The sequence below is a fragment of the Hakea prostrata genome, chromosome 6 (assembly GCF_041222555.1).
Source record: "Hakea prostrata isolate BN-2017 chromosome 6, UWA_Hpros_2, whole genome shotgun sequence".
In the NCBI taxonomy this organism is placed as follows: Eukaryota; Viridiplantae; Streptophyta; class Magnoliopsida; order Proteales; family Proteaceae; genus Hakea; species Hakea prostrata.
In genome coordinates, this window is record NC_142605.1 from 21,808,171 (window position 1) to 21,878,798 (window position 70,628).

Below are 70,628 nucleotides of genomic sequence, written 5' to 3' on the forward strand. Positions count from 1 at the left end.
TCTATAAATTAATTATTTTCTATAGTTTCTACTTTCTAAATGTAGTGAATTCTATCAAGTTCGATTGAGATTTGAGTCCAATTTGTTAGAGTGCAACTCAAATTGATTTTAGGAGTTGTATTTTAGTAGGCAAAGTTCATCAATTTGCTAACACCATAGGCAAGAACTAATTGTCGAGAAGAGATTCGGTTTGATCCATACCTCTCTTCATTTCTTTTGTAAATTAATTTATTTTAATTTAATTGAGTTTTGTATTTCTCTTAAGTGCAAATCGCATTATTATTACAACAAATGAATATTTGAATATTTGTATATTTAAAATAAATATATAATTACTTTTGTTTAGGACTGGATATTTGATTATTTGTATGATTAGGTACTTCTTTTTATGATTAAGATGTAAAGTAGCTAAATTCCATAATCTCTTGGTCTACAAATGGGATTCTAATCTTGTTGTTGTTGTGGTCAAGAAAGCGTGAAGGGCAACAAAGTTCATAACATCCCCTAAGGGGCGAATCATAAAAGAAATGTTTGGATAATGACTCAACTAAATGGCAATTGTGTATGTTAAAGATGGGGGTATTACATAATATAAAGTAGGAGTTTTGCCTCTGGCGTCAAGAAATTTGATCTCAAACCTCTACTTGGAGGTATTAGCCTTTTTATTGAGCCATTTGAATTCCAATCACCATGAACAGCTTCAAATCATTCCATGATCGAGTCAAATACAAGATCACCATCAAGAGTTTCAGTAATTTACTCTTGTAATATGATTCTCAATACAAATCAATCAGTGAAAATAATGGGAAAATGCTTCTAGATGGGGGAACAAATACATTCAGAAGAGAATTTGATGCAACACCTTTTCTTCCACTTCCACATTCAGTCTTGTCAAAGGTTAAAAAAAAAAACCTATATGAAGTGACCTCAATCCACAAAAAATTTACATTCTCTCTGTTTTTTACAATGCTGGAAAGGCCAAAGGATGCCCATGTACCAGAAGGAATGAGACAACTAGGGAATAGAAGGATAAATTCTCAGAAGGAAAGGCTCAAAAACCTGTACAAGAACTCTAGCAACAAAGAGCCAGCTACATTACAGAGAGATGACAGTACTTCATTCTTCAAACATTATCTGGCCAAAACTCCCTGAAGAAGGCCCTCTCAAATTCCTTCTCTTGCAAGCGTTTTTCTTCTTCCAACATCTTTCTCAACCTCTTAGAAACTGTTTTTGTTTTCTTTCTCGATTGTGAATATTCCTGATAACAATGAAATTGAGAGGCAGAAAATAATAATTAATACAATATAAAGGCAAAAAATAATATTACATTCAACAGGAAATGCAGTAATAGTGTTAGTATGGAAGTAATTAAAAGGAGGACAATTAACCCATAACAAGAGATACACAGTAAATGTGGCTCATGCTCAATAGTAACTCATATAACCCAGTAAACACCACACACAACATTCTTTAACGTCATCCTTTCCTTCTCATCTTTTTAATGAACAAAATGAAACAATATAGTCAGTCATATAAATTCCAAAGTGTCACATATCTAAGAACACCCCTTCTAGATATCTTTTCCTAAATTCATCAATTCCCAATCATAAAAAGGATGGCACTTAAACTTGTGTAAGAATCACCTAAGCATACTAATCTTAATTTCAATGACAAACACGCTACAAACTTTGGCTGGCTGGGCCATAAAGCTTAAGAATGGAGCAGTATTACTTTCTACAAACATTTCCCAGATGGGCATTTGTTCAATGAAAAAACTTGTTTGGCTCTTTTAAGTCTTCATCTTACATGCTACTATCAGGGAAATAGGCAACGTAGTTCATTTGGGAATTAAACCCAGCCATAATTGGATTCTTAATATGACTAAATGGTGGTTATTCAATTTAAATGTGTGCCCTTCCATTGAAGCCTTCAACCACAAGGAAAATATCATTAATATCTTTGATTTGCGAGAGATTTCTGAACTTCCTAATTTGGATGATCCTATCTAATCTGTGCAGGATTTGATAATCCCACGTAAAAAGTCAAGATGGCTTGCTGTGGTTTTTGAGAAGGGGAACATTTCTCAAGGTGTCAGCCATAAACTTCTTTTAGGCTGAACTTTTTGCTTTATTAGAGGGGCTGCAGACAGGTTTGAAGGGAACAAAAATATGGTGCTGGTCAAGACAAGTGCTTAATCTAGTCCCTTATCAATCAAGCGGGATGTAGAACAGGAACTTGCTCCATCTTTTTTCTACCTTGTATGACCTAGCAAAGAAAATAAACTTTAAGCTTATCCCTGATGACAATGTAAAAGGTTAGATTAATCTAGAATTATGCCACCTTAAGCTGTTATCTTCTATGGATTCCATGCACATGGACCCTGCTGAAGCATGTACTCCTGTATATTCACTTACTTTACTCAACAACAACAACCAAAGAAACATCCAAGACAAACGTAAGATCTACAACAATGGATACCTTCTATTTAAGCCCCCAACCCAAATAAAAGAACAAACAGCAGAATGGATATACAGCTACTATTAACAAATTGGATGCATAAAGCCATAAACTGAAGAACAAAGATCAAAACACCCAATAGTTTCCAACCATGTTAGGGGAAGGGGAAAATCTTGAACAGTGATTGTACGGGCTGAACAGAGATGAAAATCAATTAACACAATTTTGTGCACTGCGTTCAAATATTAAATTAAGGAATTATAATTTGAGGCATTAGACTCACATTATCACTTTTCTTTGCAGATGCATGATCTTCAGAGAGGCATGATGTTTTCTTCATTGGTTTCTCTGCACCTAGACCACGTTTGTTCTTCTTCACATTTGCTTGCAATGGCTCCAACCTACCCTGTTATTTTTTGGGATGAATAAATAATTATATTAAAACAAGAGACAAACAAGAGACACAAAGAGAAGCAAGGGGGGGGGGGGGCAGCAGCCAGTCAAGAGGATGACTGAAAGGGAGGTGTTTAGATTCTAGGAACTAACAATCAACCTATTCCTTGGAGAGTCATAAACAGGGGGGTGGGGGAGAGAAATAAGCCTAGAAGATACATCAAAATAAATGGCATTCCAAATCATGACATGGGATCGAGATTTGGAAGTCCATATTCTCATGTTGCGCTCCCACCATAGATGGCGAATAGTGGTGGCGAAAACGAGCTTACCCACTTGGTCGCAAATCATGGAGCCAGAGAAAGTTCTCAGGATCCAATTCCGATCTTGAACAAAACCAAAAGAATGTCTCGATCTAGGCCAAATAGAAGCAAGGGCTAAACTCCAAATGGATTGGGAGAAGGGACATAAGAAAAACAGGTGGCCCAAGTTCTCAAAACCGTTCCAACAAAGAATGCAATTGGGGTTGGGCGGGAATGTGGTGACTGATGAGGAAAGCTTGGGTGGGGAGGGCCAAGTTAAGGGATCTCCAAAGGGTGAGGGAGTGGCGGGGGATGTGACCCTTGAACCAAACCAGAGGGGCCTAAGGGACAGAGGGGGAAGGGGATCTGAGGAAGTTCTAGGCAAGAGGCAGTTGTGAAGGTTTTGGTTTGGGAAGGTATACATAAGGTGTGGTTAGAAGTAGAGGTTGAAAGGTGGAGTAGGGAGTTCCAGACTTGTGTGAGATTGGGGTGCGAAGAAGGGGACCAAGAGCCATTAACAATAAATGAGGAGAGAGGGGTAGCTTTAGGGATGCGAGAATCATATACAATCCAGGGGACCAAGAAGGGAGAATAATATACCCATCGGATGCCAGGGATCTAGCAAGAAAGAAGTGGAGGATCCAGAGGAGATTTGAATAGAGATTGTAGAGAGGGCGCAAGGGCGGAGGGTAAGAAGCTTTTTCCATATCCAATAAGAGGAGAAAAGAATCGGGACAGTCCAGATGGAGTCCAATTTGAGGAGGTATGAGTAGACCCAGGAGACCTAAATGGAGTCATGCTTTGAGGCAATTCTCCAAATGAGTTTGAGGAGGCATGCCAAGTTAACATCAATAATTCGACGGATTCCAAGGCCTTCTTTAGATATAGGCCGGTAGATGGCAGCCCAACTGATAGGGTGGAGGAAACGGGAGGTTTCTTGACCCTTCCAAAGAAAAGCATAAAAGAGGGATTCTAAGGTATGGATGGTAGATTTGGGGAGAGGGAAGATACCGCATCAATAAAGATAGGAAGATTGGAGGACGAACTAAATGAGCACGACTCTTCTAGCAAAGGAAAGAAATTTACCTTTCTAGAGTTGGAGCTTTTTCCGGATGTGATCAAGTATTGAAGAGCAATGGTTGCAAGTAAGCTTACTAGGGATGAGGGGAAGGCTTAAGTAGGTCATAGGGAAGGATCCTAAATTAAACCTGGAGAGTTGGAGAAGGGAGGAGCGAACAGAGTTAGAGATACCTAAGAGGAAAATAGTGGATTTCTCAAGATTGACTTTGAGACCAGATAGGTTCTCAAAGAGGGAGAGAGTGAAGAGAATGGTGGAGATAGAGGTGTGGTCAACTTTGGAGAAGATCATGAGATCGTCAGCAAAGGCAAGATGGGTGAGCTTCGGCCGCGGCGGACGAGGAGTTCATCAAGTGTGGGTGGACCAGCCACGGGGCCGTGGCCGTTAAGCTTACCGAACGAAGCAGAGACTTTTGGTAGTAGATTTACACTTAAGAATGGTGGAGATGAGAAGTTAATCACTTTTGGATTGAAGGAGCCGATATAGAACTTCTAGGGCCAAGGTGAAGAGATAAGGAGAGAGAGGACATCCTTGGTGAATACATATATGGGAAGGGAAGAAACCCGCAAGGGAACCATTGGAAAGATGGAGAATTGAGGAGAAGAGATGCAGATTTCAATCCAGTAGATGAAGGAAGGAGGGAAACCCATAGCAGAGAGAACCTCACTAATGAAGTCCCAAAGGATGGAATCAAAAGTTTTATGGAGGTCAACCTTTAAGAGGTCAGTTGGGGAGTGAGAGGAATTATCAAACCCTCTGACAATTTCTGCACAGAGCAGAATGTTGTCAGACATAAAGGCTGATTGATTTGGACTCACAAGGGAAGGCATGACATGCTCGATTCGATTGGCCAGATTTTGGAGATAAATTTGTAAAGGAGATTACAGAGGGATATGGGCCAAAAATTAGAAAAAGAGGAGGCTCCAGGCTTTTTGGGAATGAGACAGAGGAAGGTTTGGTTAATGGAGGCTAGCTAGGAAGGATTGAGAAAGAAACTTCGGATAGCATGAACAAGGTCATTCTCAATAAAGACCTAGGTAGCAAGGATGAAGCCCATACTAAATCCATAGGGCCAAGGGCCCATACTAAACCTACCTTGTTTGGTCCCCATAAAAAAGAAAAGAACAAAAAAGGAGGAAAAAAAGAACATTGTTCAATGCTAAAGCCATCCACACATAATATAGAGGTGCCAAAGGCTTCAATGCTAAAGACACCAACAAAATGACAATGGCGACTAAATGGTAAAACATGCGTAAAAGCCTGATGCAGGCCTAGGACCTCCACTCAAGAAGCCCAATTAGGGCTTATGAGCTTGCTGTCCACCAGTTGTAGCGTGGTCAGAGTAGTTCCGTACTAGTTTATTTTTACAGCCTCTAAGTTTTGGTAAGTCATGGTTCAGTCTGCTGGTTCAAATGTCCAATATAATATAATTCTGCCCAGTTCAAGTTATAAAGGCAGAACTGTCTTTTCATGTAAGTTTAATCAGTCCTAGACTTATTTCAGCCCTCCATGATTTAGAGGTTGAGTAGTCTTTTACATTTATGTATCCAAATCCTAAGTTACACAAGGGTCTTATTTTCATTCAAGTTTTCAAGTTTATATTTGTATCAGAAAAGACTATGGTCTCTATTTATACCCCCAAAGAGGAATTGAATTCGGATTGAGTTTGTGAGATTAATTACTGACTGTGAGCTTGGAAAACTTTATTTACTCCTCTCTAAGTGAGATCAAGTGTGGGAATTTAGAACTCCATTGTTGGGCTTAAGGTTTGGAGCCTTAGCTGTTATTGACTCTGGACAGCTATCTAAACCTGATTAGAAAGCACTGACTTGGGAAGCCAGTTACTCAGTTAGAGGATCCAAGATCCTTTATTTTCATGATTCGAACTCCCCAAGACACCCAAAAATCAAACTTTGATCCACATCAATCTAATCGTTGGATCCATTCCAAACACAGAGCTGAATCCATACACCATCCCCTAAATTCATTAAGCTAAACCCCAAAACAAGCAAGTTCTTAATTATTCAAGATCTTGATATGCTTAAACAAATAAACTCCATATCTCCTAAGAAACCCATCCAAACCCATCCAAACCCAACAAAATTTGGAGGATAACTCCTATACACTAACCCTACATTTGATCAAAAGTTTCACCCCAATCTTACATCTAAAAAACACCTTCTAGCCATATCAACCCCATCCCAAGAAACCAACCATAAGCCTTTTTCTTGATATCAATGCATTAGGAGCTATCTGCTATTATGGAATCATTCTATCAAATGTGACTACTGTATCAACTGAACCCTAACACACCAATCCCAAAAAAGAAATTAAAAAAATAAAAATAAAAATTCCTTAGGCTCCCATTTGAGATCATCCCAAAGGCAACCCATATGCCACAATCAAATTTTCAAGAAACCCTTCCTCGTACCCATTTGAGTCAGCTCTGATTTAAAATGACTAGGTCAATAGTACCCATTCAACTCTTGACTGCTAAATTGCTAAAGAAATACGAAACACGAAACTACATCTAAATTCCATGATGAAATGATACAGATAGAACAGGGCAGATCAGCTCATGGTGGGAAAGAAAAGTTTTTGGGAAGATGAGAGAGCCAGGGAAATTGACGAAGAAAGAGAGGACAGAGGAAAGACACAAAACCAAAAAAATACCATTTCATTCATCCAACAAAATACTTTATCATAATCCTTTCAGGAATAAAATTATAAAAGAAAAAGGAAACCCTGTCCAATCGACTACAGCCATTTGGAGGAGTCAGAATTAACTAAGACACTAAATAATAAATGAAAGATAACGAAAACTAAACCAATCCTAATTGACCAGCTGTTTTTGAGATATATGTTGAAATGGTTCCAAATTTTTAGTCCCACAAACTGTTTTGTTTTTTGAGGAGACTTAAATTCTGTGCAGAAGGCTGTGGTTAAAATCCCCTTGGGCCCCCACAATCTGTCAAGCAAGATTTAAAAAATTCTGGAATTGATGTAACCCGGGTTGAGCCCCCTTATAATTGGGCCCCAAGAACCAGACCCAAGAGGCTCACTTTAAAGTTGGCCAAACACCCCAGCGGTATTCAGGTCATTTTCTCAGCCCTTTTAGGGCTCAATAGGGGTCTGGTTGGAACGATCCAAGTGTCATGGATTCACCCTTACTTTTTTCATTTGGATCAGTATTTTATGAGATATGACAGAGTCCTAGTCTCGTCAAGAGTCTCAGTTGGAACCTTGTTTAGCAAAGATTCCTTCTGGATAATCACCTATATATTTTTGCAAGATTGTTGGGAGATTCATTTTAATTAGTATTGAGTTGTAAAGAGAATTTTAATCCTAAGTCGATTCCCTAGGAGTCCAAGTCTAATTAACCAGTTAGACGAAGTTAGTTAACTAGAGTCCAAGTTGACTCCAAATAAGTTTCTGTTGTAAGGCTATAAATAAGCCTCTTATTATTGAATGATAGAAGTCTGGAGTTATTGAATAAATCAGAGGCTCGGGCTGTGGGGGAAGAGACACTTGCGGATTGGCTGAAAAGTAATTCTAGAGCAATTTCAGCATTCTGTTTTTCAACTCCAGCAGCCTACATTGATTTAAAGCCAGCATTCTCCATCACAGCACTTGACAAGTAAGTTCAGCCCCTCCTCCCCTCCATCACAGCCCTATTCCAGCCCCTCCCCCTTCATCACAGACCTAGCCCCCCCCCCCCCTTTTTTTCCTTTTTCTAGCAATACACCTCTTTCCCCTGTTTCTGTTTTTCTTTTTTCCTCCCCCCCCCCCCTCCTGGTTCTAGCTAAAACAGAAACAGAAAAGAATTCCAAAAAATAAGGACCTTAAAGAATCCAAGATCCAAGAATTCTTCAGGATCCGATTAAACTTCCAACCCCCATTTCCAACCTAACCATGGGACTTCCTTACCCTTTTCCCATCCCCATTCCATCAGAATTTGGTCCTCAATTAAAATCCTCAAGTTCTTCCTCCCATTTAAGTTGTTAAATCTTTAAATTTTTCCTTAAACCCCCACACCCAAGTTAAACAATATATTCCTTTATTTTGCCAACCCAAGATCATCCCATACGACCCTAGGATATCGCCTCCCTTTTTTCATCAACCCTAGAGCATCCCACCTTTTCCTACAAACCCTAGTTTATCCAAATGGTCCCATAGGTTAACTAGTAATTTTCTGCCATCCCAAGTAAACCCCAAACTCTCCCATAGGATACTCACAGGCTCCCAGGATCTCCAAAACATCTCCTTCAACCCACAGAGTATGTCCTAATCCTTCAACAGCCCATTATTTGCTGGTTCTTATTAAAGAGGGTCCTGGAAGGTCTAACCCAAACGATGGGTTACATTAGGAATCCTTGGAACAAAAACCCCCACAAATAACTTCCCCAATTTCTGGTTCCTTAAATACACAATAACTAAACCAAACAAACCAACAAAACAAAGTAGACCCGAGAGCAACAACAAAGAGACCGAAAGAAAAAAGGACGAAAGACGAGCAACAGAACACACTACTAGTGTGATCAAATCTTGGCCCAACCAAACACAATCCAACAAAAACAATTCGAAAGGACCCAAATCCCCAAAAGAACCGAGAGACTCCAAATCAATCCAAAAGAGCGAATGATATGCCCCAATCCAATCGTCCTCCCAGATTTGGTTTGCTTCCAATTGTTCCTTCCCGTCGGGCTTATGGTACTCCATATAGGAGGATATGGCTCAACGGGATTAGATTTGACACAAGTAAATCAACAACTAGATCTATGGATGGTAATGAGGAGTCCAAACTAGTTAAAGTTGTAGGGATGGAGGGACAGAGATTAGAGATGAGTTCAGGGTTGATGGAGCTGCAGGTTGAGTTGGAAGAGGTCTAATTGGTTGGGAAAACAAATGAAGAACTGTTGGTGGCCCAAGAATGGATGGGGCACAAGGTTGAGAGTTTAGCAATTTTTGCTAATCAAGGGATGGAGAAGTGTTTTCATTGAAGACCACATGACGAGAAATGACCATTTTATTATTGGTAAAGTTGAGACAGCAATATTCACGATGATGAGAGCTGTAACCCATGAAAATTAAATGGTCTCAAAAAGAGGATAGGATGCACTGCCAAAGACAAGAAGCTATATTGAGGAGGGAGTCACATAATTCATACAGATGGAATTGATTGTTTAAGATAAGTGTAGACACTCTGTTAATAAGAAAGACTGCAGTATCAAAAGCATAATGCCAGTATGACTGAGGAACATGGGCATGGGCACAAGGGCAAGTCCAATTTCTATTATACGGTGATGGTGTCGTTCAGCAGAGCCATTTTGCTCATGGGCATGTGGGCATGGTAGATAATGATCAATGATAATGATCAACACGGTTGGTTTTCCAAGTAATGGGAAACAATGCGATATTCACCACCCTAATCACTATGGAATCTTTTTATTTTTCTTTCAAACAAATTGTCACAAGAGCTTTTAATGTAATAATGTTGGAAACACATCCGAATCGTTCACTACAGATATAGCCAAATACACTAACTATAATCATCTAAAAAATGGATATAGTACTGTGACCTTCAGTTGACAGGATAGAGAAGGCCCCCAAAGCATCAGAGAAAATTAAATCAAGGGGTCCATTGAATTTATGGTCTGATTGGGTGAAGGGAAGCTAATGGCTCTTCCCTTTTTGACAAGTCACTGCAAATGCTAAAATTCAAATTGGAAAAATTACAGGTAGTTGAAATTTTGACAGAAAATTATGAACAATACGAAGGTCCGGATGGCCAAAACGATTATGCCATTGTTGTAAAGAAGAGCAATCCCTCTCCTAATGGCATTTCTTATTGGGCTTATTAATGACTAGTTCATAAAGAGCATCTTTAGTTTCTCCTTGTACTAGCTGCCTCCCCGTTATTTGATCCCTCACAAAGAAAAGTCAAGATGGAATTCAAATAATATGTCATTTAAAATTAGTCAAATATTTGTTTGGATTGTCCCAACTCCCAAGAAGCTGAAAGTAGGTAATTTTCCATGAGTGGTTATCCAGGTGCTGAGGTGACCATGACATTTAAGGATCTCCCTAAGCACCTTCGACCACCACTGATGCTGATTCATCACCAAACTGGACTTCTTTTCTTAGGATTAAGTCTAGGTAGGATTCTAAACATGGTGTGCCTTTGATTTTTTATCCACGGGTTTCTATGTCATAGATCACTTTCAAAGACCTAAGATATGGGTAATAAAGTTGCTCATGGGATTTGCTGTTTTGGTCCATATTTAGTTTTATTTTAGGGTTTTTGTCCTTGGCAGCTTTCCATTTAAGGGACAACTAGTTCTATAGGGGGAATGTCCTTTGTTAGTAAGATTGGCTATAGGATCTTCAACTGCTATGTTGATCAGGACAGGCCTTACAGCCATTATAGATAAAGAAAATTTGTGGGGAGAGCTACTAAACATATAAAATTTTGAAAATAACTTCTTCTAAAGCTGCTGCTCTGAAACATTTCCTTTTTGGCTGAAGATATGATCTTGTGATCAATCAAGTTGGTAGAATTTGTGTTTGATCCAGTCAACATCTCGCAATTTGAAGCTGCGGTAGTTCCCTTGAAGCTTTATTTTGGTTTTCCTCGGGCAAGATTTGAGTTTTATTTAAGTTTCTCTATTCAAACAAGCTTTTGCACAAGGATTTCCTCAAGAACAGTAAGTTTAATCCATCCCAACCCCAGTCATTCTTCTTCTAACCTTCTAAACAACCAAACCCTAGAATTCCCCATCTTTGAACCCATTTCCCAAACAGTGAACCCATCAGACTAAACCAGCCACCAAACGGGCCTCAATTGGGATCCAGTACTCCAATTGCTCACTTAGAAACTCAATCCAAGCTCCTCACTCATCTAAGCATTAAAAACCCTAAATTCCCTCTTCTTCCTCTTTCCAAAACCAAAACCCTAACCCTAACCTAACCTATTGCCAATTCATCCTAGCTCTTTCCATCATTGTCACAAGACCTACAATAGAAGACTCTCCTTCATCAACTGTCCCACCATCAAAACTAAACCTCCCTTAAACCCTAACCCTAATCCTAATTTGACTTCAATCACCAAATTTGACTTAGCCAAATTATCCAACTCAGATCAGATCTTGGTTATTGGCTTATAGTTGGTCTCCTACCAATCTAGAACTTCATTAACCATGTCGCAATGGAGATACCCAACTATTGCTCCAAGGCTCGTCCCCTCACGTCAGACAATAATACTAAAACTAATATCAAGGCAAAAATTTGTAGAAGTTTCGAATATTTTGAGATAGTGAAAAGTACCAAGAAAATAAGACACCAAATTAACATATAAAAAAAATAATTCCTTCGTCAACAAACCCATTAGAAACAGTTGAGAGGAGTTCATCATCCACGAGACTGATTTCAGATAAGTTCAAAGCCATCAAAAGAAATCCACAATTACAGATACAACCAAAATAAAAACAGTGAACTACAGAAACAAATGGACGTAGTACTCTCTACCCGTCCAAGCAATGAAGAACTTTCCGTTCAGACCGATAATTATGAGAGCCAAACAGGAGGCAATACAATTACAATTTAAAATAAAGCTCAAAATACGAACCTGTTCTGCAACACCTAAACCAGTTCCTTCCTTCCATCCACACTTCTTCAAAAGCTGCAAAATTCAAGAAGATTGAAGACGATAAGGAAAAGAAAAGTGAACCCAAACCTCCCCAAAGGATAAAAAGAAAAGGAACTTTATAACTCAAAGAACCCTAAACCAAACGGAGCATGTATAGTTTCTTACCTTGAACCCTATGTTAGAAGAGTCGATGGCTGTCGAACTCGAACCCAACTCCTCTCCCATGCTTCCACAGTTAAAGAGAAATCGATCGTTCTCGGAAAACTTCGCAGAGTGGAGCAGAAAAAATTGATGTGTATGGTGCTTACAAAACCCGGTCCACGGCAACTCTCTCGCGTGGTTTGATTTCCGGATTTTGCAGTTGAATTCAAATGAAGAAATACCATTCAACAAAAAGAAAAGAATTTTTCTTACAATTGCGAGCGTGCAATTGTACGTACGATTCAAAATCCGTTTAACTTATCAAATTGCATCTGGTTTCAAAATCGGTATGGTACGTATAAAAATCAAATTTCTTTGGTACGGTTCTAGTTTTAAGTACTCATATCGTTAGTATGTACTGAAACTATACCAAATTAAAGAATATAAATGTAATTTTACAATTAAAACATTTTATCTTTATCATATCTCTAATTCTTTGTTTTGTCCTTCACTTCTTCTTAGATTTACTTGCTTTGTTTCTGTTAATATTAGATTCTATCAATTGTTTGTTTGAAATCTTATTAGGATCTTAATGAACTAATAACAAAAGTGTCATGGATTGGCTCGTATTAAAATTGTACCCACTAAATATTGTGTTTAAACCGTTTTTTCGAACCGATTTAATACCTGAACCGTTTTTGCAAATTTGAAACCGTAACGTACCACATAAATTCGATATGATACAGTTTTGATTTTTTGTATTTAAAGTTGGTACCATATCCAATTACCAAAACCGTACCGATTGACACCCTTAGACTGGCCCATTAAACTGCAGTATGAAATCTTACCCAAAAAATAAAAAGTAGGGTATCAAACTTTTTTTTTTTTAAGGTGAAGAGTAATTTCATTAAGAAGAGGGGCATGGATTACACAAGACATCTTGGTTACATAATTCCAAGAGCCAAGAATCGGAACATCGCCAAATTGTCCTACATGCGATGGACAAGGCATTTCATGCCAGAGAATTTGTAACACTATTTGCAGTTCTACAAACAGTGCCAAAGGAAATATGAGCAAAGTTTTCCCCTAGAGACCAAATATTCTCTACAATGCTATGAATTTCTAGAGGAGGGTTGGGGTTGGGATCCACCAAGTAACCCATCAACTTTGAGGAATCAGTCTTGATGAAGACATCATTGTAACCATCCTGAATGAGCTTCCACATGCCTTCTCGAATTGCTAATGCTTCCCCCATCAGTGCTAAAGTCATACTCATCTTGTCAATAATTGCAAAAATAGGAGTACTCAAGTGATCCTGCAAGATTAAACCTATCCCTCCTTCCGAAAGTTCTTCTATAAATGAGACATTGGTGTTCAACTTGAAGTGGTGTTCTATCGGAGGAATCCACTTCACATAAGGGCTGAGACCATTCGATTGAACTCGTATATTTTGTAAATGGGAAGATGCCTCTGTGAATTCTTTACATGCAACTTGTGCTTTGCTAATTACTTTCATTGGCGAGAGGGTAAGATTCCCGAACAACATCTCATTGCGTGCCAACCATATGGGCCAACAAGTGAAAGAGAATAAGGTAAAGGTTTCAGCCTAATGTACCTTGGTAGTAAAGCGCTTCTTGTTCCAATCTTCTAGAATCAAATGCAATTTTGGATCATTGCTTGGAACTATAAAGGAAAGGCAATTGCCGAACCAAACTACACGAGCAAAGTGACATTCAAAGAGGACATGATCAACTGATTCTCACTCCTTACCACATCGCCTACAACTTGGATCCACATCCATATTTCTCTTGATCATACTATCTCCAATCGCAATTCCTTGTGCGCATGTTCTCCATATAAAGTTTACAACTCTTGGTAGAGATTTAATCTTCCATAACAGCTATCAAGTAGTAGGCTTCACTAGCTCCCACTCATGGGTCTTAGATGATTATGGGTTCTTCACTGCCGCTTCATCCCTTTGATTAGATAGAAAATTATATGCACTTTTCACCATAACTCTCCCACGACAAGCACCAAAAGACTCAACACCAATGAAATCAAGTAAGATCACAAGAAGTAGATTACCTCCTCTCTAGGTACCGGAGGTCTTTATATAGGATGGTGATAGAGTAATTCGAATAACTCCGAGGTTGGGTGGAGGAGTCCACCCACGGCCACTCACCGCTATTCGGATGGATTTATTAGGGGCGCCCCGCGACCGGGGATATAGAATGACCATTGCTTAGATCCCCCTATAAATCTCCCATCTTTGGCTCTTTACCAATATAGTTTATCCTCCATAGGAGTGATATTCAATTTAATCTTCAAAATTTATGAGACTTCAGCTGTAGTGAATAGACTTCTTAATAAGTCCACCTTCCATGATCTAGATACAGGATCAATTAGATCAGCTACTTTAGACATTGTGCAACTATTGGGTCATTGAGTGCTGATGCTGAAAGAAGGTAGGGTGCTTACCCATTTGCAGTTCCAAATGTCTTTATTCAGCCCATTACCAATTTTCCAAATAAGACCATCAAGGATAGCCTTTTTTTCGTATCATTAAACTCTTCTAGGCCCATGAAGGTTTATTACAGTTTTGGGCTGCCAAAAAATTTGAATCAGGGAAATAAATGGGTTTAATGAATTGGGCCCATAAAGAAGTTGGTTCAGTCCATAAACGCCAGGCTACTTAGCAAGTAAGGCTTTATTATGAACAACTGGTTCCCTGAAACCCAATCCTCCTCTTTCCTTTGATCGACCCAATCAAGACCATGATATCCAATGAGTTTTTTTTTTTCTTCCTTCCACCTCCCCCCAAAAGAAATCTGATTTTGATTTTTTCATTTTATCATGAACTGAGGAGGGAATTGAAAAATGTGCTGCAGTATAGGAAGATAACGAACTCACACAGATTTCATAAGAGTTTCCTTGCTTGCTTGAGATAAGAAACGAAACATCCATCCTTTAATTCTTTTAGTTGATTTCTCCGCTAAATCCATAAAGATATCTTTCTTAGAAGTTCCAAAATCCATAGGGAGCTTGAGATATTTCGATGGGCCAACACCATATTTCACCTTCAAGACTCTCGAAAACCACTTCATAATACGGCTGAGAGAATTTGGGCTGAAAGTGAGGCTTGATTTAACCAAGTTAATTTCTTGCCCCGAAGCGCCACAGTAGAAGTCGTCTAAGTAGTTCTTCCAAGCAATTTCCAATAACTTCGCCTTAGCAAATAATAAGCAATCGTCAGCAAATAGTAAATGGGAAATAGGAGGTGTCCGATTTCACACCCTCACACCATGCACCAGCCTTTCCCTTTCAGCTGCACCAATTATAGAATTGAAAACCTATGAACACAAGATGAAAATGAAAGGAGACGGCAGGTCACCTTAGCGAATACCTTGAGAAGGAGCAAACTTCTCACTTTCAATACCATTTACAAGTAAAATATAAGAGACTAATTTGATCAAGGTCATTACTAAGTTTACCCACTTCCCACAAAAACCCAGCTTCAGGAGAGTAACCTCTACAAAGGACCATTATAAGCAATTATAAGCCTTTCTCATGTCTAATTTCATTGCCAATAATTTCTTTTTTCCTCTTTTCCTATTTCTGATGTAATGAAATAATTCATTTGCAATGAACATATTGTCGGAAATGAGACAGTCGGGTACAAAGGCAGATTGGGAAGGTGATATGATATTGTGGAAATAGGTTTTTAGCCTTTCCGCCAAAATTTTGGAGACAATTTTCACCACCACACTACAAAGGCTTATGAGGCGAAATTGGTTCGATAATTCAGTGCTGTCCACCTTAGGTAATAGGCAAATATAGGTACAATTACAGTTCATCAGGTAAAACACCAAATTGAAAAAAGTTGGTGACAAACTGGATGATTTCATCCTTCACAATGGGCCAAGCTTTCTGAAAGAATAATGGAGAGTACCCATTGGGGCCAGGTGATTTTAAAGGATCCATATTTTTTAAGTTGAACAGAATTTCCTTAGGATTAGGTATGTTACATAATCAAACTCTAGCTATCCTATGTGGTATTATTGGGCCCTTTGACATTCCTATTACCGTTCCAAGTCTTATTTTAAATGTATAACTTTTGGTAACCAAAAAAGGCGGCCGCAAATTGGTGATGAAACCACATGCAAAGCACTTGAAAAACCCTTACATAGTTATTCCATAATTTTCAAAACATTCTCCCTTTTTTCTCCCATTTCATAATTATTTATATTTTCTATTAATATTTTAAGAAATTTTGAAAAATAAATAGTTAGTTAGTGAGTGAAAAAATGTTTTGACTCTGCGAGTCCGTATATCGGCCCATGGAGTTCCACATATATTTTTTCTATCATTATATCACATATTTATCACTTAAAAAGTAGGCATTTTCAGTATAGAAAAATACAATTTTTTACGCATGAAAATAAAAAAATAAATTATTTTGTTAAAAAAATTTAGATATTCGAAGTTTGTAGATCGGCTCACAATGTTGAACATACTTTAATTTCATAACAATGTAACAACATTATGGCATGCATTTTATCAAAAATCAATTGGGGAACAATGATTACTTGTGAGATGAAAAAAGTTGCAGATCTATGTGAATCCTATTTGATCGACGCAAACGATGTGTTAGCCGACAATAACAAAACAAGATTTATTTGTAGATGCCAAAGATAAAAATAAAATAGGACAAGCATGAAAGAAATAGAAAAGAGAATCTCTGGGGAAACTCTCGAAAGAGAGAAAATGGAAAAAATCGAATGGAAAACTACCGAAAATTCAACCGACATTCCAATAAATATTGATGACATTCGACAAATCTCATGTGAAGGGCTTGTTGCGTGTTGAGTGCTACACAGGGATGTATCACTATCGCCGACATATGGTACCATGGAAATAACCAATTTTTTGGCAGTTTAAAACCAATGTGCCCTAGAAACAACCCCCCAAAAAAAAAAAAAAAAACCGAAGAAAAGAGATGCTTCTAACTATATTAAGAGACGAATATGTTGGATCTTCAATATCTATTTTACCTATTTATAATTAAGCAATTAAAAGACAATATTGCCCTTTAGTTAGAAAATCATATGGAATGCTAATTTTCTATGTGTACTTTTGTTATTTTGAATTTGAGGAGTTGAATTCAAATGAGATGAAACCAAGGTCAACTCTTTTACCAAAAAAAGAAAACCAATTGAGATTCAATTTGGCAGGAGAGCAAAGACGCAACCCCTTGTTGCTTACCCAGCTCCAGCATCTTATGGTAAACCTAGAAAAAGATGTTTTTGGAGGCGGAGCTGCCCAGGGCAGGCCTCCCTAATTTTTCTTTTAAAATTTTTCCTTTTGGGCCTCTTTCTTTTGTCTTTTGTCTTTTGATCATTTACCTTTTTTTTCATCTGAATTATGAACATTTGCCAACACCATCACCCCTGTCTTTATCCTCTCAATGCGAATTCTTGTTCACATGACTCTCGAATTGCAATACCTAACATTCTTACGATTCAACAGTTATAAATTTTTTTTCCCCCTTAATTGACACAACTTTTGAATCTGAAATGTCATGTATCACAATTCCAAAATTGCATGAAAGACATATCTGTTACGGAAGATACACACTTGATCGGGTAGACATTTTACCTAGGTAATCGACCGGCTTTGTGGTCTGGACCTAGGCCGATTAAATGTGACTAATATGGAACACTCCATTCACGCTAAAACAAAGAAGGTAATGTCAACACAAATGGAAGGTCTATTCCAGAGACAACTAGGTGGACCAGTTATCGAGACCTTGTCGGTTCTAAGTAAAGTAACCCACACACTATTTAACAAGGACTCGATTCTTAGGTAAGGACACTAACATTTTTTAGTGAATCCCTGAGCAACATTTTTTCGGGACCTTAATCTAATCCCTGACTAACTTAGCCATCGGAGGCGGTTGTCTGGCATCTTAGCTGACCCGCATCTAACCTCTTTTGCAAGTTTTACCATCTTCTTGCCTGAGAGATTGTTTGGGAGTCAATCCAACTAAGGCTCTTTTTTGTATTAATTATCATTCTCTATTACGCCTATTAAAAAAAATTAAGTACAAGAATTCATAATTGGTCAAGAATGAAAAATGGTTTGGTAAATTTTATCGAAAATAAATTATGGAATGAAAAATAATTTTGGTGTCAAAATAAAAAATTATTTGTAAATAATAACGAGCAAGTGATAAAAGAGGGAAAAGTTAGTTTATTTTAAAATGGTAGATTTCACATCAACAATAATACGGGGAAAAAGCAATAAATCAAAGTTTTTTATATTTTAATAAAAATAAACTGAGAAAAGATGCCAACAACTAAAATAATGAAAACTATAATTGTGAATGATAATTGATACCAAAAAGAGCCTAAAGGACCTGGATCAGATCTGAGACGCAATTTGTAATAATTACAAACAAGGAGGATTCCATCAATAGTGGAGAATATATGCATATAAGGTATCATAAGGATCAAATTTTTAAAACACTAAAGTATGGGTTAAACAGGATAAACGGAATATACCAGTTATCGGATATCGAATCCGAATCGGATCCGTTTATCAGCTGTAGAAAATGCTCCACGGCTCCACTTCACTTTTCTTGTGTTTACGGGGAAGTGGACGAAAAAGAGCACAAGACTACTTGAGAAACACGGATGCGCTTTTATATATATCAATACAGCTGCCACGTATCACGGTTTTCACATTTGACACGTGTCTAAAATATGTGAACTATATTATTATCAAACTGTACCGTTGCTGTGTTGGTTACGAAAGAACAAATCGAAAACTTCAACTTGTTGAAAAGTGCTCACGTAGCTTCTATGGAGATCATATCTTTTTTTCGGTTGGAAGTCATCAATCATCTTTACCCCTTAAGGTGTGGACATTCTCACATTCATGCACGTTTAGCTTGAATTTTGAATACGTTTGCATTATGGAATTTGTGTCCTTGATTTAGATGTATCGACCAAACCAGTTTTGGGTCATTGGTTTGATGGTTTGATGTCAAATCAAATGAGCAAAATATTTGGAGGAAGTTCAAATTTGGTATACGTACCCATGTTTAAAAGTGGGTCTTTCTAAATGTATAATAGAAGACTGTGAAGAGAGCACAATTCTCTATTCTTATAAGTAAAAGATCTAGACTCCAAATCACGTAACATTGTTCAGCCTTCACTGTCAAACCTATTTTACGATGAACCTAATTAACTTGTTTTGTACAACTAATCAGGCTATTGACCTCATGGCTACGTGAACTTTTACTAATAGCAATGAAGAGCACTCAACCCCATGTGAGTGATCTCAAGGGTTTGAAGAGTTGAACTTAAGACTTCATATTACCTTGAGGGCTGACATCAAGGTAAAACTGTGTCCTACTTGAGAAGGGGAAAAAAAGGGGAAAAAAGGCCATAAAAATAGAGAATCCTAGCCAATTGTTGATCGAGGTTACTTTCTTTCTTTTTTTATCCAACTTCACCCCATTTTGTTATGAAATTCAATTTTTTTTTCCTGTCAAGTATGACATAGTTTTAACATTATAAGACCAAAGCCAAGGTTAAAGGTCTATTTGGTTATATGAGTCTGGAGATTTCAAATACCTAGAGATTTCAAATATATGGGGTCATAATTCATGAAATTTGCATAATATTCGTTAATATCTCGAAATTTGTAAAATTTTTATTATTAAAAACTTTTTATGTTATTTTTTGGACTTTTATGAATGCATAAATGTTTAGTGCGATTCTATAGCAAGGGTACCAAATATATCGGATATGACTTCAAGACCCAAAAGTCCAATGTGCTAAATTGAATATTGGGGGGAGAAAGAACGAAAGAATAGATTTATAAACAACAAATGCTTTTTCGCCACATAATGTTCAAGTCCTTAATAAGACCCATTGGGACTTACCAACCTATGAATTATTTTATTATATTAAAAGTCAATATGCCACATATTTTGTGGGGCCCACAGCATATACTTGACAAAAATTTATGGAAACAAGTTAAATTGATAATGAGATTTTTTTTTCAACAAGATGTAGGTAATCATTACAAGTATCAATACGAAAAAAACACATGACTTCCAACCCTAAAACAAACTTTATTTTTTAAATGGTAAAGATTTAAAGGAAATGGCATTTAAGTTTACCTTATTATTTGTAGACAATTTTTATTTACAATATAGAATCAAATAACAAAATAACAAAAGAAAACCTAAAAAAATAAATAATATGCAAAATCTAATAAAGAAAAACAAAAAAATAAAAAAATATGGAAACAATATATAAATTATGAATGAACAGAGAAAGAGTACTTAATGATGTGAAGAAGATTTTTCCCCAAATTTTCCTTAACGATGCTTATAGAAAGTACTTAAAAAGAATAAATAGGAAAAAATAAACTGGAAGAGTTTAAATAGGAATAAAGAGAAGAGAGGAGAGAAATGAGAGAATAACATAAGACCGGATCCGAAGAGTTAAGGGTCTCTTTGGTTATATGACATTTTGAATTTCTAGTAAACATTATTTTACTTTTAAAAATTATTCTCAAAATTGAGGGGGGTCAAATAGTGACATTTCACATGTGAGAAGAGAAAAAAACTGAAAAAATGAAGAAAATTAATACAAAAAGTGAAATAAGAAGGGAATTAGTGCTTAAAAATAGGTTTAAAATATACGGGGGATTGCACCTAAGTGGGTCCACCCATAAGTCTATAAATTCACATTTTTAGTGTAAAAAGATGAGTTTCTAAATATAATGAATCCAAAATTTTTCACAACCAAATGAATATAAATTTGGCATTCATGAATCAAATGTCTGGATTCATGTAACCAAACATGCCTTAAATGCATCACCCAAACATGGATCGAAATGACCAAAACCCTATTTGAGGAATTGTGAATTGATTGGGGGATATTTTGTATGAATTTCATCTAAAGAAAATATTCCTTAATTTGGCACGGGTTCTATGAAATGTAATTTTCACCCGTCAAATCTACTTTTTCCAACAATATTTGCCAATACCTATCAAACATGGTCTCGCGTGTTTTCTGTTTTGGGCTTGGATTTTGTGGGTATGTGCAAACCATGAATATTTACTCTATACACAATGCTTATAGTTGGTTAATATTTTTCGAAATGAATTCTAAGTTTAGAATGCAACTTTAAATTGCATTATTCATTTATTTTTCATCTTCTCGCTTTTTAAAATTGATTTTATATCTAAAATCTATTATGAAAATGCATACCAAATACAACCTAATAAACTTTAAAAAGAAAGCTCTCTATTGTGACTAAAATATCCCGATCCCGGTTTAAGCCGGTTCACTCCGATGTCCGATCTTATGACAATTCGGTTGGTTTTAATTAATCAAGTAAAGCACATGAATCGGGATGAAATCCGACCCAAGAACTCGAAGGAAGGCGTTTGGTTGTAAAATCTCTAGATGCTGAAATCTAGAGATTCACATTTTACAGTTAAAACGGAATCGAGATATGGGTAAGGGGGAAATCCTGAGATTTAAAAAGGGATAGATTTGCACATTCACAAAAATCACGTCGATCAAAAGTTTTTTATGATTATCATTCCACAACCAAACATTTAATTTTATAAATTATGACTCCATAGATTTTCAATCACTAGTTTGAGATCGCAAACTCAGTAACCAAAAGCCCTAAAGCAATCTAGGGTCCGCCCAGAAGCATTGGCCTAATCTTAGCCATGCAAATCCCGCGCGAGTTAAAGCAAGATAGGCGGAAATCTATATATAAAAGAGATGATGAACTCGTCCAGGGTAAGTCTCTCGATCAATGTCCATTTTCGATTCAACACACGAAGAGCCCAGCATTGCCATTTCTGACTAGATCGTCGGAGACGTGACGCCGATCAAGACGATCGGCTCAGTTTCTCACTAGTGTTCTATTTTCCAAAAACGAGAGATTGATTCACTGTGAAGCAAACCAGATAGATCCATTTAGATCTGAGTGATTTGGTGTGAAAATTACGGTTCAAAGCCTCCGACAAATTTAGCACCAACACTCTCTAAAGTTGATTCCTTTTCTTTATCTTCCCATTTCTTGGAAAAAGATGAATTGGGGTTGGATCTTTGTGCTTGCATTTTTGTTACTATCTTACTAAAATTTATGATATTATTAAATTTGGAGTGCTTTACCTTGATTGGGTTAATGGTCTCTTTTGGTAAAGAGGTTAATGAAAATTTGGATTTTGGGAGTCATCACTAACCGACACTAGCTTTCCCTCCCATGCTTTTTATATGTTTTCTAAATCTTAGTAAACCGGTTCAACCACATGTCAATTCGACCAAGACTTTCATCTAAGAATAAGATGACTGGTCCAACCACTACTTTCTATTGACTTGAGCTCTTATACAGATTCCTTTGAGAGTTCATAGGTAAACTATAAAATTAAAGACTTAAATTAGAGGTAAATGGTTTAATTACATAAAAGTAGTAGAAGTCAGATTGGCTGTGTCATGAAACCTATGAAACCTTGTGCTTCATTGCCTGTTTTGGCCACTAGATAAAGGTTATATAAATTGTTTAAATCGATACCACTAGATTTACACATACATAAAATCACAACTTTAACAATTGTTAAATCTATAGTATTGAATTTTAAATTATTATTTTATTTATGTGCGAACAACCCACGTGACCTTCATCCAATAATTGAAAATACAAGAAGTTCAGAGTTTTAAGACGTAAACAATTTAAATATCAAAAATTGTTGTTTTATTTATTTGTGAACAACCCACGTGACCTTCATCCGATGATTGAAAAGACAAGAAATACAAAATTTTAAGAGGTAGACAATTTAAACCCAAAATAATTCTCTCCCATAAAATAAACAACACCCACCATATGTATTAGAGTTAGAAATGGCTTAACTCTTTTCCTAAAAGAATATCTTCTCCCAGCTTTATGTTGCTGCTTATTTTCTAAACCCTAGCTCCTCTAGTTGGAAAATTAGACCTGGTCCATTGTTTCGGTTCAACCGAATCAATGGTTTGGTCTAAATAAAATCGCCCTCAGATTTGTAGAAATCTATCTGCATGTTGGTGGGCCCAACTAAATGCAAAAAAAGGGTAAGAACTGAAGCAAAGAAAATGACTTCTTTCTTCTTCTTCATAACCGTAAACTGAAGTCTTCCTTAACAAGTAAAATAACTGACATGGTAGTCTTTATCTCTCTCTGTCTCTCCTCGTTCTCTATCCTTCCACCTTGTCTGCAATTTCTTGCAATTCCTTGAATCATGAGAAAATGCCTTTCCACTGAATCCAGGATATTCACTTCTCCGTTACGTTCTCTTCCCTAAACACTCTCCCCTCTCTCTCTCTCTCTCTCTTTCCATTTCTCTATAAATTCTCCAAAAGCAGAGCTCCAATGGTGCTCTGAGTCTATTACGGGCAATACTTCAATTTCTTTCCTCTGTGCTTTTCAGTGTGTGTATATGGGGCAAGAGATGGCCTCGAAAGAGGAGAATATCGAGAATGAGCCAGTGAGATTGAGATGTTGGGTTCAGAATTATGATTGGGGAAGAATTGGAGAAAATTCGAAGGTTGCAAGGCTGTTTGCACTGAATTCTGGGTTGGACATTGAACCCAGTAGGACTTGTGCGGAGCTTTGGATGGGAACCCATGAGTCAGGGCCTTCGTTTGTGATGGGCAAAGACCAAATTTGTGGTGGATCTTCCGGGTTTGACCCAGTGAGTCTGAAGACTTTGAAGTCGTGGATTGTGGAAAACCCTAGTGTTCTCGGTGATAAGGTTGTGGAGAAGTGGGGAGCTGATCTTCCTTTCTTGTTCAAGGTATTAAAAGAGTCTTATTAATTTAAGTATTTTAATTTTGTGCATCTTTCTTTAGATTTATGGAACAGTATTCCTTTTTTTTTTTGGATTTTTAAATTCTCTGGTGGTGTAGGTGCTTTCTGTAGCAAAAGCATTGTCTATACAAGCACATCCAGATAAGGAATTGGCAAGTACTCTGCATAAATCGAAACCAAAGCTTTACAGAGATGGTAACCACAAGCCCGAGATGGCTTTGGCTCTTACAGAATTTGAGGCCTTGTGTGGATTTGTCAGCGTTGAGGTAACAAATTGCCAAGTCTGTCTTCTTGTTGAAGTTGAGTATAATGTTGTTAGTTTATTACTTGATCTTTTTAAAGGTGGCATTTTTCTTAAATAAAAAAACTAAAATCCAATATGGTAAAGTGTTGAATAACTGGGTTTTGTAATCTTGCGCCCCTGGAAGATCCACTGGGGTTCCTTACAGGCAATTGCTTTTCTGTTTTGTATTCTGATCTTTGTGCCAAGAATGATTTTAGAATGGGTTATGATGATGGAGACAGAAAAATACAAGAAAAATACTAAAATTTACTGTACAAGGATGGGAGATCTGCTTAATTTGTGGGAATATATAATCCTAAATATGACTTTTGGAGGTTACCATCTGGTAATGTTACATAAGTGTATGAATTTTATCCTGAAAGATGTCTTTAATTTTTTTGCTTATATTCTGCTGGCTGCTGTGAATTTGATTTCCTGGTTTATTCATCTTTGATTTGATTTTTTTGTATCATACATCTGCTTGTACAAATCACTATAACTTTTTGGAAGTTTCTTCTCGATCCAGGAGATTTCCTAGAATTCCAAACCTTAGCTAGACTATCCTGTGAAATGGAGAGTAGGATGCCTCTGGTTTCAGTCCAGTTTTAGGTAGTCAGACGATGGTTCCCCATCCTATAGAGAACCACTAATCCTTCAGAAAAAACAACAACTGTTACTTGTCAATCGAGCTCTTTGCTGCAAAATGCTAAACCACACTTCCCCCCCCCCCCCCCCAAAAAAAAGAAGAAGAAGAAGAAGAAAGAAAGAAAGAAAGAAAGAAAGAAAGAAGAGGTATACAGAGCATTTCATTGAAACTCAAGCAAATGTGTACGAGCACAAAATACAGACATGCAGAGAAAATTTGGTTAAAATATTGCGAGGGTTGATATCACAGAATGAGATTCCAATACGTATTTTCAATATACTTTGGAGAAATCCAAAGCAACTAAGGAGACAATAGACAACCCCCCCCTTTTAATGTATTCATTATTTATTGATGGAGGTGCACAAAAACTTCATTCTGGAAATTTGATATATGTGAGGATCTTTGCAATTGAATCATACATATGGCCATAAGAGAAGTTTCTGGAGAGAGAGAGAACACAAAATGCTTTGATATATGTCTTATTTGTGGGAAATACTATGATTATGCAGGAGCTTAAAGATTTGCTTCATGATATTCCTGAGATTATAGATCTGGTTGGTAATCCTGAAGCCAGTGAAGTTCTACTTATTAATGAGCAGTACGGGGAAAAAAGAGTAAAAGCCATTCTGCAATCAATCTTCACCCAGCTGATGACCGCAAGTGAGAGTGCAATTTCAGAAGCAGTATCCAAGATGAAACGGCGTTTGAACATGGAATCTAAGGTATTGAAATTGCTTGTTACTTATTTGTTGAAGAGTATGATTGTGTTATAAATTAGTAGAACAGTATTTCAGTAATTTCATTACCCAGTGGAACAATTTCAAGTTGGTTAGTGTTAGATTGTACTTCAAAAGTTCATATTTCCCTACAGCAGCTAACCCTTTGGTTGCTGTGTCACCAATACAACCCCCCCCCCCCCCCCCCAAATAAAAAAAAGAACAGAAAAGAAAATCTCCCCCATAGAAAGGGAAATCTCCCAAAGTATTCATAGGTCACTTTTTATAGTCCACCTTGATATTGGGATTGATTATTTCTTCTGTTAATCATATCTTCAATATATCTCGATCCAACCAAATAAATTCAAATAGATAATTCTTCTCTTCAGTTCCCTCTGTAAATTTGAAGCCGGTCAAAGAAACTATGGCTTGAGATATGTTGGGACAATTCTTAGGGAGATAAGATGAACTATCTATAAAAAGTTCTGCATTTTATGGGTTTCGTGTTATTTAAAGAGATCATGTGCACATTTCCTGGTATTGGCAGAGCTAGCTCTTTCAAGTTGTTCAGTAGGTGCTAATTTGCCATCTTGAACCCCCTCCCTTTTTTACTTGTTCAAAAAAGAAAGTTATTTGGGGCTGATCAGGAGGGAGATTATAATTTCTTGAAGTTCCTAAAGACTGTTATGGCTGAAACTGGAGGAGTGGTTTTCGGTTTGAGGGTTATATCTTGAGGATTTTCCAAGTTTTTCTCCTTTTGTTGGATTAGTGTCAACCCAAACTTTTTGATTGGATGCATCTGTATGATTACCCATAGGTTGGCACATCTCTTTCAGAGTGACTTTATCCTTGACTGTCTTGAAAGATAGTCTCATTAATATTGATTATTGACTCCAATTTCTCTAATTTGGTGGAAATTGAGCAAAATTTCAAATCTTTTAATTTGGTGGTGGACTGGCATGTCCTGCTTAAGACTACTGCAGTAGCTTCCCTTCCATTTTTCTGATCCAGACATCTTTGGTTATTCCTCTTACCTTTGGAAATGCTTTACATCTTCACTCTTTCAGGAAATTCAAAGATATCATATTTGTAACGTGCATCAGAAATATAGGCAGAAATATGTTTGCCCTTCTGATGTTTTTCTGTATACCTTGTGGGATTTGTTTTACAACCAAATAATCCTAGTTTCTGCAATATGTTTTTAAATGCTTAAATATTATCAGTCCTAGATCAAACACCCAATTTCCAAATGATACTGTTGTCAGTAATTTAGTCTCCATGCATTAACCTTTATTCTGTTTCAGCTGAGATGTTTGACAGACAAGGAACAGCTGGTATTGAGACTAGAGAAGCAATACCCAGATGATATCGGTATTATGTCTGCTTTCTTTCTCAACTATGTGAAACTTAACCCTGGCGAAGCACTATATTTAGGAGCCAATGAACCTCATGCATACATATCTGGTGAATGCATCGAATGCATGGCAACCTCTGATAATGTCGTGCGTGCTGGCCTCACTCCAAAGTACCGAGATGTTCAAACTCTCTGCTCCATGCTTACATACAAACAGGTAATCAGTCATAGAGAACTTTTTTACTAAACCCTTGAGTTCCTAGGCAGACTGATGATTACCTTATCCAATACTAGAGGGAAATTCCATCTAATTCAGGTTTGTTGCAGGGCTTCCCTGAAATTCTCCATGGTGTTTTCTTGAGTCCATATACAAAAAGGTACATCCCACCATTTGATGAGTTTGAAGTTGACCATTGCATCTTTCCTGGAGGAACAATGGCAGAACTTCCTGTAGTCCAAGGACCATCCCTCTTCCTTGTTACAGCAGGTGTTGGTACAATGCAAACAAGTTCGGGCTTATATCGAGAAATTATTTCAGAAGGTTCAGTTATTTTTGTGCCTGCCCACACCGAGATTACAGTAACAACCAGAGAAGGAATGCAACTTTATAGAGCTGGGGTGAATAGCAAGTTTCTTTCACAGGATGATTCAGAAGACTTACCATTTGCCACTTTATAAAAACTTGGCCAGCTTCACATGCTTTATATTGTTGTTGTATTGTCCTTTCTGGTAAAAATCTGTGAGCCAAGTTATGCTCCCTCATGTATCATGAACGATGGAAATATGTGTATATTGTTGTTAGTATAATGGAAGGTAGATTAAATGTTTTAGCCAAAAGCGTTACCAATCAAATTTGTCAGATTAAAAGATGATGAATGTTTTTATGTTTCTTGGAAACACTGTACAGGGCATTGCTGATCAAGTTCATCAATTCATGGCTTGTGGATGGTTTATAGCCAAGTCGAGCATTATACAAGTGCATTAGTAAATATGGCAGTAATCCAAATCATTCTACATTTAATCAGAGATGTTTGTGTTTCGCACAGTCGTGTCAAATAGTACATTTCGGTATGATATATTTTATGAGATACTTCATATCATTACCAGTATAACTTTCTTATACAGGCACCTTCTTCTTCATTCCTTTTTATTTTTGAGGGAGAGGGGAGGGGTGTAAAAGGCAATATCCTCCACAATACCAAATCTGTGATACGACGTCAATTTAGAAGCCACACCCGCACAGAACGCGACCACAGGAGAGGCAACACCAAAAAGAAAACAGGGCCCAGCAGCATTTTCAGAGAACCAACCCAAAAAATTTACCCTACCACCCCCACCTCGAAACAGAAAAAAACCATCTAGAAACAAGGAAACAGGGGGGCACCAAACAGAGCCCCATCCACACAAAGACAAAACCACGAAGGCATCACACAGCTGTGCTAAAGAACAGAGAGACCCGGAGGGGATCAACAGAAAGGACTATTAACTAGTGGCGCCGAAGAGGAAGAGGGCATCTACCCTCGCGTCACCTTCCACCAGAAAAGTTGAGCAATCTGACTTTCGAATCTCCCACAATAGTCTAAAATTTAAGAGGCGTAAGTTCATCTCTCAAAACTCCCTGAAGAGAAAACATAAATCCAAATGCTTGGGCAAAATTTTAATTCAATACCTAATATCAAAACTGTAATAAACTAAAAAAAGGCAACATAGCAAGCTTTTAATGGTCCATTTATGCTTGACAACACAGTATGGCTCTTTCATGGTGCAGTAACAGGGTATTCGAAAACAACATCCTTCCCTGCAAGCTTCCGGTAAACTCCTGCAAATGTCTCAACCTTGTACTCGGTGGCATTCCGCTCCTTTGAGTCCAGGAAGATCTGCCACAATGGAGAGGCCAACATGTTAGGATTAAGCCATCTGAAGGCAACTAAAAAAATACCATACCAAAACAGACAAGACTCAACATAGAACTCAACCCAAAATCACTAACTTGGTTCAGCACTATGTTGTTACACTTAAATGAACACTTGAACGGCAAGTACCTTAATTATTTTGGACCCATCAACACGATATCTGACTCGCTTCCCAATGATCTCTGATGGGTACACGATGTCCTCTAGTATGGCATCATGCACTGCAGTCAGTGTACGACTGCGAGGTCTCTGAACAGCAGAACCCTTCTTTGGTGGTCTCAGGATCCTTCGGGTGGCAATAACGATCACCTCCTGCCAAATAATTATACAGAGTGAGGAAAATATCAACAATGGGCTCCAATGAAGAATACTCCAAATACAAGATTATATGATAAATAGTCCAACCAGAGTCGGGGGAAAAAACCCCAGTCTACATCCCATAGCAACAGAAAATACACAGACTGCTTTCATTCCCATTATCATCTGATTATGAGCTCAACTCCAAGCAAATAGCATTTATCAGGTATTGACTGTATACAAGCTGTTGCCTTTCCAAAGCTTTTCTTAATAACCTTGATTGAAGATTTTGAACTTTAAATTGAGTGATCACTAGAATATCCTTGCATGCATACAAAATTTAACTGATTTCACTTGACGATTATAGCATACAGACAGATCAACGATCTTTAGATACAGGGCTCTTGGCTTTGATGTGATGCCAACAAGTTCTAAAATTTCGTTATCTATATGAGTAGAACTATTCTTGATGAGCATCTAGTGATACTGAACAAGAGTAATTCCCGTATTTGAACCTCAAATCCATTTTATGGTGTAGGCAGGAACTAATAAGAATGTACAATGGATCATATATGAAAGGTCAGACAGCCTCTCAATCACTGCAAAGTTACCTCTGTCCTGCTAGATAGACTCAACTATATACAAAAAAATCAACACAACTCATTGTTTGGAAATGGAAAATGAAAAGTATTCAAGTACCTTTCCACTGAATTTCTTTTCCAATTCTCTTACAAGCTTAGGGTGAATTTTGCGGAAAGCTTTCCTCAGTCTGTAAGGAACATGGACAACGACTGCCTTTCGATTCCCAGCAACATCCATCTGACTGCAATAATACAGAGAAAAGAAATGACTCTACATGAAAGATAAAAACCAAGTAATGCTATAAAGATAATCTCCATTTCTTACACAGCTGAGTTAATGTAAAGATCCTTCAATTCACTTTTGAGCTCCTGGTTGGAAGTCTCCAAATCAAAAAGGGCCTGCAGATTCAGTAGAATCAGACTAATGATCATACGTTAATATACAAACAAGTTACAAGGTAAAAATTAGAGTAGTGGAAATAACCTGAGCGACCGACTCCTCAAATTCGGTAGGCTCAGCATCCTTGTCCTTTTGGATTTTCCTCCTAAAAGTGTACATCTTGGTTGATCTGCAATCCAAGAATCAGATGGCTATTTGGCAAGAGTTTAAAACCACACATGGCATGCCCTTTGTTCATAAAGGTCTATTTGTAACAATATAATCAACATGCTTGATAAATACACAGACAGATAAAACATTTTCATGAAAATCCTTCGCTTCGCGTTTAGAAGAGTTTGGTTGTCCTACGTTATATCTTCACAAAATTAATTGGACAATGTTAAAGATTTCTAAATTGACCATGTCCCTTAAGGTTGAAGAGTAACATAGAGGCATACACACATAATTAAAATCAGCTCGGACAAACAGATGAGTAGAAATAAAGAGAACAATCGATAGACGGGGAATATAAAGCACCACAGAAACCAAAACAATTTGACATTACCAATCTTATTAATCTGAATATCCAGCGAACTTAAGAATGTTGATGCAAATATGGTGCTAAAAGGAATCGGCGAAGTAATTGGATTGTGTTTCTCCAGAAACAAAGACATAAATTTAAACCCAAAAGAGAAAGAGAAAAAAAATCCCAGATGAACAACAGAAACGAACGAAACAACGACTAGTAGATGCATCAAACAGCCAGGAAAAATCAGATGAAATAAATTGGATCTAATGCCACTTCTACCAGAAAAATCAAATCAAATGGAAATGCCATATACCATCCCACCCAAAAGCTCCAAAATTGCTACTTGGGAACCTTGTCATTTTCTGAAACCGAAACATCAATTCCAGAAGAAAACTACATAAAACACTCACAATTCCTTTCGATAGAACGAAGATCACCCGCGAAAACAGAGAATGAAAATATCAATTAAGCACAAGAGTTCAGAGACCCAGTAGATTCAACCAAGTTTAAACGTAGAGAGCCAATCACAGAGAAAACCTTACCTCTTGCCTGACCGCAGTGGCAGCTAGAGGAGGAAAGCACACTTCTTACTTCGCGAGAGAAACCCTAATGACAGAGCTCGAAGATTTTAAAGGATGGAAGAGAAGATCTGATATCATACCCTAACATCTGGACGGTCCAGATTAAAAGTATGCAGTTTCCAGTCTCTATAGAAGAGAAGGGTTTTTGGTCCTTCCCCGTCTGTGAATCTCTTGATGGGTTCTTTTAGACCGTTTCCGCACAAAATAAATTAGCATGTTGATGTTGATTTAAAATTAATGAAAACATGACATTTTTTTTGTTGAAAAATAAAAATATTTTTTAAAATTAAAAAATTAAAAAAAAATGAAAAAAAATATTCATATTAAAGGTCAAATCTTTAACATCTTTAAATAAGGTGCTAGCATTGGAAGTCCCAATAGTGATTCAAATGCTACAATGATTCAATAAGCAAAAAACTCCAAGATTTGATAGACAGGATGAAATTCCTAGATAATTATCAATTAACAATATAGGCCCACGTCTAAGAGCAACAAATAGAGATAACACTTCTGATCGCGGAAGTTGCAGATTTGTCTTCTCCGACACGGTTAGCTAGTAGAGATCTAAGGAGTACACGCCACGATAGGTAAAGTGAAAGATAGTGGAGGAGTTGAATCTAATGGTGTTCAAGGTTAATGGCACATGAAAACGCTTCTCAAATCCCCAATGATTGTTTCAAACACTTCGACTTTAGCCTGGTTCTAAAATCGACATCACCTTCAATTTGAGATTTTCAAAACTAGGGTTTCCCGTTTTAGGTACTCATATCGTCGTCACTTAATGAAAATGTATTTTCAAATTCTTGAATCTTGTTTCCAATTGGTTTTCAAAGTAGCCAAAGTTAAGCGAATATAAAATGTAAATTTAGAATGAAGAAACATTGTTACCTTTACCCCATCCCTAATTCCGTGTTTTTTATTTTTTTTCCTATGTTTTTGGTTTAATTTTCAGTGATAATTTGTCTTAGATTTTCCCGCTTTGTTTCTGAAGACATTTTTGTTTATTAGATTTACTAAATAAGTTTTATGATTAATTAACATTTTACTTACCCCATTAACCCGTGTTTGTCTTTGTTAATATAATATTTTATCAATTGTTTGATTGCAATTTCTTTAAGATCTTAATAAACTAATAACAAAAGTGGCATGGGTTCGTTCATGTCAAAAGTGTACGGCACTAGATACCGTGTTCCCACACTGATTGAATATCGAAATCGTACCAAACCGTTTTTACAATACCACGCCGACTACCGTTTAAATTCGGAGGTACGCCGATTTTCGGTATTCAAAGTTGGTACCGTACCGATTGACACCCTTAGTTGAATGTATGTAGAATTTTATAGGCAGGATAAAAGAAAGCGAAAATCAAAATCCAAACCGCATATTGGAAAACATTACTATTGTTAGTATAGAGAATCAGATGGACGTTGATCAATTGGCATTGAGAATAGAGGTGGGTAAACTGCTAGATATCAACCTTGAAAATGGGGCACATGTGGAAAAACTGATAAAAAATGAAGGATTAATCTATTCCCTTGGGGACAATGAGTTAATGCAGGAAGAAGTCCAACTTTCGATATGTTAATTAATGAAGGTTTTAGCGTGGAATTGTAGAGGGGCAGGAAGTAAAACATTTATTTCAATGCTCAAATTTTACAGACATAATTATAATTCTGATAAAATCATTATTATGGAGACCCGTATAAGTAGTAAAAGAGCCAACGATGTAATTAAAAACTTCATGGATAAATTAACTTTAGAAGTGATACTGTGGGCATGTCTAGGGGAATTTGGTTCATTTTCTTCAATCCTTGATAAATATGCATTTATCATTGTTTATTTAATTTAGATTTTCATACTTAGTTAATTAAAAGATAACTAATTGATTATTTTTGTGTATTTTTCAAAAATAAGGTGATTTTGGTTATTAGAGATAATGTGGAGCAAAGTCAACAAATATATTAGATATTGGAGGATTTTAAATCATGGGATTGAATATTGCTACCCAAGAAATCATGAATGCTAAGATCTAACTTAATTCATGCAAGGAGAGCATGAATCTTAGCCAAATTGGAAACAAGTGGAGGTCCAAAGAACAAAATTGGTAACAAGATATGAAAATTGGGTAAACAGACTCACCTTGAGTATTTTGGACATATATCTCTCATATGAACTTGGATTTTAGTGATTCAAGATGCTATGGAAAGATAACGAAAATATCTACAACTTTCTAGTTTTTAGTTTTTCTATAACCCAAAAGAATAAGGGTCGAATTAACGGATAAAGAGAACGAATTTATTGTGTGCGGGATACATAAAAGAGAAGCCTGCCACAGAGAAGAGGAGAAGACGGTGAACATGAATTTTGTCTCTCATCTATTTCATTGCTCAAGAAGAAGATGACATCTCTCTCTCTCTCTCTTTCTAAATTTCATCTTGTTTTATGAACTTTGTGATAATAGCTAGTTCCTTTTCTTTGGGATGTAGATGAACCATGCTTATTTCATTAATTTGATTGTTATATATCTTCTAGTTGATTGTGTTTGAGTTTGGCCAAAGATGTTTTATAGCTCAATAAACTAAGCGTGCAAAGCTTCGGTGACGAACGATAGTTTTGCGAAGATAGGGCATTACCTAGGAAGGCCATCATTAATTTGCTTTCAAGTGTAGAGTTATATCCGTTAGTGAAAAGTATTGAGGATTCGAAATCCCAAAGATCTTCACGTATTTATAGTTAAAGTTTTTGCATTAATTAATAGATTTAATTTAAATTTAGTTTTGTTGAGTTCAATCTTAGTAATTTAGCCTTTTAGTTCCCTATAGTTTCGATCCCGTACTTTCTCCTAGCTATATTAGTATAGGATTTTATTTTTGATTGGTTAACGACACGATCAAATTTTGGCGCTATTGTTGGGGAACCAAAACATAGTTGCTAAGATTGATTTTTGTCAATTAGGCATAATATATTTTAGAGTAGCTTTAGTGTTTTTAATTTTTTTTTTGATTATTTAACTAATATCTTTTTCTTTTGTTTTGTAAGTAATTGCAAGAGTAGCGATTTGATGATTAGTTTAGGTTGTTATCTTTTATTTCTTAAATATAATTGTATTTAGAACTTTTAAATTGTAATATTTGCATTAGATTGGGTTGTTTAGGTTAATTTTTAAAAATCCCCACCCCTCTGATCCCAAATGTGTAATTTTGGTTTGAAAGATCACGTGGATTGCCTTTCCGGTACGTCTTAAACTCTTTCTTTTATTGCAACTAATTTTCTTTTAGTTCTCCTTAGTTCGACCCCGTACTTTCTGCTATCTAGATTAGTATATGATTTTATTTTTGATTGGTTAGCGACACGATCATCCTCAAATCCAAATATCACTGATTCAGACTCGTTGGAGCATCCCTATTTACTTCAAACTCAAAATCCTGTTGCTCTGTTGCTAGTATCCTCCTTCGGTTGGATTTATTGTTTTAAATATGGATGGCTGAGCCAATGGCGACATGGGTGATTATGGAGCAATCGATAGGGATGATTGAGGTAGGGTAATCCTAGCAATTGCAGGTGGTACCTTGAGCACCAACGCTCTACTATATGCGAGTTGCAAGGTATTTTAAGTGGTCTTCGTGCGGCAAAAATTGATGCCTTCTAGTTCATTCTCCTTATAGTTTATAATTTATATAGAATAGTATCTCCCATTGATTTTTCCTTTGTTAGATGCATAAAATGATAGGTTTTTTTTTGGGTAAACCTGTACCCAAAAAAAAAGGGATAGATATTTGATATTTTTTCTTCATTTTATAGTTAAATAATTGTTATATTTCTTTTAACATGTTGAAGCTTCACTCTAGGGTTGTCACTTATGACCATTAGATTTGATCATTTACTTTGGATCGTCAAAGTTGACTTATTCTTCAAATTTGCACCAAATTTTAAAGGTTTTATTTACATGTAAGTGTACAACTGACCGGTGTAACCTTGTTTGAAATATCATTCCTTACCCTTTATTCTTTTTATGGCTGCTTTGGAGGTTTAAAACATCAATAATTTTTACATCACTATAAAAATCGTCAAGGTGGAAGAAGGATATACTTAGTACAACAATTTACACTTTCTTTCTGAAAATACGAGTTACTTCTCCCCCGACAACCCTCGTATTGCAACATGTGATGTTTTAGAATTCAACAACTATAATCTTCCTTGCCCTTATAATCATAACTATATATATAATTATAACTCAACTATATTAAAATGAAATATCATTATAAACCATTCAATTATAAAGTACAACTATAAAATCACAACTCTCCTATATTCTAGTAAAACAAAATCAAAGGGAAGCACCTTCATGCAAACTTCCTGCTCTATGTGGTAGCAGACTTTATTTTTTAATTCTCCCATTCTCCTTTTTTATTTCCCCAATCTACTGATCAATTCCATACATCTTCCTCATCTGCCCAAAGAAGTGGAAGACCTTGTGTTGGTCAGCTAGGGAGTTGGACACACTCTCCTTCTCCTTGCACCTCTCAGCCCAAGCAATAAGCTTTGGACACTCAGCTTCCATGCTCAAGTCCCCAAATTTTTCATAAGCGTAAAACCAAGTGTAGAAAGGAATAAGACTCAAATCCACAAAACCAAACTTGTCTCCTCCAAAATAAGGCTTCTCTCCAAGCTCTCCTTCCAACACTTTCAAAGACTCTATCAGTTCCTTCTTGGCTGCTTCATTGTCTTCTCCTTTTAACATGCATGTCTTCCTTCAGACTCAAATATCTGCAAGACCAATCATCTCAATCAAAATAATACATGGATGGATGGTATATACAGATATGAAATATCAAGTGGTAATGAGAGATATATATCTTACTTTCTTGTCGATGAAATCAGCCCAAAACTTGGCCTAAGATCGGAGATAAGGATCAGAGGGCAGCAATGGACATGTTTCCTCCAAACCTCATCAATATATTGAACAATGACCAGGGATTCACAGATGGGTTTGTCATTATGAATCAAAACAGGAATCTTCTTGTGAATTGGGTTCATCTTCAGAAGCAGGAGACTTGTCTTGCAGGTTCTCTTCCTTGTACTCATACTTGATTGCTTTCTCGGCCAAGGCGATTTTGATCCTCATCCCAAAAGGGCTGAGCCAGAAACTCAGGAGAACAACCTCATCCGCCATTGTTATGATCTCTAGTACTTAGAAGCTTCTTCTAGCAGGTATCAATTCGCTTATGTGATTTGATCTGATGAGAGATGCAAGTACTTATAGTCTGTTCTTCTGAAGTTTCAAAGAGGTTAGGTACTTGATCTGGTGGATCTTTCTTGGTCCATTGTGGACTGCTACTTTTGAATAGATCGGAAGGAAACTCCGGAGGGATTGGGTCAAGCAAGTCCTCAATCACGGTCAAAAAATGGAAAATGGAATCCTGGGTCGTTTTGTGTGAATGAATGAGGATTATGATCTTTGAAGTCATTTTTTTTTTTCCTGTAATGAAAATATTTAAGGGTAAACTATTGCCCCTTAGCAAGCTAAATTATGACCTTATTCTTTACCCTTTTTGAAATTACGTACAGACCCTGTACTTTATCTGTTTTTAACATTGCCCCCATTGTCGTTAACAGGTATCCATTAGTTGATGAGGTGATATTTTTTTTCCATTTCAAAAACGCACCTTTAGTTTTCTTGGTATATAGTTGGTAAAAGGCTTAGCTTTTGCGATTCTCCCCCTGAAGTCGACACCAAAGGTTATAGTTCAACCACGGTTGAGCAATAATGCAAAAGGGTAAAAGAGTGTAAAATGGTATCGGTAATTTAACAAAGTATTAGTACGGTACATAAATTTATGACCTAAAATTAAAACCGTACCGTACTGTTTTTAATAGGTACCAATACGGAAAATCGGTATGAAAATGGTATCGTACAATTTTGATATATAAATAGTATGAAAATGAAACAAAAAGGAGTATAAATAAGGTATGGTATATACAATCGATATGACACCCAAAACGGAAACTGTATCGAACCAGATTATATATCATTTTCTAAAACCATATTGTATTGTTTTTTAAAATGATTCAGTATGGAACAGTTTTATATGTTTGACTTTTAGTATACATTTTCAATATATGATTGACACACCTAGAAAATTGTAGTTTTATGTGTCTCATTTTAATGAACGGTAAAATATTAAGCATTATTACTTGAAAAAAGAAAGATAAAATGTTAACACTGATAAATGTTAATACTTAACAGTTACTTAGAGTGCGTTTGATAACGTTCTTAAAAAACGTTTTTGGCGTTCTTCTATTATTTGGGAACGGAAGAACGAGTTAGAGGCGTTTGATAAAATGGTTCGTTCTTCTGTTCTTTAAGAACGGACCGATCAGAAAAGTGTTCTAAAGAACGCTCTTTGCAAAACATAAAAAAGATGTTTTTACCAAAGAACAAAAACGGAAGTGATAAAATTAATTCAAATGAAGCCTTAAAACAAGTTTATCAAACACCAACTTATTTCAAAAAAAAAAAAAAAAACCGACATATTCTATTATTATTCTAAAAATATTTTCAGAACGGATTTATCAAACACCAATTTTTAAGCAAAAAACGGTCTTTTAGCACATAAACATTAAGGGCGCGTTTGATAACGTTCTTAAAAAACGTTTTTGGCGTTCTTTTGTTCTTTGGGAACGGAAGAACGGATTAGAGGCATTTGATAAAACGGTTCGTTCTTCTGTTCTTTAAGAACGAACCGGATGAGTAAAAAAGTGTTCTAAAGAACGCTTTTTGCAGAACATCAAAAAGATGTTTTTACCAAAGAACAGAAACGAAAGTGATAAAATTGGTTCAAATTGAAGCTTTAAAACGAGTTTATCAAACACCAACTTTATTTTTTAACCCAAAAAAGAAAAAAAAAACACCAACTTATTCTATTATTAGTGTTTTGAAAATATTTTCAGAACGGATTTATCAAACGCCATTTTCAAGCAAAGAACGGTCTTTTAGCACATGAACATTAAAAAACGGTTTTGCATAAAAACTGGTTTCTCAGAACAGAAACGTTACCAAACGCATAACTGGTTTATCAGAACGGAAACGTTACCAAACGCATACTTAATACCGCTTGAAGCAAGGAGGCAATAATAATATTATAAAACAAAAGACTCGACATGTAATTTTATTATATTATAAGGAGGCATCAATAGTTATCCCACATATTTATTTTATTTCTGCACCCACTTTATCATTTAAAATAAGAATAAAGATAGGAAATTATTTCTATTGACATAAGACCCAAATACCAAGACTGACCCGATGCTAAGTTTGAAAACCTTGTAAAAACTCGATTGTCTTCGTTTAACAATATTGACCCATTCATTCATTAGCTGAACTTAGCATGACCCCTCTGCATGATTCATGCTTTCGCTGGGAAAAAAAGACAAAGAAAAAAAAAAAAAAATACAATGAAGTTGATTACAAAAGTCCATAGAAATAATCTGGCGTTCGCATTCAAATAGAGGACCATAAAAGATATACTTTTGCAATCACAAGAAAGAAATGGTTTTAAGAGGTGGGTAAGGTTTTAAACAGTTCAGGGTTCAGCCCAGTGATTCAATTTGTATATGGTAAGATGGTGGTTGAGGTAAGATTTAGTGGGAAAACATCCTCTGCTTACATAGTGTGCGTTTGGTAACTGTCTTTTCTGAAAACGATGTCTTTTGCAAGAATCGTTTTTCAAGTGTTTTTATCAAAGAATGGTAGTCTAAACACAATTTTGAAAGTTTGGTAAAATTTGTGCTGAGAATACTTGAGAGATAGAGACATTTTAAAAAAAAAACAAAAAAAAAAAAAAAAAAAAAAGAAAGCAGGAAGGAGTTAGAAATTGTGTGTAAATAAAGTTTGGGTTGATTTCTCAAGACATGAAAATTGGACCATTCGTTTCTTGAATATGGAAGAACAACCCATTCTACGTTTTGGTATTCTTCGCCGTTTTAAGAACGACAGAACGCTAAAAACTATTCCTTGGCTCGTTACCAAATGCGCCCTTACTCTATGGTGTGCATTCTTTTTGGATCTAAAATTCATCTAGGTCAGCTTCTATGCACATCGACTATATCTTCAAAGGAGCTTTATATAATTAATATAAGCGGGGCTTTGCCCTTAGTCCCAAGGGGATTTGAACTCTAACATCTTACGTATGTAGAAGCATTGGTCGACTTTTGCCAACTAAGCCATCCCTATGAGTTTTATACGATGTGCATTTTCTAAAGGAAAACAAACTTCTAATGAGGGAACTTCGTTTCTTAGGAGGTGAGATTTTTAAAAGGAGAATTCGTTTGCAATATGTGTTTGGGTAGAGAAAGAAATACCATTCGAAACATGTCATAGGAAGAAAGCACCCAAAAACGTAAATGACCTTTTCTTCATCAGCACATAACTCCCAACGAAATTACACTTGCTTAAAAGTCCAATTTGAATTCAAATCTTTCGCACTAGTTCAGTAGTATTTTCTCATGGAGGATCTCCAAGCAGCAACAATAGTGGAAAAGGAGATGTAGAAAAGATCTTGGAAGTTGTGGAAGGGATCTACTTGCAAGCACAAGGACATGGGGGGGGGGGACGACTGACGAGGTGATCATAACCTCCGCTATAAAGTCCATGGAGAGTTTTGGGAGGCCCAGAAAAATGCAAAGAATATATGCAAGCGTGTTTCAAATGGGCCCAAGAAGGAAAAGGCTTTGCAGGATACATGACTCCACCAACCCAACACTTTGACAAAGTAAAAGTTGACTGAAAAGGAAAGACAAAGCATGGAGGAATTGGGAAAACATCTTGTGCTGTGCATAGTTTTTTGCTGTGTACAGTAGTGCACATAAATACCAAATAATGGGCTGAAAAACCAAAAAAATTATAAGTTTACTTTGGACTTTTTAAATTTGAAATCATGCTTTAAATTTTAGTCGATTGTTTAGTATCTATATGCAATGTTGTGCACTGCTGTGCATAATAGAGGATTTTTTTCCCCGGAGGAATTGGAATCAGAATATGTGTGGGCCCAATGGACTACCTCGAGTAGCAGTATTGGTGCCAATTGAATGCAACTTGGCTTTGGAAGGGGAGACCTTGGCGATGCATACAGGTCTACTAGAGGCAATAGCAAATGGATATGATTATGTGGTTGTAGAGTTTGATAATAGGATTCAAATCCTCTGCAGAACCGAAGTGAGCGGCCATTCGGAAGCCAGCTCAGTGAGTACCACGTGTCCCCTATCCATTTCCTACTCTTGGATTATGATACTTTTAAACCAGTCTAACCATTTTGGTTATTCATCATTCAAACTAAATAATGAATAATCCAAAGAAATAGATAGAGGACATGTGGCGCTCATTGAGAGCTGACTGCTCACTTGGGCATTGCAGAGGATTTGAACCCCTGATAATGAATTTCTCGCTTTTCATTTTATTTAATTTCAAAAGAAAAGAAAAACCCATAAAGAGAAATCTCCTTGAAAAATTAAGAGCTTCAACATTCAAGTAGTCTCCATGATTTGCCTTTTAATTAAAACCTAGTTTGCCAATGTTATAACTAGATTCTATTGTTGGAGGTTTTTTACGCTAACAAAAGACAGAAGATGGAATGGAAGCAAATTAGGGTTATAGATTGGTTCTTCTCTTCATGATCCCTCATGTGTCGCGGATAAAAATCTTTGCTATCTCACACTTTTCATTAGTAAGTTGCAAAACTTGAGAATGAATAGGTATTTTACTTTGCATTGTATTTGTTTGATGGAATAAAATAGAGTGGACAAGAGAGGGGGAAAATTGTGCTATTTTTAATAAAAATTTGAAATTTGAGTTTGTTTAATTTAATTGGGGGGCGGGTAGGAGAATGAGTAAACAAGCTTCCTTAAATAATAGTAGTCAAGTAGACTTTGTAATCAAGTCCTATAGTGAGTCCATAACGGGGGGGGGGAAGGGGGGGGGGGGCGCCCCCCCCCCCCCCCCCCCCCCGGGGGGCCCCCAATTCCTGGGACGTACGCAGTCCTGTGGTTGGACCATGTGTTGGCCATGTGGCCAGGAAGGCCTCGTCCCTTTAAGGTAGGATGATTTGGATGAAGTCCGTGGCTCTGAGATTTATGTGTATCTAGGGTCACGTGTTCCTCCCGTTATTCCTTGGAGTGTAATCTTGGTTGCCATATTATTAAAAATATAATAATAATAAAAAAGACCTGACAATTTTGGATGGAACTTTGTGAAAAACTTAAATTGAACTTATGGGCCCACATATTCTATTTTCCCCTCACGTTTCCTTCATTTTCATTTTTGTCCCCACACGCTACTTCACATGGGTCCCTGCACTTTTAACTATCTCATATCTTTTTCATTTTCCACATTGGTTAGGTTAGGACAAAGATTCAATTTAAAGCTTGACCTTTACTTTAAATATCCAAACCCAACTTAGACTTTCACCTTGGCCCTATTGGATTTTTGCCAACTTATGGAGTGGTAGAATACATACGAAGGGTTTCTCCATTGATTTTTGTTGGTAAAAAGTACAAAAATTGTGAGTTTTCCGCTTGTAAAGAGCAGGTCTAGGTGCATTGGTCGATGGACCGTAGTTCTAGCCTAAGGTCAAGGTATTCGATACAACCTCTTAGCAAAATTTATTGAGATATGAATACATAGGAAGATGTCCCTTGGACTCTACATGTGCGGAAACCTTATGGCTGAATAATAACGACGTATCTTTTTAACGTGGTAAAGCTTCGTCTTAGGGTTCCAACTTCCAACCACTAGATCTAGTAATTTACTTTGGATCTTTACACTTAAGCTATTTTTTTTAATTTGCACCAAATTTTTTAATGGGTCCATCTATATGTTACCCGTTCCTTTGTGGTGTGACCTTACCTGAAATATCCTTCTTTACTCATACCCTTTTTTTCTTTTGGTCATTTTGTGGCTGCTTTTGCGGTGTAAAGCATCAATAACTTCTCATGTTATACTAATCTAGACTGGTGGATAGGGGATACACTTGTAAGGTAATATACACTTTTTTTTTTTAATTTATTTTTAAAAATATGAGTTCTTTTTCACTGCACAACTCTTATGTTGCAACAAGGGACGTTTTAGAAATTCAGCTATTATATTCTCCAGCATTTGTCCTTATAATCACAATGTATATATAGTTCAACTGATATTAAAACAAATAAATATCATTATAAACCATTCAAATATAATTGAAGTACAAAAAATAGAATTGGAATAAAGATCATAAACTCTCTCCTATATTCTAGTAAAACAAAATCAAAGGGAAACACCCTTCATACATAGTTCCTGCTCCAAGTGGTAGCAGATTTTATTTACTAGTTTTTATTCTCCCATTCTCCTATTCTTCCCCCCAATCTACTGATCAATTCCATACATCTTCCTCATCTGCCCAAAGAAGTGGAAGACCTTGTGTTGGTCAGCTAGGGAGTTGGATACGCTCTCCTTCTCCAGACACCTCTCAGCCCAAGCAATAACCTTTGGACTCTCAGCTTCCATGCTCAAGTCCCCAAATTTTTCATAAGCGTAAAACCAAGTGTAGAAAGGAATCAGACACAAATCCACAAAACCAAACTTGTCTCCTCCAAAATAAGGCTTCTCTCCAAGCTCTCCTTCCAACACTTTCAAAGACTCAATCAGTTCCTTCTTTGCTGCTTCATTGTCTTCTCCTTTTGACATGCATGTCTTCCTTCCAGACTCAAATATCTGCAAGACCAATCATCTCAATCAAAAAGATAACATGGGTGGTGTATACAGACATGAAGACCTCTTAAATATCAAGTGGTAATCAGAGATATATATCTTACCTTCTTGTCGATGAAATCAGCCCAAAACTTGGCCTGAGATCGGAGATAAGGATCAGAGGGCAGCAATGGACATGTTTCCTTCCAAACCTCATCAATATATTGAACAATGACCAAGGATTCACAGATGGGTTTGTCGTTATGAATCAAAACAGGAATCTTCTTGTGAATTGGGTTCATCTTCAGAAGCAGAGGAGACTTGTCTTGCAGGTTCTCTTCCTTGTACTCATACTTGATTGCTTTCTCGGCCAAGGCGATTTTGATCCTCATCCCAAAAGGGCTGAGCCAGAAACTCAGGAGAATAACCTCATCCGCCATTGTTATGATCTCTAGTACTTAGCTTCTTCTAGCAGGTATCAATTCAGTGAAAGCACTTGATGCTTTAGATAGGTTATGCGATTTGATCTGATGAGAGATTACAAGTATTTATAGGCTAGCTGTTCTTCTGAAGTTTCAATTTCAGACGTGGGTGTGGTGGATCATTCTTGGTCCATTGTGGGCTGCTACCTTTGAATCGATCCGAAGGAGACTGGAGGGATTGGGTCAAGCAATTTGTCAATTGCTGTAAAAATTGGAAAATGAAATGTTGGGTCATTTTGGTGTGAATGAATGAAGTCTTTGTATCCATGGAATGTGGTGACAGTTGAAATTGTCTCTGATGATTCTGATCTTCGAAGTCATTTTTTCCCCTATAATGACATATTTTGGGTTAATTACTACTGCCCCCTTGGCAAAGCTCAGTTGTTCTTTGCATTTGTTGAAATTACTTAATGACCCTATACTTTATGTGTTTTTAATATTGTCCCTTAGTTGTTTATTTATTATTCCATTTCTAAAACCCCCCAAAATAACCCTGAGTGGTGGTTACTATTGACTTAGCTTTAGTCAATTTACTTTTTCTATATCTATACTTGGTATATAGGCAAAAAAATTAGCTCTTGTGATTCTCACCTAAATTAAACTCGACACCAAAGTTCTTCGACCATGATTGAGCAATGAAGGAAAAGTGATAAGGGTGTAAAATGGTATAATATTGATAATTTGGTTATAGTATTGGTACAGTATAGAAACTTGGCACCTAAATTTGAAATCGTATCGCATTGTTTTTGAATGGCACCGGCATGGAACAATTTCAATATGTAAATAGCATGAAAATGATATAAAAAAGAAAAGAAATACTGCATGGTATATACATTCATTATAGCACTGGAAACCAGTATAGTGACTTACTGAATTATAAATTATTTTTTAAAACTGAATTATTTACCCTTCATTTTATTTTCTTAAATGGTTAGGTACAGAACAGTTTCATACATTCGGTTTTGGTATACGGTTTGATATACGATTGACACCCTTAAAAAATGGTAGTTTTACATATCCCATTTTAATGAAGGGTAAAATGAAATTTAGAGAAATATAAAATGGTCCTTATACATTAAACACCTAACACCCAGTAAGGAGGCCAACGTGACTATGATTAAACACAGGACTGAACATACAATTCTATTATGAAACAAGGAGGCATCAATAGTTAACCCATATATTTATTTATTTTTCTCCCCCGTCCTCCCACTTTAACATTTAAAATAAAAACAAAGATAGGAAACTTTCTCTATTGACACAAGACCAAAATACCAAGACGTCCGATCTGGTGCCGAGTTTGAAAAGCTTGCAAATGGTCCAATTTCAAAAGGCCAAAACTAGATTGTCTTTGTCCAACATTGACCCATTCATACATTAGCTAAACTTGGCACAATCCCTACGCATGATTCAAGCCTTTACAGAAAAACAACAATACAATGAAGCTTTAAAAGAATATTTCATATGTATTGAGATATGAGAAAGTACAGTCTTTATAGAAACAGTAAACAGAAGGTAAACTAAGTAATAGTACTAGGCTGGGTCAATTGTTGAGTTAGAATGGGCTGCCGAGTCATATACTGAGTAAAAGTGGGCTGCCAAGTCACAAACTCTCAAACACCCCCCCTCAAGTGTAATGGATCCAACACCGTGAGCTTGTCTTGAAGAAAAATAAATCAAGCACGAGGAAACCCCCTTAGTAAGAAGATCTGCCAACTAATCAATAGTGGAAATGCAGCGAACCACAAGTTGTCGTGAAGAAATTAGATCACGAATAAAATGAAAATCAGTCTCCACATGCTTAGTACGCACATGGAAGATAGGATTGGAAGTCATGTATGTGGCTTCAATGTTATCGCACCAAATTGAGGAGCGAGCAGACGTAAGAAATGCCCCAATCTCACAAAGTAATGAACCGATCCAAATCAACTCAGTAGCCATTGACGCTATGGCACTATATTCGGCTTCCGTAGAAGACAGTGGGACCATGCGTTGTTTTTGTGAGCACTAGGAAACTAGATGATCCAAGAAAATAAAACCTTGTGGTAGATTGGTGGTCACTGAGACACCCAGCTTGGTTGGCATTAGAATATGCAAATAGAGTCATGGAAGAACTCTGAGAGAAGAAGTGAGAGAAAAAGATCCCCATAGTAGATGTACCACTCAAATAGCAAACAATTTGCTTTACAATGCTCCAATGAGTATCCACGAGAGCATGCATAAATTGAGCTACTTGATTGACAGCAAAACCAATATCAGAGCGCTTATTAGCTAGATATTGTAACGCCCAACCTTATGGCGATACTCAATGTCATTAGACGATAGAGTCCCATCACTAAGAGAAAGACTCAACTCCAAATGCAAGAGGAGTAGACATAGGCTTGGCCGAACCCATGTTAGTATGAGCAAGAAAGTCAATGATGTATTTTCACTGAGACATAAACAAACCCTCAGAAGAATGGGTCACTTCAATCCCAAGAAAATAATGTAAGTCCCTAAAATCTTTGATGGCAAACTCGGAAGCAAAAGCCTTTATTAAAGATGAAATAATTGACAAACTATTTCCTATGACAATGATGTCTCCATGTAAAACAGGAAATAGATAGCAACACAACTAGTTTTGTAGTAAAACAAAGATGTATTAGTCTTGCTTCCATGAAATCCGTTAGAAAGAATAAACGAAGACAACAACAATGATAGCAAGCTTGAGACGCCTGTTTGAGACCGTATAAGAATTTTTTTAGCTGGCAATGTGATGGGTAAGCAAGATCTACAAACCCAGGGAGTTGTTCTATAAAGACAATTTCACCTAATTATCTTATGGGCCAATCATATTGAATAGCCATGGATAATATAATCCGAATGGTTGTGTGCTTCACAACAGGACTAAGGTATCCCTAAACTCATAGTCTGGTCACTGGTGACATCCTTTTGCAACAAGACGAGCCTTATAGCACTCGATGGAACCGTCATGCTTTTTCTTAACATGAAACACCTATTTGCAAAATCAATAACATTTTGTGAAAGGATTAAAGGAATTAGAACCCAAGTACCATTTTGAACTTCGAGCATTCAGCTCTTCGCACGGCATTTCTCCAACGAGGAGGCAAAGCAGCCTTTGAGCTATTCCAGATTGGTGGACCCACAGAGGGCCACTCAGTTACAGAAGGCAGTGAAGAAGAAGACACAAGCTCTTTATATGGAAACGCTATTTCATCAAATTGAATATGTCTTGATATGTAGATTCTCCCAGTTGCCGGTTCTAAACACAAATACCCTTTGTATGAAGAGTGGTATCCAATGAAAACACATGGTTTGGAAGGTGGTTCAAAGACAAGGATAACAAAGGCTACCAATCACTCTTAATACACTTAAATCAGGCTTAACTTGGAACATAACTTCAAGAGGAGACTTACATGCAAGCATATCTAGTAACAACCTATTGATAAGATATACACCATGATACCATACCATGATACCCTGATATATAGAAGAATATTTCATCTGTATTGAGATATGAGAAAAGTATAGTATTTATAGAAACAGTAAAACAAAAGGTAAACTAAGTAATAGTACTAGGCGACAGTGCTTCTGCTGACATTGCCCCTCTGAGCAACCTTGTGTAGGCTTCATTTTGAGGAGGAGAAACCAGCGGTCTCCCCCCTCTATCTTTCCGCCTCTTCCTTTGTGTCTTCTTTGTCCTCTCTTTGTTATTCTCTCTTCTTCTCTCCTATCTTCTCTTCATTTCTCTCTTTTCTCGCTTGCCTTCTCTTTGTTTCTCTCACCGCCTCTCTCTCTTGTTTCCTTCTCTTCTTCGTTCCTCTTCATTTCTTCGTCCTTTTTACTTTGTTTCTCTCTATTCTCCTTTTCTCTTCTCTCCGTTTCTCTCTGTCTTTCCCTAAACTGATAGAAGTTTATGGAAAAAAAATGTAGATGCAAGATTTGGTCGTGCATCCATCGAATTTGGAGGTTATCTTGCCGCGAGCTTATGCTAGTCACCTCTCTACTACGGCTGGTCTTCCTTGTCTGCAGCAACGGATGTTAGTCCAGAATCGAGATCCAGTCCCGTTTGCCTTGAAGGGACTCAACCTTTTTTAGATCCATTGCAGCGACAACCTTCTCTGCAATACTAGAGCCACCACCGCGACAATTGAGTCACCGTCTGTGCTTCTCCGCTCTTGTGGTGTGTTTTGTCTTTGCCTTTGTGGTGTGTTTTGTCTTTGCCCTTGTGGTGTGTTGTGTCACCGCCCTTGTGGCTTGTCAGACTTCGTCTTTGTGGCGTGTTGTGTCACCGCCCTTGTGGCTTGTCAGACTTCGTCTTTGTGGCATGTCTTCACCTCGTTGGGCTTTTGTGAGGGAGGATACATATATTTCATATTTCTTGTACTTAATTGTTCATATGGTTTTTACAGCGCTTATTCTAAGGGTTTATTGGGCTTGACCCATACCTTAGCCTGGATGGCCTTGTTTATTGCATGTATGACAGTTTGGTCAATTCTGCTCCTTGGTTCAGATCAAACCTTGTGTTTTCATGCATCTATCTTTTGTATTTTTTTTTCTTCATATGTATCTGTATTCCTTTCAAGTTCAATAAATAAAGCAGTCTTTTAACTTCTTACTAAAAAAAAAGAGAAGAGTAACAATACTAGGCTAAGTCAACTGTCGAGTCAGATGGGCTATCGAGCCACAGACTGAGCCAGTGTGGGCTGCCGAGTCACAAACTCTCTAACATTTACGAAGATCCATCAACCATAAAGTAGAACAAAGAATCTAGCGATGGCATGAAAATAGGTAACGCATGGAAAGGAAGAAAGAATAATTTTGCAATCACAAGAAAGAATTGGTTTTAAGAGGTGGATTTGGTTTCAACCGGTTTAGCTAAGAGATTCAGTTTGGAAATTGCTTTAAGGTTTCTAATCTTGGACTAGGTTTGGATATGGTAAGATGGTTGGTTTAGGTAAGATATTTGTACGGTGTGCTTTTTTTTTTTATTTTTTAGATATAAGATTCATCTATACCAACTTACACGCACTTCGACTACATCCTCAAGGGAGCTTTATATAATTAATATAGACGAGGCTTCACCCTTGACCCTGAGGGGATTAAGAGGTGAATTGGTTGGTACTATGGGTTTGAGTGGAGAAGGAAATACTGTTTAAAATGTAAATCATGGGAAGAAAGCACATAGAAAATGGAAATGAGCTACTGAAAAAGATGGAAGCAAAACTCTTCTCCATTAGAACATTGTTGGGAAAAACATCGATATCCAATTCATTTATCCCATCTGTGTAAAAGATCGATGAAGAAAGTACAAGAATTCCACTTTGTGTTTCCGGGTTGGTAACAATGTAGCTAATCACCTGGCTAGGAAAGTCTCGTCCGTCTCTAGTAGGACTATTTGGCCAAATTTCACATTGCGGCTTTACGATTGATGTGTAACTAGGGCCATGTGATACTCCCATTATTCCTTGGAACGAAATCCTGGTTACCAGGAAAAAAAAAAAAAAAAAAAAAAAAAGAGTAATTCTAATAAAGTGGCACCCACTTTTTCTCACCTTGTGGCTAAGAAAAGGTCTTAAAATTTTGGATGGTGCATTATGAAAAACTTAAACTGAATTTGTGGGGCTCATATATTTTCTTTTTCCCTCAAGTTACCTTCCTTTTATTTTTTGTCCCAACACCCCACTTTACATGGGTCATACATTTTTAATTATCTCATCCCTTTTTATTTTTTCCTAAAAAAAAAAAAAAAAAAAAACTCTCTCATCCAGGATCTATTTTGCTCCTTCAAAAGAAAAAAAAAAAAAAACCTCTCATAGGATCAGTTTAGGGTAAATATTTTAACCTTAGCCCTATAGGATTTTTGCCATCTTCTGGAGTAGATAGAATGTCTAAAGGGTTTCTCCTATTGATTTTTATTTTGCTGGTAAAAAAGATAGATTTTGTGAGTTTTTCCACTTGTAATGGTCCTGATGGGTCAGTGGACCATAGTTATGATTTGAGGTAAAAATATCAAACAACCTTACAAAAATTTGATTGAGTAAAACTGTGTAGAAAGAATGCCACTTGAACTTGAATTGGTTGTGCATAAGTTGCGAGTGTTTTTTTTTTTCCTTTTTCTTTCCTGATCTCTTTTCCCTTATATCCCAATGGTATTGGTATTTCTTTTCAAAATGGTGAAGCTTCATGACCATAGGGTTGCCACCATTAGGTAGGATAATTTGCTTTGGATCTTCAAACCTGACCTATTCTTCCATCTACGTGTAATCAGTTCCTATAACTTCAAACAACATAGACTTAACTTTTTTCAAAATTATGAGTTCTTTCTCACCGCACAACCCTTATATTGCAACACATAGCATATTAGAAATTCAGCGACTATAATCTCTAGTGTCCTTATAACCACAATGTATACATAGTCTAACTGATGTTAAAACAAATTAATATCATTATAATCCATTCAAACATGATTAAATTACAAAAAACACAACTAGCATAAAAATCACAAACTCTCTCCTATATTCTAGCAAAACAAAATCAAAGGGAAGCACCCACCCTTGATAGTTGATAGATACTGCCTGCTCCATGTGGTAGCTGACTTTATTTTTTTATTCTCTAATTCTCCTATTTCTTTCTTTTTTTCCCAATCTACTGATCAATTCCATACATCTTCCTCATCTGCCCAAAGAAGTGGAAGACCTTGTGTTGGTCAGCTAGGGAGTTGGATACGCTCTCCTTCTCCTTGCACCTCTCAGCCCAAGCAATAAGCTTTGGACACTCAGCTTCCATGCTCAAGTCCCCAAATTTTTCATAAGCGTAAAACCAAGTGTAGAAAGGAATAAGACACAAATCCACAAAACCAAACTTGTCTCCTCCAAAATAAGGCTTCTCTCCAAGCTCTCCTTCCAACACTTTCAAAGACTCAATCAGTTCCTTCTTTACAGCTTCATTGTCTTCTCCTTTTGACATGCATGTCTTCCTTCCAGACTCAAATATCTGCAAGACCGATCATCTCAATCAAAAGAATACATGGATGGTATATACAGATATGAAATATCAAGTGGTAATGAGAGATATATATATCGAGCTTACCTTCTTGTCGATGAAATCAGCCCAAAACTTGGCTTGAGATCGGAGATAAGGATCAGAAGGCAGCAATGGACATGTTTCCTTCCAAACCTCATCAATATATTGAACAATGACGAGGGATTCACAGATGGGTTTGTCGTTATGAATCAAAACAGGAATCTTCTTGTGAATTGGGTTCATCTTCAGGAGCAGAGGAGACTTATCTTGCAGGTTCTCTTCCTTGTACTCGTACTTGATTCCTTTCTCGGCCAAGGCGATTTTGATCCTCATCCCAAAAGGGCTGAGCCAGAAACTCAAGAGAACAACCTCATCCGCCATTGTTATGATCTCTAGTACGTAGCTTCTTCTAGCAGGTATGAATTCGCTATGTAATTTGATCTGATGAGAGATTGCAAGTATTTATAGGCTGTTCTTCTGAAGTTTCAAAGAGCTTAGGTACTTCATCAATCTTTCTTGGTCCATTGTAGGCTGCTACCTCTGAATAGAGCGGAAAGAAACTCTGTTGGGATTGGGTCAAGCATGTCGTCAATTCTGGTCAAAAAAGGGAAAATGAAATCTTGAGCCATTTCGTGTGAATGAATGAAGTTTCTGGTCTTTGTATCCATGGAATGCGGCGACAGTTGAATTGTGTCTCATGATTCTTATCTTTGAAGTCATTTCCCCTCTATAATGACAATATTTAGGGGTAATTACTACTGCCCCCTTAGCAATCTAAATTATTATCTTATTCTTTGCACTTGTTGAATTTACTTAATGACCCTGTACCCAAAAATAACCTTGAGTGGTGGTTAGTAATGACTTAGCTTTAGTTAAATTACTTTTTTTATCCTTGGTATATATATTAGTTCTTGCGATTCTCCCCCAAATTGAAGTCGACACCAGGGTTCATATTTCGACCATGATTGAGCAATGAGGGAAAAGTGGTAAGGGGTAAAATGGTACGATATTGGTAACTCAGTATAGTATCGATACGGTACAAAAACTTGGCACCTAAAAGTGAAACCATACTTCACCATTTTTGAATAGGCATTGGTATGGAAACGGTATGGTACAATTTTGGTATATAAATAGTATGACAATGATACAAAAAAGGAGTATAACATTGTATGGTATATACAATTTGTATGGCGCTGGAAACCGATACACTACCATACCGAATTATAAATTAATTTTTAAAACCGTATTGTACTGTTTTATTTTAAATGGTTTAGTACGAAAGATTTTATACGTTTGGTTTTGATATATGTTTTTGATATATGATTGACACCCTTCAAAAGTAATAAATTTACATGTCCCATTTTAATGAAGTGCAAAATAAAATTTAAAGAAAGATAAAATGGTATTTATAAACGAACACTTGACAATTACTTAACACCACTTGAAGTAAGGGGGGGCAACAGTAGTATTATACAACACAGGCTCGAACATATAATTCCATTATGATATAAGGAGGCATCAATAGTCATCCATATATTTATTTTTCTTCTCCCCCCACTTTATCATTTAAAATAAGACCAGAATAAAGATAGAAAATTTATCTCCATTCACATAAGACCAAGAGACCAAGTCTGACCTGATGCGAAGTTTGAATTGTCGTTGTCCAACATTGACCCATTCATACATTAGCTAAATTTGGCACAACCCTTACGCATGATTGAAGACTTTAAAGAAATAAGAATACTAAAGCTTTCCATCAACCAACCATAAAGTTGAAAAAAAATGGAATGGAGCTACCGAAAGAAATTGAAGCAAACCTCTTCTCCATTGGCACATTGTTGGGACAAACACTGATGTTCAATTCATTTCTTTCCATCTGTATAAAAGATCAATGAAGAAAAGTAGAAGAATTCCACTTTGTGTTCTAGGGTTGGTAACAATGTAGTTGACCACTTGGCTAGGAAAGCCTTGTCCAAGTCGCTAGTAGGACGATTTGACAGATTTTCACATTGTGGCTCTAAGGATTTTGTTTAAATAGGGTCGTGTGATACTCCCATTATTCCTTGGAATGAAATCCTAGTTACCATAACAAAAAAGTAAGGTGCCTATTGAATGATGTGTGAAAGCTTAAAGAATTTGTGGGGTCCACATATATATTTTTTTCTTTCAAGTTACATTCCTTTTCTTTTTTTGTCCTCACACCCCAATTTAGATGGTCGCACACTTTTAACTCTCTCATCCCTTCTTTTTTTATTTTTTTATATTTCGCTACCAAAAACAACCTCTAATAGGGTGAGGTTAAACCTTGACCTTTACTCTAAATACCCTAACCTAACGTTGACTCTGACCTTGGCTCTATAGGATTTAACCACCTTATGGAGTAGGCATAACATACGAAGGGTTGTTTCTCCTATTGATTATTGTTTTGTCGGTATAAAGGATAAAGGTTGTTAGTTTTTCCACTTTTAAGGGGTGGGTCTTGGTGTAGTGGTCAGGGGACTATAATTATAGCTTCAGGTCAAGATATCAAAATAGCCTCTCAGCAAGATTTCGTTGAAGGTAAAACTGTATAAAAAAAATATTGCCCATTGGATTTTGGTTGTGTAGAAGTTGCCCTTTTCTCTCTTGATCTCTTTTCCCTTATAGCTCAATAATAGTTACATTTCTGTAAAACATGGTGAAGCTTCACCATAGGATTGCTACCATTAGATCTGATAATTTGCTTTGGATCTTCAACCTTCACCTATTCTTTAAATTTGCACCAAATATAATTTTAAAGCTGTCTATTCTAAATCCTTCATTAATGAAGTAGTCAAACAAGGAAAATGGGATTTTAAAGGGATACCAATGCAATGTGGAATGAGATGGCTATGTGTATTAAGAAAGTGGCTAAAGATGTTCTAGGTGAATCAAAAGGAAAGATCCATTCTTATAGAGAGACGTGGTGGTGGGATAGTGAGGTTCAAGCTGCCATTAGGAATAAAAAAGCTAGTTTTAAGACATGGCAAAGAACTAAGGATGTTGAGGATCTTCAAAGGTATAGGTTAGATAGAAATGAAGCTAAGAAAATTGCGGGAAAAGCAAGGGAAAGGAAGTATGAAGAGTTATACAATAAGTTGGGCACAAAGGAATGGGAAAAATATATTTATAAGATAGCTAAGATGAGGGATAGGAAGAGTAGAGATCTTGACCATGTTAGATGTATTAAAAATGGAGATGATAAAGTATTAGTTTGTGAGGAGGATATTAAGAAAAGATGGGAAACCTATTTCTCTAGTTTACTAAATGAGCATTCTTCAAGCACTTATGTTTGGACGATTACACTTTTCACCAAGGCTTGGTGTCCGAACTTATATACGTAGAATTTCGATGTCCGAAGTAAAAGAAGCTTTAAGGAGGATGAAACTCGGCAAGACACAAGGTCCTGATGAAATTCCAATTGAAGTATGGAAGAGCTTAGGAACCCATGGACTAGTTTGGTTGACTAAGTTGTTTAATAAGATTATGAGCACAGGGAAAATGCCAGATGATTGGAGGAGAAGTGTTGTGGTTCCAATTTACAAAAATAAATGAGATATTCAAAGTTGTAATAACTATAGAGGCATTAAATTGATGAGCCATACGATGAAATTATGGGAGAGAATAATTGAAACCCGGTTGAGACACTTAACTACAGTTACGGAGAACCAATTTGGGTTTATGCCGGGAAGATCTACAACGGAGGCTATTTACTTAATTAGGAAACTTATGGAAAGGTATAGAGAATGTAGGAAAGACCTTCATATGGTATTTATTGACCTAGAAAAAGCTTATGATAGAGTCCCTAGAGCGTTAATTTGGCAAGTACTAGAGAAAAGAAGTGTTGCAAGTAAATATGTAGATATAGTTAAGGATATGTATGATGGTTCGGTGACTAGTGTTAGAACAGTGGGGGGACAAAGTAATGAACTCCCGATAACAGTTGGGCTACATCAAGGGTCAACTTTAAGCCCATATCTATTTGCACTTGGTAATGGATGAATTAACCAAAGACATTCAAGATGAGGTCCCTGGTGTATGCTTTTTGCGGATGATATTGTGTTGATTGATGAGACCCAAGTGGGGATTAATACCAAATTAGAATCATGGAGAGTAGCTTTGGAATCAAAAGGCTTTAAACTTAGTAGATCGAAGACAGAATACCTAGTTTGTAACTTTAGTCATGATCGGTGGGATGATGAAGTGGTGATACTTGACGATAAAGAGATTCCTCGAGTGATTGTTTTAGGTACCTAGGTTCAATAATAAGTAAAAGAGGTGATTTAGAAGATGAGGTTTCCCAAAGAATTAAAATAGGGTGGATGAAGTGGAGAGGTGCATCCGGGGTCTTATGTGATCGGCGTATTCCATTAAAGCTTAAAGGAAAATTTTATAGGACCGTTGTCCGACCAGCTATGATGTACGGTGCGAGTGTTGGGCTGTTAAAAGAATCATATAGATAAACTCGGTGTAGCAGAAATGAGGATGCTAAGATGGATGAGTGGCAAAACTAGGATGGATAAGATAAGAAACGATCATATTAGAGTTGGTCTGGGAGTTGCTCCCATAAGTGATAAGCTTAGAGAAAGTCGTTTGAGGTGGCACGGCCACGTTCAACGGAGACCTATAAATGCTCCTGTTCGGAGAAGTGATATAATTCATATTGAAGGAATTAGAAGAGCTAGGGGTAGACCTAAGATAACCTTAGGAGAAGTGGTGAGAAAGGATATGTATAGCTTAGGCCTTGTATCTAGCATGGCCTTGAACAGAACCGATTGGAGGGCAAGAATCCATGTAGCCGACCCCATTTAGTTGGGAAAAGGCTTATTGTTGTTGTTGTTGTTGTATTCTACATGTAACTAGTTCCAAATGAGGCATGACCTTATCTGAAGTTGATTTCTTTACCTCTTCTTCTTTTGTTCATTTTGTGGCTGCTTTTGAAGTTTAAAACATCAATAACTCTGTGTGGTTGTACGAATCCTAAGCAAGTAAATAAAGGATACACGTTGCGTTTTAGAAATTCAATAACTACAATCTTCATTGTCCTTATAATCACAATGTATGTATAGCCCAATTGATATTGAAACGAATTAAAATCATTAAAAACCATTCAAATATAATTAAAGTACAAAAAATCACAACCTATAATCTAGTAAAACAAAACCAAAGGGAAGCACCCTTCATACATAGTTCCTGCTCCAAGTGGTAGCAGATTTTATTTACTTGTTTTTATTCTCCCATTCTCCTTTTTTATTCCCCCAATCTATTGATCAATTCCATACATCTTCCTCATCTGCCCAAAGAAGTGGAAGACCTTTTGTTGGTCAACTAGGGAGTCGGACACACTCTCCTTCTCCAGGCACCTCTCAGCCCAAGCAATAAGCTTTGGACACTCAGCTTCCATGCTCAGGTCCCCAAACTTTTCATAAGCGTAAAACCAAGTGTAGAAAGGAATCAGACTCAAATCCACAAAACCAAACTCGTCTCCTCCAAAATAAGACTTCTCTCCAAGCTCTCCTTCCAACACTTTCAAAGACTCAATCAGTTCCTTCTTTGCAGTTTCATTGTCTTCTCCTTTTGACATGCATGTCTTCCTTCCAGACTCAAATATCTGCAAGACCAATCATCTCAATCAAAAAGATAACATGGGTGGTGTATACAGACATGAAGATCGATCTCTTAAATATTAAGTGGTAATCAGAGATATATATCTTACCTTCTTGTCGATGAAATCAGCCCAAAACTTGGCCTGAGATCGGAGATAAGGATCAGAGGGCAGCAACGGGGACGATTCCTTCCAAACCTCATCAATGTATTGAACAATGACGAGAGACTCACAGATGGGTTTGTCGTTATGAATCAAAACAGGAATCTTCTTGTGAATCGGGTTCATCTTCAGAAGCAGAGGAGACTTGTCTTGCAGGTTCTCTTCCTTGTACTCATACTTGATTCCTTTCTCGGCCAAGGCGATTTTGATCCTCATCCCAAAAGGGCTGAGCCAGAAACTCAGGAGAACAACCTCATCCGCCATTGTTATGATCTCTAGTTCTTGGCTTCTTCTAGTAGGTATGAATTCAGTGAAAGCACTCGATGCTTTAGATAGCTTATGCGATTTGATCTGATGAGAGATTACAAGTATTTATAGGCGTGCGGTTCTTCTGAAGTTTCAATTTCAGACGTGGATGTGGTGGATCGTTCTTGGTCCATTGTGGGCTGCTACCTTTGAATCGATCCGAAGGACATTGGAGGGATTGGGTCAAGCAATTTGTCAATTGCTGTAAAAATTGGAAAATGAAATGTTGGGTCGTTTCGTGTGAATGCATGATGATGATTCTGATTTTCGAATGCATTGAATGTGCATGGGGACGGTTTTCTTTAATGGTCAAACGTGACAGTTGAACTGTGTCTGTTTCATTAAAAAATAAATAGTGGGCATATTGTCCCCTTGTTGTTAAGAGCATTTGTTAATTAATAATGTGGTATTTTTAATTTTTTAAAATATGAAAAATAATCTTGAATGGCGGTTAGTACTAAAATTTTCTTAATTTATTTTTTAAACCCTAGTAGGCCAAAAACAACACATTCGCAATTTCACCCAAAATTGAAGTTGGCAATGGAGTTGATAGTTTGTCCATGTTTAGCAAAATGATAGTTTAGCATGTCTCATTTAGTCAGGATAAAATAAACTTTATTAATTAACACCAAACAGTCATCAAACATTGCTAATAATGAGGAGGGCAATAGTGATTTTTTAAAGTACAGGATTTAATATATAATATATATTTTTAAGCAGCATAATTTTATATATTAGGGGATGGGATATTACATACGCTGTATGAGTCATTTTCACTCCACCAACTTTACAGTGGCTAATATATAATTTCATTACAACATAAAGAAGAATCAATAATTATCTCACATATTTATTTTTCTCCACACACTTTGTTGTTGAAAAGATAAAGATAGGAAATAATCTCCATTGACATAAGACCCAGATACCAACTACCAAGACGTCTGATCTAATGCCAACTTTGTTTTTTTTTTTTTTTTGGTCCAAAAGTCCCCTGGTGAAAATCTATGGAGGCAATAAAAGAGTTCTATAACATAAAGTGTGGGAGGTAGTTCCACCAGATTCTAAATATATTAAATGTTCTAGCCCCACGAGCAATAAAATCTGCATATGAGTTATTGGACCTATTGGTAAAAGTAAAAACACAGACTCAAAGCGAATCCTAAGTCTCAAAATCTCATATCCAATCTAAGGAATAACTCCGGCTATTGAGGGCCTCAATCTGATGCGAATTTGAAAACCTTGCAAATGACCCAATTTAAAAGGCCAAAGTTGGGTTGTATGTGTCCAACATCCCATTCATACATTAGCTAAACCTGGCTCAAACCTTCCACATAATTTAAGCTTTTACTGAAAAAGAGAGAAAAAAACATAAAATGAAGCTCTCTTTTTTATTTTTTATTTTTATTTATTTTTAATTTTTTTTAATAACATAATGAAGCTTGATGTTACAAAGATTACAAGAGAGAAGAAAATGTATAATGAAGCTTGATATTACAAAGATCCACCAACTAACTATAAAGTAGAAAAGATCAGACCATTGCATGAAAATAGATGACCATGGAAAGGAAGTGTTGAAATGTTGAGAGAATCCTAACTTATGTCCTGTGTGACATAGTAGGGCTTTATTTATAAAAATAGTTATGAATGAGCAAGTACAATGTTCCTCGATGTAGGACTAAAAAACATAAACAATAAGAACTCTCTAATAGATCAAACTCCCAACTAGACTCAAGCTCCTAACTGAACTCAATTTATGACTTACAATACTCTCCCCCAAGTTCGTGCATAGATATCTATCATGCTCAACTTGCTAACAATACTACTAAATAACTTGACACTCGAACTTTTTGTCAATATATCAACACGTTGGTTATTAGACGAAACAAAAGAAATATGAACTAGACCAGCCTCAACATTTTCTTTACTAAAATGTCTATCAATTTCCATATGTTTGGTCCTATCATGCTGAACTGGATTATGGACGATGCTAATGACTACTCAGAATATAGCCTTATAGGTCCTTCTAGATCTACTCCAAGTTCTTGAAGAAGACCCTTCAACCATTAAACTTCACAAATACCTTGAGCTAAGGCTCTAAACTCTACTTTAGCACTTGAGTGAGCCACTACAACCTGTTTTTTGCTCCTCCAAGACACCAAGTCACCTCCCACATAAGTACAATTACATATCGGTTGGCACTTCTGACATTTTTGGCAGGTGTACATAGTGTGTTCCACGTTTCTATGCTTTGTCAATGCATAGAGAACTCGGAACACCTACTACCACAAGAACATGAAGGATTGAGTGCGGATTTGTCTTATGAAGAAGTGGTTGTTGAGATATTGGACCGAAAGGACAAGCAACTCCGAAATTGAACCATTCCATAGGTAAAGATTAAGTGGAAGAATCACACAGTAGAAGAAGCCTTATGGGAAAAAGAAGATGAAATGCGAGCGACGTATCCTGTCCTCTTTGGTGCCTTAGGTTCGTCAATTTCGAGGACGAAATTTATTTTAAGGGGGTAGGAATGTGAAATCCCCCAGATTTCTAACTCGTTAACCCATGACTTCAGGACTACAAACCCGGGCTTCAAGTTGTGACAACTGCGGACCATTCGAGTCGTGCCCGATAGTTCGGAAATAGATCCAATGTTGGTGAATGACCCTTGTGATGACTTGACAACTCTCATAGAGTTTAAGAGAAGAGAGAAGATTAATCACGATGACGTTAAAAGGTGATTTTGGCACTGTTGTTGCTTAATCCTGCTCGTCCAATCAACTGGATGTACCTGTAAGAATGTGCTCGACTGGGGTGGTCGAGTTGCACCTCCGATGATCAAGTTAGACGAATTCACCTTAATCAACAGGAATGCAACAAATACTAAAAATAGTAATAGTAGTATCTCTACCCAGCGTACCTCTCTCTTTTGCTGCCCTGCCTTTTTATAAGGTTTTCTAGGTTTCCTAGTGTTCGAGTTCGTCTTAAACTAAAACCTTACTTAGACTCCCGTGTAGACTCTAGTTGCTGAGTCTATCTTCGACTAATTAAAGTTAGAATTAACCTCTTTTTTGATAAGGAGTCCTTTATCGGATAAACATTGCCAGCGTACTATATGAACCAGTTTGGAACCGACCATAACCAGACGAGTTCGGTCCATTTATATTTTCTTAATCATAAGCCCCCTAGTCTTAAGTCCGTGCTGCTTGATGTTCGGGCTTATAGACTTCGTGTCCGATAATACCAGATTCTTTGGGTCGAATAGTTGAACTTGTTGATGAAGTTTGTTAATTTGGTTGACGTCACCTTAGTTTGGCGGACGCCATCTAGGAAGATGTTGCACAGCAAATGGGCTGAAATGGTTGCGGGTGTTTTTTAAAAAATTCTTTTTTTTGGCGTTGGGGGTGGGAAATCCCCGGATTTCTACCCCTTTAACCCGTGGTTTTAAGACCGAGAACCTGGGCCTTGATTCGGCGACAATTGTGGACCATTCAATTCGAGCCTGAAGGATTGGAAATTAAACAAATGTTGGTAAATGACCCTTATAATGACTCAAAAACTCTCCTAGAGTTTAAGTGAAGAGAGAAGTTTAGTCTCGATAGTGTAAAAAGGGTAATTTTGGAATATCTGTAGATCAGTGATGGAGAATCCGATTGACATAAATAAGATATCAAATCAAAGATCGTCGAAAGACCTTTCCAACGAGCCAAAAATCATCAAAATCGGAGTTCGTTTGGGGGTCCAACCATGAGCCAGAAGTTTGAGCCGTTTAGGTGAACCAACCCCCACCCTATTTTCTATTTAGGGGCAAAATTGGAAATTCGGATTTTAAAACCCTATTTATGTTTTATCTCATCCGTAAACGCATTTTTGGAGGCTAGAAAGAGACGGAGGCTTTGGAGAAAAGGAGAAACGAGAGAGAGGAGCGATTTCCATTCTTCCGAAGGTGTCTGTGATCCGAATCTTCGCAAAATCATTACGAAAGGTTAATTTTCTTTAATGCTTCTCTTACTCACAATTTTGTGAGTATTTTCTCTCCTTTCTTTTTGAGGAATCTTGAAAGGGAAGGTCGTTAGGTATCTTTGTTGCTTTCCTTTATTGTATTAATGTCCCTTCCTAGTTTGTGGGAGTGATATCTTTTCTCTTCTATTGAGGGATCTGTGAAAGGAAATAATGATAGGTGCTCTAGATGCTTATATTTTCTTATATTAATGTTTCCCTTGAATTTGGGAGTAATGTTTTATTCTCTTGCAAAAGATTTTAGAATTTTGATTCTCTAGGTCACCCACGGGTGATTTATGAGAGCCAAATTTGGGGCATTTTGATTTTGGTCAAATTTAATAAAATTGAAGGTACCCGTAGGATCCTTTTGTTTCCAATTAGATTTTTCCAAAGTTTTGTTTCATTATAAACTTCGAGTTGGTGGCAAATTAATGACCATTCACTAGTGAGGTTGAGAACTACCATTTTTAACCTAATTTTCAGATTTGGGTTTTTGTGGGAAGATTTTAAGATATCATTTGAAACCCAAATTGGCTCTAATTTGTGATAATTATTTCTTTTGCATGAATAGGTTAATATATCTTTAATCACTAATTTGTGGGAGTAGATTCTTGGATTTGGAGGAAGAACAAAATAAAAGGTGAGGAATATACTTAACTTTATATTACATGTGTAATGATATCAGTTACTTTTCATTATTGATATCTTGTATTGCTTTAGTATTATCTTGTGGTTATTTTATGTCTTTTGTTAAATATGAATTGCTATGATTTATGTTTATTATTACTTCTGATGTTGCTCCTTGCTTTGAAATCTATTATTGTTGTTATGAAATGGAATGTGATTGTATGAGAGGAGAAATATTATTATTTCTTCTATCTTGTATTTTCTACTAGGGTTGTGGGTTCACCCATTGCCCTAGTGATATTATATGATTGCTTATATTGTGGTTGGGAATGGGGAATGCTTTTTTGGCATTTCTGCCATAGGATACCAAAGGAGGCGGTATGGGACGCATTCCTATGGTGTCCTTGGCTCTTTCCCGATTGCGATTTACATATTTAGGGCATGTCTAGAAGTGTTTGGTTAGGTGACCTCATGAGTACTACTACCCTTTCGGCGGGGGTATTGAAGCCGGTTAACCCGTGATGTTAGTGGTGGGTCTGTATGTCAAGCGGGCCCACTATCATCATAGAGAGGTAGGGTTGCATATAATAGATAAGGGCTCATGGACGCTCAAGACCGGTGAAATGACCCGTGAGAGGACATGGAGATCATCCTGTCCATTATATGTGGATGACCACTGGGTTAATGAATGGGGTCCAACAGATGCCTCCATTGAGGATTCCATTCATAGGTGGGAAGGTATTGAACCAACGAGCACTAGGCGTGAGGGGAAATATCCGGACCATATGTAGTACGAGACCATATGACTTTGCATTGGGCCTAAGATTATCCTTGACACGCGCCGGATCTTATACCAATGGTGATGTGAGAGAGTGGTGACCTAATCCCCAACCATGGCTTGACGGGACTTTACACAACAACCGCGGAGAACCCAACGGACGTGCATCGAGCCGTGAGGGAAGAGTGATGAGACCGCCCAAAGAAGATTGGTGTATGACTTAATGCGTGTCTACCATAGAGACTTCATAATAGAGTTAGGAGCATAATCATTCACATATCATATCATTGTCATTAATTACATTGTTGATATTCATGTTTTATGTGTGGTGTGGAATCTTGAGAATGAATGTGTGATATGATGTTGAGTTGACCTCACTGAGTTCTGTTGAACTCATTCCTTTTATATGTTTTTTTTTCTATTAGATTATGCTGCAGGTTATGAGGACTTCTTCCAAATGGAGGATTCGTTGCTAGTATATCTTCTTGAAGGAGTGACCGAAGAAGAAGTTGACGCACATGGAGCTTCATGCCAGTATCAAGACTATTCTTTTGGGTGGGATTCCATTAGAGAACTAGTTTAGTTTATTTTTCCGCTGCGAATAAAACTACTCTCTTTTCTTTTCAAAACTCTGATGTTATACCTTTTATTTTGAAGTAATGGATGACTGTAACCATTATTTCGGTTTTGATAACTTAGTATGATAAACTTGATTTATTCTTGTCCATTTAATTATGCTATATCATGTTTTGTATGGATTTGTCACTGAACCTAGATCTTGCGGTGTATCACCCCCACGGGCATTCGGGTATGACCGGATCCGGCTGGGTGGGGTGTGACATGGCCTTTCTTTACATTGTGACATCATGACTTTTTGAATCTCAAAGGTCTTGAATCCTGGCCGTTCAAATGCCTTTCATATGATCTCTTGAATTATAATCTTTTATGAATTTTAACCATCAAACTATCAGGACCCTTAGATGAAGAAGCTTTTGGGGATGTTAGATCCAAATTTCTTAAAAAGGTATAAAACCCCCCCAATCTCTTTCATTTCCTTCTACTTTTGCTTCCTACATTTTTGCTTTTGTGAAGAAACCTCAGTTGTAGAAAAACCTTCTTGCTCATCACTCCTCTATTGCTTCCTCTACCAGCTCTATTCGCAAGTAAGTTCTCTTTTCTTTTCTTGCGATAATTTATGTGGTCTCTGTTTCTGCATTTGCACGGTATTTGGGAATCATTTATGTTTTTTTTTCTTCTTTTTTTCTTTTCTTTGTAGCTTGCTTTACATATTCCTTGGCCATGGGTGTGAAATCAGTAGCATCCAAACCTCCTAGGCCATCCTCTCTTAGGCGACCTCCCTCTGATAGTGATAGGACAAACTCTGAAATTTCTTCTGGTTATAGTGATTCTAAGAGTGATACTTCAGTGAATCCGGGACTGGCCCCTAGACCCCGCCCAAATCTGTTGAGTGATGAAGAAATTAAGACCTTGAGTATTCGTTCTCGGTTTAGGGTAAACAGAAAAAGGTGGGTAGATAGCCTTTCCCCATCCGAGCTTCATAAGGAACGGTGTAGACCTTGTACTCCCGACCATATAGATTTTGACCCCAGCACTTCAGGCCCAAGGTTTTTCCTTTAGAGTTAAATGAGGAAGATTTAGAGCTAAATTTGTGCTCGATACGCCATTCCTGATGAGTTCGGGATATGAGTACCCGTCGATCACGAACGAGCTCACCGACCTCCTCTAAGGGAATTTGTTGTATACGAAGATGCCTTCATCAGTGGTTTTAGGCTTCCCGTGCACCCAAATCATCTCCCTTGATTAGATCCATCATTTATTCAAATGCAAGGATTCGTTTTCGGACAGGATCCTTTCAAGAACATTGAAAAGGGGATACAACCAATCACAATTAGGTTACCCCAACATGATGGAGATAGATCCAATACCAAACCAAATTTGAAAGAAGAGAATGGGTGAATGGAGATTCACATACCCCAACGGAACGTGGGGGGGGGGGGGGGGGGGGGGGGGCTCTTTTTCCCCCTCCGCGGGGCCGGTGGCGGGTCGTTTTCCTTTCCTAAGTAGTAGTTTGAAATTGGGGTTTATTGTTATTTGGGGGGGGGGGGGGGGGGGGGGGGGGGGGGGGGGGGGGGGGGGGGGGGGGGGGGGGGTGGGTGGGGGGGGGGGGGGGGGGGGGGGGGGGGGGGGGGTGGGGGGGTTTGGTTGGGGGTTGGTGGTGGGTTGTGGTGGTTTGGGGGTTTGTGGGGGGGTGGGGTGGGGGGGGCCGGCCTTAATTAAAATATGGGGGGGGGGGGGGGTGGGTTGGGGTTTCGTTTTTTTGTTTGTTGGTGTTTTGTTTTTTGGGGTTTTTTTTTTTTTATTAAAATCTATATTATCTATATATTAAGTTTCAAAATTAGTTTTTGCATTTCTTTTATTTAATTGTTTTGTTTGTGTGTGGGACCCTTGAGGTAAGGGTGGTAATGAGGCACCATGAGTAAAGGAGGCCTTCATGACCTTGGTTATGAGGCTCTTCATGACATTGGTCATGGGTCTTAAAGGTCTTGATCATGGTGATGAGGTGGGCTTACTTGAATGGTGGAATTACTCAAATTCTAACTCTTGACCTTCATTTCTCATTTCAACTTCATGACCATTCATGGCTATTACCATGAGTGGGGGTTAAGGTCTTTGAATGGGTTAAAGCCTATTCATTCCAAAGAAGTGAATATGAGAGTTACTTCCCCAAGTAGTGGGGAGGTTAGGTCAAGGGGGTTTATTCACATTAGTGGAGGAGGGACAAACCATTGATTCTCCATTAGTGGAGAATTGATTCTCCCCTTGTGAGGAGGTGTGGTTTGGGCCTATATAAACCCAACCCTTCCTTGCATATTGTGTGCTATTGTGACACTCCTCACTCACATTATTTGTTTTACAAAGTTCATTTCTTTCTTGAGTTGTCTAAGTGTTGTGCTCTAGCTTTTGGCTCCTTGAAGGGACTAGAAGAACTACCTCATCTTCTAGTTGGAGGTTGCTTTATCTTGGAGGTGGTGGTGCGAAGAACCCTTGGTAGTAGGGTGCATCAATTACCTTAAAGACAGCATCAAGGTGTGACTCAACCTCATCAATCGGTGGTTCGTTCGGTTGCAACTTCAAGCTCTCCGGATTTGCTAAAGATCTTCATCTCTCAATTGTATTGCAATTTCATTTTGTGTGTTGTGGAGCTTGTGATAAAAAAACCCCCACACCCCCCCCCCCCCGGGGCCCCCCCCCCACGGGGGGGGGGCGGCCCGCCCCGCAGCACGGGGGGGGGGGGGGGGGGGGGGGGCCTCCCCCCCCCCCCCCCCCCCCCCCCCCCCCCCCCCCCCCCCTCCGCGGCCCGGGCCGCCGCCGGGCTGGGGGGGGGGGGGCCAACCAAAAAAAGATGTGGATTTGGAAGTATGGTCTGAGTTTTCGTGCTGCTACAACCAAACTAAAGCTTGTTTGTCCACCTTTAGATATCTTGTTTTTGCATCAATTAGCACATGGCTTATATAATAGATAGGATTTTGTTGTTTACCTTCTTCTTGTATGAGCACTAAACTGACCGCAACTGGCGATTTTGCCAAATATAGGAGTAGTTCTTTCCATGTGGTCGGCCTGACGAGCAGAGGTGGATTGGACAGTTTCTCTTTTAGTTGGTCGAAAGCTTGCTGGCATTCTTCGTTCCATATTTAAGCCTTCTGGTTTGATATATTCTTCAAAGCTTTGAAGCAGGGCATGCATCTCTCACCTGATCGAGCAATAAACTTGTTCAACACTGCTACCCGACCAGTGAGGCTTTGTACCTCCTTGATGCTTTTGGTGGCCTCATCTCCTGAATTGCTTTTATTTTTTCAGGATTTACTTCAATTCCTCTTTGGGACACCATAATACCTAGGAATTTTTCTGATGATACTCTGAAAGCACACTTTTATGGATTAAGCTTCAATTTGTATGTTCAGAGTACATCGAATATTTCTGCAAGGTCCTGAAGATGATTAGTTCTATTTATACTCTTGATTAGCATGTCATCGACATAGACTTCCATGTTTTTGTTGATCTGCTGTTCAAATACTTTGTTGACTGCTCTCTGATAAGTTGCTCCTGCATTTTTTACCCTGAAAGACATTACCTTATAGTACTAACTATCCCTGTTGATCATGAATGTTGTATGTTTTTCATCGTCTGGATGCATTAGAATTTGATTATACCTTGAGTAGGCATCCATGAAACTCAACATCTCATGTCCTGTGGTTGCATCAATGATGAGGTCTATCCTTGGCAATGGATAGCAATCTTTTGCACCTGCTTTATTGAGGTCGGTGTAGTCTGTACACATCCTCCATTTTCCATTGGCTTTCTTTACCATTAACACATTAGCCAGCCAAGTTGGATGATCAATGGGTTTAATAAATCCTGATTGTTTTAGCTTCTGTACCTTTGTTCGGATTGCCTAATGTTTTTCAAGGGGAAAATTCCTTCTTTTTTGGACAACTGGAATGGCTTAAGGATCAATGTTCAACCTGTGCTTGGCTACTCTTCTGTCGATATCGGGCATCTCTTCTTCCGACTAGGCAAAGACGTCTGAATTCTCTTGCAAAAATTGGGTTAGTCTAACTTTAAATTCTACCTCTTGTTCTGCTCCGATCATTATTCCTCGATTTAGTTGCTCGGGACTCAGGCAAATTCTTTCTAATTTTTCCATTGGCTCGGGACTGATATGGTCGAATTAGTTTTTGCTTTCTTCCTCATGTAGTTGACATAACTCTGTAGGCTTCCTTTATGGTCAGCACCACATTCCCCTATCCTATTCTTGGTTGAGAATTTCATCTTTATATGTAGGGATGAAACTATTGCTTCCAAAGCACGAAGGGTAGGTCATCCTAAGATTACATTATAGGCTGACAAATCCCGGACGACCATGAAATTTGATTGGATAATTTTATCTCTAGGATATTCGCCAATGCGAAGATCTAGTCTAATAGTTCCTTTTGCTCGGGTTGAAGACCCTGTGAATCCATAAAGGTGCGCCACATGGAACGAGCATGCTTTCATCTAATTTCATCTTTTTAAAAGCTTCTAATGATATTATTTCCGTTGTGGAACCAGTGTCTACTAGAACTCTGTGGACCTTTGTTCCTACTAGGATGACTTTGATTACTAGAGCATCATCATGGGAGATTTTTACTCCTTGCATGTCTTTGTCCGAAAAATTGATTGGCTCTGATGTGATTTTAGCCCCAGGCTTTTTGAGTTTGGCATTTCTTATATAGTGAGCCTTTCTCTTGGCTTGTTTAGCTGATTCCTCTGTTGGGCCACTGAACACTGTATATATTGGTGATCATTTCCTGTAGTCCTCCTTATCTTTTGGTCTACTTTTGTTAGAATTTTGGTTCCTCTCCCTACTGTCCAACCTTAATATTTTTCTACTTCCTTCTGTTTGCGGTTGACTTCTTTGGTTTGTTTGAACATACTTCTTTAATTGTCCCTGAGAAATTAATTTCTCGATTTCCCCCTTCAATTGCCGGCAATCATTTGTCTAATGTCCATGATCTTTGTGAAAATCACAGTATTTGTTTTTATCACGTTCTTGGTCAGAGGAATAGAGCTTGCTCAGCCATTTGAGTAATCCTTGATCTTTAACCTGCATCAAGATTTTTGACATCCTGACGCTTAATGGAGTGTGTGTTGCCACTGATCTTGCATGGTCTGGTCGACCACGTTTGATTGGGACAATGATCAGATTCTTGCTTGGCTGGGACTTCTCTTTATTCATCTTTGCTTCTGTTGGAGGATGCTCCTTTTTTCGTAACTCTATTGTTTCTAATATCTTTTCTTGCTTGTGACATCGCTCAATGAATTCTGCATATGTTTCAAGCATATCCAATAAAAGATGCTCGAGTAGTCCTTCATGTGTGAGCCCTTGATATAGCACATGAAAAGCTATATTTTCATCCAAACTCTCGATTTGGATTGTTAGGTTATTGAACCTTCGAAGATAACTCCTTATAGATTCTGCTCAACCTTGCTTGATGGAGAACAAGGTATCTTCTCTTTTTTTAGTGCTCACCCCACTTTGGAAGCGTGACAAGAAAACTCGACTAGGGTGGTGGAAATTTTTTATTGATCCATTTTGGAGTCCTAGAAACTACTCTGACACAGCTCCGATCAACGAAGTCAGGAAAATTCTACACATAGCAACTTCACTATGCCTGAATGAGGACATTACTGACTTATAGTGAATGAAATGATGCCTTGAACATCTCGTTCCATCGAACATAGTGAAGGTCGGACATTTGAAATTTTTTGGCATCTCTGCTTCTGAAATAGCTCGAATGAAAGGATCTTCTTTCAAGACAGAATAAATATCTCCCTAAGTCTTTCAGTTTCTTTAGCTTTTCATCCAGTTCTTCGAACTGCTTATTGACATAATTAGCGTGTTCGGAATGAACTCCTTTATGTACTTCTCCATGTGGATCATCACTTACACGACGTGTACTGCTGTGCCGAACCTCTTGTTCATAACCGGGAGGAGGGACTTTAGATGCTACCTCTCTCGGTGTTCTTCCCTTTTCTCCATCATTCTCCTTTCCCTTGTTCGGATTTTTCGAGGTCGATCTTGCCGAGTGGTCAGATAAGGAACCAGGAACTTCTTTCTACCTTTGGTAATCTCTGTTTTCATCAGGGTTAATTAAATTAACTTGTTGCCCTGCTCCTGATTCTACCTGTTGGCGGATGCTCTCTCGAACCAGTTTGTTTAGACTCATGAGTTGTTTTTGGAGTTTATTGAACTGATTCATTGTAACAAATTGATCTGATTGTTCTGGAGCAGTTTTGCGGCAAGGAACGTTGGTAGCTTGGGGTGGTTGACCCCCAATACCAATTTCTTGTTAACCTTCTCTGGATTCCTCTCCAATCATTGATCTGATTCATACCATGACTTCTTGATGTGTTTCCCACAGACGGCGCCAATTGTTGCTGCATAATCCTGCTTGCCCAATCAACTGGATGTACCTGCAAGAATATGCTCGACCGAGGTGGTCGAGTTGCACCTCTGACAATCAAGTTAGACGAATTTGCCTTAATCAACGGGAATGCAACAAACAAGAAAAATAGTAATAGTAGTATCTCTACCCAGCGTACCTCTCTCTTTTGCCTACTTGCCTTTTTATAAGGTTTTTTAGGTTTCCTAGTGTTCGAGTTTGTCTCAAACTAAAACCTTACTTAGACTCCCGTGTAGACTCTAGCTGCTAAGTCTATCTTCGACTAATTAAAGTTTTCTAGTGGCACATGCTCTTGATGTCTACCTCCCTCACCATCAACTGTCAAAAATGGAGAGTTGGGCCCATCTCAGATGCCCATATGAGAGAGAAGTTTTCTCCCAATGTTAACTCCCAGATTTTCCCTCAACTCATTTGTGTTAGAGAAGTCCACTTCGAAGTGTCTAAAGATATGGGTTAAGAGACGCTTGTGCCCAATGTATGATACCTCAGGATGTTGCACCCTATGAATCACTGCACACTGAATGATGTATGTAAGATCTATGGGATATCCCACATATAGGGTGAAAGTGATGAACGCCTGCATGATCGATATCTCATCTTGATGCCCACCCTTGGGCAAGTTGCGACTCATAATGCAAGAAATAAGTCTTAGGGAAGGAAGCATGCTTCTCCCTTGTCGCACGTGATCGCATTCGCGGCTGCATAACATAAAAAAGATGAGAAATCTCTCATCTAGCTATGGATGAGGGAAATTTGGGTGGAGGGTTGGCTTCAGTTTCAGTGGGAGGGTTGGTAAGGGAAGAGGTGGGTTTTTGCAAAATATTATCTGTGGTTACTATAGCGGGTTGGGTGGTGGGAGTTCAAGAGCTGAATCGGTTGGTATTGTGGGTTTGGGTGGAGAAGGAAATATAGTTTAACATGCATGCCATAGGAAGAAAGCACACATAAAATGGAATAGAGCTACTGAAAGAAATTGAAGCAAACCTCTTCTCCATTAGCACATTGTTGGGACAAACACCGATATTTATTTCACTTTTTCCATCTGTGTAAAAGATCAATGAAGGGAAGTAGAAGATTCCACTTTGTGTTCTAGGGTTGGTAACAATGTAGTTGACCACTTGGCTAGGAAGGCGTCGCCCGTCTCTAGTAGGACGATTTGGCAGATTTCCACGTTTTGGCTCTAAGGATTTTGTTTAAATAGGGTAGTGTGATACTCCCATTATTCCTTGGAATGAAATCCTAGAAACCATAACAAAAAAGTAAGGTGCCTGTAAGCCTGTTGAATGATGTGTCAAAGCTAAAGAATTTGTGGGGTCCACGTATATATTTTTTTTGTTCAAGTTACCTTCCTTTTCTTTTTTGTCCTCACACCCCACTTTACATGGTCCCACACTTTTAACTATCTCATCCCTTCTTTTTTTTTTCCCCCCTACCAAAAACAACCTCTAATAGGGTGAGGTTAAACCTTGACCTTTACTCTAAATACCCTAACCTAACTTTGACTCTGACCTTGGCTCTATAGGATTTTGCCACCTTTTGGAGCAGGCATAACATACGAAGGGTTTCTCCTATTGATTTTTGTTTTTCTGGTATAAAGGATAGATGTTGTTAGTTTTTTCACTTTAAGGGGCGGGTCTTGGTGTAGTGGTTGGGGGACCATAATTGCAGTTTGAGGTCAGGATATCAAAATAGCCTCTGAACAAGAT

The 70,628-nt window shown here is 37.6% G+C and overlaps 6 protein-coding genes and 1 pseudogene across 6 annotated transcripts; 1 reads left to right on the forward strand and 6 right to left on the reverse strand.

Moving 5' to 3' along the window:
• Positions 1-744: 744 nt before the first annotated feature.
• LOC149012602 (D111/G-patch domain-containing protein) lies at positions 745-12,221 on the reverse strand. The gene is made up of 4 exons (XM_089160045.1): positions 12,041-12,221; positions 11,855-11,908; positions 2,741-2,863; positions 745-1,258 (listed from the first exon to the last, which is right to left on the reverse strand). The coding sequence occupies exons 1-4, from the start codon at positions 12,098-12,100 to the stop codon at positions 1,124-1,126; spliced, it is 372 nt and encodes a 123-aa protein (XP_089016171.1). The 5' UTR covers positions 12,101-12,221; the 3' UTR covers positions 745-1,123.
• Positions 12,222-23,219: 10,998 nt separating this feature from the next.
• On the forward strand, positions 23,220-27,995 carry LOC149012603 (mannose-6-phosphate isomerase 1-like). The gene is made up of 5 exons (XM_089159853.1): positions 23,220-23,882; positions 23,995-24,162; positions 25,335-25,547; positions 26,846-27,112; positions 27,223-27,995. The coding sequence occupies exons 1-5, from the start codon at positions 23,526-23,528 to the stop codon at positions 27,571-27,573; spliced, it is 1,356 nt and encodes a 451-aa protein (XP_089015979.1). The 5' UTR covers positions 23,220-23,525; the 3' UTR covers positions 27,574-27,995.
• A 504-nt stretch (positions 27,996-28,499) lies between these two features.
• Positions 28,500-31,237, reverse strand: LOC149012604 (small ribosomal subunit protein eS7-like). Its single transcript, XM_089159798.1, has 6 exons — positions 31,137-31,237; positions 30,171-30,255; positions 30,012-30,085; positions 29,805-29,928; positions 28,938-29,120; positions 28,500-28,772 (listed from the first exon to the last, which is right to left on the reverse strand). Exons 2-6 carry the CDS (start codon positions 30,243-30,245, stop codon positions 28,653-28,655), a joined length of 576 nt encoding a protein of 191 aa, XP_089015924.1. The 5' UTR covers positions 30,246-30,255; positions 31,137-31,237; the 3' UTR covers positions 28,500-28,652.
• Positions 31,238-35,572: 4,335 nt separating this feature from the next.
• On the reverse strand, positions 35,573-36,390 carry LOC149012605 (putative glutathione S-transferase pseudogene; annotated as a pseudogene).
• Positions 36,391-42,378: 5,988 nt separating this feature from the next.
• Positions 42,379-43,588, reverse strand: LOC149012606 (putative glutathione S-transferase). Its single transcript, XM_089158437.1, has 2 exons — positions 43,020-43,588; positions 42,379-42,918 (listed from the first exon to the last, which is right to left on the reverse strand). The coding sequence occupies exons 1-2, from the start codon at positions 43,332-43,334 to the stop codon at positions 42,571-42,573; spliced, it is 663 nt and encodes a 220-aa protein (XP_089014563.1). The 5' UTR covers positions 43,335-43,588; the 3' UTR covers positions 42,379-42,570.
• A 6,248-nt stretch (positions 43,589-49,836) lies between these two features.
• On the reverse strand, positions 49,837-50,822 carry LOC149012607 (putative glutathione S-transferase). The gene is made up of 2 exons (XM_089158524.1): positions 50,469-50,822; positions 49,837-50,372 (listed from the first exon to the last, which is right to left on the reverse strand). The coding sequence occupies exons 1-2, from the start codon at positions 50,781-50,783 to the stop codon at positions 50,025-50,027; spliced, it is 663 nt and encodes a 220-aa protein (XP_089014650.1). The 5' UTR covers positions 50,784-50,822; the 3' UTR covers positions 49,837-50,024.
• A 4,640-nt stretch (positions 50,823-55,462) lies between these two features.
• On the reverse strand, positions 55,463-56,534 carry LOC149012608 (putative glutathione S-transferase). Its single transcript, XM_089158342.1, has 2 exons — positions 56,137-56,534; positions 55,463-56,031 (listed from the first exon to the last, which is right to left on the reverse strand). The coding sequence occupies exons 1-2, from the start codon at positions 56,449-56,451 to the stop codon at positions 55,684-55,686; spliced, it is 663 nt and encodes a 220-aa protein (XP_089014468.1). The 5' UTR covers positions 56,452-56,534; the 3' UTR covers positions 55,463-55,683.
• Positions 56,535-70,628: the final 14,094 nt, after the last annotated feature.

What these genes read in the sequence shown, in the direction of transcription:
- LOC149012602 (XM_089160045.1), bottom strand. Translation starts at nt 12,100, where the DNA reads ATGGGAGAGGAGTTGGGTTCGAGTTCGACAGCCATCGACTCTTCTAAC. An exon ending in CTTCTAACATAGGGTTCAAG is followed by an intron (nt 11,909 to 12,040) that starts GTAAGAAACTAT and finishes TGAATTTTGCAG; the next exon opens with CTTTTGAAGAAGTGTGGATG. An exon ending in CTGCAAAGAAAAGTGATAAT is followed by an intron (nt 1,259 to 2,740) that starts GTGAGTCTAATG and finishes CATTGTTATCAG; the next exon opens with GAATATTCACAATCGAGAAA.
- LOC149012603 (XM_089159853.1), top strand. Translation starts at nt 23,526, where the DNA reads ATGGGGCAAGAGATGGCCTCGAAAGAGGAGAATATCGAGAATGAGCCA. An exon ending in GTGGATTTGTCAGCGTTGAG is followed by an intron (nt 24,163 to 25,334) that starts GTAACAAATTGC and finishes ATGATTATGCAG; the next exon opens with GAGCTTAAAGATTTGCTTCA. An exon ending in CCATGCTTACATACAAACAG is followed by an intron (nt 27,113 to 27,222) that starts GTAATCAGTCAT and finishes GGTTTGTTGCAG; the next exon opens with GGCTTCCCTGAAATTCTCCA.
- LOC149012604 (XM_089159798.1), bottom strand. Translation starts at nt 30,245, where the DNA reads ATGTACACTTTTAGGAGGAAAATCCAAAAGGACAAGGATGCTGAGCCT. An exon ending in TTGAGGAGTCGGTCGCTCAG is followed by an intron (nt 30,086 to 30,170) that starts GTTATTTCCACT and finishes CTGAATCTGCAG; the next exon opens with GCCCTTTTTGATTTGGAGAC. An exon ending in ATGGGTCCAAAATAATTAAG is followed by an intron (nt 28,773 to 28,937) that starts GTACTTGCCGTT and finishes CCATTGTGGCAG; the next exon opens with ATCTTCCTGGACTCAAAGGA.
- LOC149012606 (XM_089158437.1), bottom strand. Translation starts at nt 43,334, where the DNA reads ATGGCGGATGAGGTTATTCTCCTGAGTTTCTGGCTCAGCCCTTTTGGG. An exon ending in CTGATTTCATCGACAAGAAG is followed by an intron (nt 42,919 to 43,019) that starts GTAAGATATATA and finishes TTGGTCTTGCAG; the next exon opens with ATATTTGAGTCTGGAAGGAA.
- LOC149012607 (XM_089158524.1), bottom strand. Translation starts at nt 50,783, where the DNA reads ATGGCGGATGAGGTTGTTCTCTTGAGTTTCTGGCTCAGCCCTTTTGGG. An exon ending in CTGATTTCATCGACAAGAAG is followed by an intron (nt 50,373 to 50,468) that starts GTAAGCTCGATA and finishes TCGGTCTTGCAG; the next exon opens with ATATTTGAGTCTGGAAGGAA.
- LOC149012608 (XM_089158342.1), bottom strand. Translation starts at nt 56,451, where the DNA reads ATGGCGGATGAGGTTGTTCTCCTGAGTTTCTGGCTCAGCCCTTTTGGG. An exon ending in CTGATTTCATCGACAAGAAG is followed by an intron (nt 56,032 to 56,136) that starts GTAAGATATATA and finishes TTGGTCTTGCAG; the next exon opens with ATATTTGAGTCTGGAAGGAA.